The sequence below is a fragment of the Manis pentadactyla genome, chromosome 7 (assembly GCF_030020395.1).
Source record: "Manis pentadactyla isolate mManPen7 chromosome 7, mManPen7.hap1, whole genome shotgun sequence".
In the NCBI taxonomy this organism is placed as follows: Eukaryota; Metazoa; Chordata; class Mammalia; order Pholidota; family Manidae; genus Manis; species Manis pentadactyla.
The window spans coordinates 136,006,234-136,067,181 of record NC_080025.1 but is presented as its reverse complement, the minus strand read 5'-3'; the positions used below and the strand labels follow the sequence as shown (position 1 = coordinate 136,067,181).

The 60,948-nt window shown below is 43.7% G+C and overlaps 1 long non-coding RNA gene and 1 pseudogene across 1 annotated transcript; one reads left to right on the top strand and one right to left on the bottom strand.

The window, feature by feature from the left end:
- The first annotated feature begins 2,611 nt into the window (after positions 1 to 2,611).
- LOC130684317 (uncharacterized) lies at positions 2,612 to 37,728 on the top strand. The gene is made up of 5 exons (XR_008998566.1): positions 2,612 to 2,716; positions 3,832 to 3,948; positions 8,486 to 8,642; positions 30,695 to 30,793; positions 37,138 to 37,728. It is a non-coding gene; the product is annotated as an uncharacterized LOC130684317 (long non-coding RNA).
- On the bottom strand, positions 21,258 to 23,573 carry LOC130684316 (60S ribosomal protein L9-like; annotated as a pseudogene).
- Positions 37,729 to 60,948: the final 23,220 nt, after the last annotated feature.

The window sequence follows — 60,948 nt, the reverse complement described above, 5'->3', positions numbered from 1 at the left end:
ATCATTCTAACCAGTATTTACTTAAAGTATGTTTCAGAAAGGTCATTTTCTTACTCTTTGACACAGACAGGCACATTACTTTTAGAGTTAATCTTTTGAGCTGGCTGCTGAAGTTATTTTAGACTCTACAGTTAAGTTGACCCAGAAATCGTTCCTCCCTTTGAAACTCTGACTCTCTAACTCAGGGTCATGTCGTGCTGTCCTTACTCTGTAATCTTACTCTGGCCTTTGATCAAAAGCAATAAAATTGGATCTCTATGTTAAATGGTACTTAAAATATATATGATTTTATTCCAGTAAACCAGATTATCTGATCACCGCCCTGTACCTTCCGATAATCACCTGAAGAGTTGCATGGTTGTAAGCTCCTCCGTGCTGCAGAACTGTGCGGGCCGCGGGCTATTGGTTACTTTCCAGAGGACGCTGGGGGGAGTAGAGTTTGGAGGAGAAGGGGCTGGACTTTGGACTCATTCTCTTTTGCTACAGCTACCTCACCTAGTTCCAGGTGGTGGGAGTGAATTCAGCCCATCTGTTCTCATCTCTCAGGGGAGTGGGAAAGGCCCAGGCAGGAAGGAGCTGAGGTACAGAGGAGAGGGACGAGGCGGGCCTGACCCAGCGGGGGGAGATGAGGGCCACAGCCAACTGGGGAGCTTGGATTTGAACCCCTGTGGGTTCCCGGCAGAGAGAAGGGGATTGGTGAGCATTAGATGAAATGCTGATCTGGGTGCCCTGGCCCCTGCGTTCAGATGGAGGGTAAGGGACTAGCAGTACCCAAACAAGGCCGGTAGTGCTATTGCAAGAGCTTCCGTGTATTGCCTATGACCTAAGGGCTAGGCACTGTGCCAACAGCTCTAAGTGCAGTGGGTACCTGCCGGCGGCCCTGAGTTCTGTCCTGTGTATGAGAGTAATCCATTCTCTTACCTTGGGTGGGCTTTTCCATCTTGCTTTTCAAAATCCAGATTTACAGAAGATCCTCAGTTTTACAGTAAAGCTCATTTCTTCTACCTCCTATAGTGCAGTTAATATACTATATACAATTTGTAGAAAGTCTGTTTACAAAGGGTTCTGTAAGAAGATCCCTTTTGAAAGCACAGAAACATGAATAACAGAAAGATTCCGACTCTCTTGATGATTCACTTACCACAAGCAATATTTAATGCAGGAGAATTAATTGTACTGCTAGAAAGGACTGGGACTGAGGTCCTAGGAGCTCTTTATAACTGGATTGAAAGGATCCATAGACTCACCCTGACATCCAGTCAGAACTGCTCCTAACCCACAATAGAGCCAGGGCGATTTTTTTAAAGCTAGCCATTAAAAAGATCTTCTGAGGCGAGCCCATTGTTTGCTTTGTTAGTTTGGCTCAGAGTCTAACAGCCTTAACAAGTCAAAATCCTTTTGTGCTCTTGCTGTGATGTGAGTTTCTTCCTTTAATGTCGTGTTCTCAGTGACCATAGAAAAGCCACTGTCACCTTCCAGCATATGTATACCTGTTAAGTTCCTGAAAACGGCTAACTGGAGCATCTAAATAATTGCTACCTTCTTTTTGAGTGTGTATTTCTGACCTCTTGGTTATTTTCTTTCTATTGCCATTTTCGGTTTTTCCATGTTTCTTTTAAAAAGTAGCGCCTCAGTATGTTCACATCCTAATCGCTTTAGTTTATTTTGCATCTTCCTTTTCTCAAGAGACGTAAGGAAAAGCGAGTTCTGTAAACTGCTGAAAACTGTGGAAACAGAGTGAAGGAAAATTGTGGTGATAATTACAGGAGATCAGGAATCCCTAGCCTCCTTCAGGGACAGGTACTGTCCAGATGAGGGCTTCTTGCTAATTTCACGTCTTTTCTCTTAGCCCAGATTTGCAGGCTTAGCAAACCTAATGTACCGAGTGTTAGTTACCTGGAGTACACAGTGAGCATCTGCTTGTCACTCCATGGTCTTTACCCCAGGTTCTTGCCGGTACCCTCGCCAGTTACTGGTTCTAGATGAGTGGCCCTGCAAGAGTTTCATCTTCTAGTCGACTGCTGCTTTACTCTGAACAGCAACTATTATGGCACACCTCCTGTCCTGCAATGGTGTAAAAACGAGAAAATAGAACCGACCTCGCACATTTTGTGCCCGCTCTAGGGAACGACCCGCACCTCTTGGACAATCATTCCTTCACGGCGGGTGTCTCAGGGGTAGCCCACACCACCAGGGATCATCTGGAGGGGTTACGAACAACATTTAACAAACCATTCATAGGCACGGGTCTATGTCAATGTGTATTGGAAAAAATAAAGCAAGCACACAGGAGATAGGAACGGTGTTTTCAAGAGTAATCGAAGCTTAAAAGTGAGTCAGCTTTTAACACCATTAAATAGGTACATATAGGAGGCAGCACGTGGCCCCGCCGAGCGCCGAGAGTGTGGACCCCACGCCGCGCGGGGAGGGCAGAGACCTTAGGCCCCCGGGCCGCCGGCCGCTCCCGCGCCCCTTCTCTCCTTGCCCTGCCCCCCTCTCCCTCCCCACTGCTCCCTCTCTCCTCTCTCCAAGCTTCTCCGCTTCTGGGACTGTTCCTCCTCCTTCCTCAAAACGCCCCTGCAGGCCCTCTGGGTTTCCAGAGGGAGGAGGAGGAGGGCTCGCATTTATTGATCATTGATGACGTGCTGGAAGGTCACGGGTGTAAGCGAGGCGCTGGCTGCTGGTGGGGGTTTGGGTGACTCCTCGGGAGACCCGAGTAAGAGGCGGATTCCCGGCCGGTAGGGCTGGGCGGGGTCGGGCTCCTCGCCTTCCTGAGGAGCCCCCACAGGCTGCTGCGGGCGCCCGGCGCACACCCCGGGGCGGAGGAAGCAGGGGCGCAAGACGGGGCTGTACGTCCGTAGAGAGAGGCTATTCCTGGAAGAGGGGTTCCGAGACCACCTCTTCCATCTGCGGCGAAACCAATAGAATTATTAAGAACACTGTTTACAAGGCCAGCGTGTCTTGTTCTATGGAAGGAATACAAAACGTTTCCTTAGACCGACCGGCGCGGTTTGTAATGAAAACTTTTGGCTACAGTTGCGAGGGCGCTGCCCTGGGAACCAGCCACACAGAGGGGGGACCTGTAACCTAATATTACCGAGTGTGAAATAACGAGCTCTGCCCGTAGAGAGGCAGGAGGGGTCCCGTTTCACTCCTTTGCCCAAGTGACAGGCTAGCACTGAGATCTGCTAGGCAAACCTGAGTGCGTTTCTCCACATGCGGCTGCTGCAGAACCTTTCTCTGGGTAGAGAAAATTGAACTCGAATTGTTCAGACTGTATCGGTATGTTCACATCTCTTTGGTTAGAGAACCAGACCTGCCAATGAGTTCTGAAGCCTCAGTAGATACAATGTGTCGAAAACAAGTCAATTAAATACAATAGAACCCAGAGTGAAGTCCTGGTAAAACCAAGGGACTGGAGCCAGGGTCATGCTATTTTAAATGAAATGACCCTTGATGTTATCTTACCTGTAGGGATCAGAGAGAGACGCTATTGCGCTGGATTGCAGTTTTACAGTGTCCTCTCTGTTCGGGCAGGAAAATCTACAGAAAGAAAACAGAAAGACCACCTTTTCTTTCTGAGATTCACCTGGCATCAGATACTAAGCAAAAATCAAGCCACGGGATTACAGAATACTAAGGGCTAAAAAGGTTCTTGGGGATCACCTACACAATGCTGTTTAATTTTGGGGGATCGTTGTACGCTGGACTCTCTTCCATCAAAAACACACATGTTCACAATCTTAGATGTAATTTCCAGGGATTAATGGATTCCCTAGCAAATCCATAGATTAAAGACCCCAGATGTAGTACACTTCCTTCTTTTTGTAGATGAGAAAATTGAAGCCCAGAAAGTAGGTGACTGACCATTGGTCTCATGGCAGTGCTTATGGTGAGCTGATTAGACAAGAGGATTTAAGTACCACAAATGTCCACGGGAAACCAGTGGTGAGTATCTGAGTATAACTTATTTCTGAAGGCCTTGAGAAGCACAAGTACCAAGAGTTTTCTGAGATAATTAGGAACTTTAGCTGGGAGAATCCCAATACTTAGCCAAATAACATTTGAAGAAAAGTAGAAATAATAATTGAGCCAGAAACTTACTGGACCTAGATTTTATGATGTGTTCAAAAGACGTAAGAGAGAGCCCTAGCGCTATTTGGTAGCTGTGTGCTAAGCTGCAGTTTGGGCTGTTTTTTAGGGCAGGCAATAAATTCCTTTCAAAGTTTGAGGTCACATACCAATGTGAATCTTCCACATGCCCAAAAACTACTTAAGCAGGCTGCCTCATTGAAACAGAAGTCTCAGTTTGGCAACACTCTTTGGGGTTCAGCCCCTAACATGATCCCTGTTACAGTCCAGATGCTCAATAAATATTTATTTGAATAAATAGGCTTTATTTAACATTATTTCCATTTTCTGAAGATGAGGGATGCAGGAAGCTGGAGAGAGACCAATACACAATGTATAAATACACAGTGGAGAGCTGGAGGTCCTAGTGAAGGTTTTGCAATCTCCAAACATGACGTTGAGCAAACGAAGGCAGACACACAAAAATTCTTACAGTATGAGTCCACTTATGTGAAGAACAATATGGACTAAATTAACCTGTGCTATTAGAAGCTGGAGTTCTGGCTACTTTTGCAAAGTGAGTGGGGGGTTTAGGAATGGAGGGCCTGTGACAAAAGGGGCTTCTAGGGCACTGGAATGTTCTATTTCTTAATCTGGGTGCTGGGTACTCCTGTGGGTTCATTTTGTGACAGTTCATCAAATGATACTCTAATGGCTTAGCAGTCTTCTATATGTGTGGTATACTTCATAGAAATACTCATTTAAAACACACAAAATGAAATATCTAGGCCAGCGGTTCTCAAACTTGAATGTACATACAATCACTTGGTAATATTATTAAAATGAAAAATTTTGATTCATTTGGTCTCGGATGGGGCATGAGATTCTATATTACCAAAGACTGGTATCTTTAGGATCTTTTTAAAGAGAGAGCCAGGGGTCTGATGCAAGCTTCCTGGGCTATCTTCACATGCCGGGAAGGAGACAATGTGCAGGCCCAATAACCGACACAGCAGTGGTGCCCAAGACCCGCCCATACCTTGAACAGGGTCTGTGAGGTTTGCCTGCTCACAGCTCCTTTGCACATGACTTTTTCACTGCTGGATGGTGATCAGGGCCTGGAGTTGTGCCACTTCAGTGAAGTGACCAGCTGGTGACCAGCTCCATGCTAGGGCTCCTGGCCTGTCTGCCCCATAGAAGCCACTGGAGACCCCCTGGTTACCCCAAAGAGCATGATGATGGCATCAGGAGCCTTGCTTCCCCTCCATCCACATGCACAGGCAAAACTGGATTTCCAGGCCTGACTGCTATGTAAGTGAAGTGGACGTCCCAGCTCCTCTTTGTCAAACTCTGTAGGACATAGGTCTCCAAACAGCAAACTGGTATCAAGAAAAACATTGTTTTGCGTGAAGAAAGTCAAGTTATTCACAATATGGCTCCTTTCACAGAAGTAGTAAACCCAGGAAAAACTAATCAATGCCTTGCCAGGAAAAACTAATCAATGCCTTGTTCAGGGATAGAAACCTAGGCAGTAAAATGCAAGAAAAGACAGGAAACTATTACTGCATACGACAAGGATGGTTCTCTGGGAGCCGCAGAGAAAAGTGGGGAGGGGACCGAGGGCTTCCCAAGGTATCAGGAATGGTTTTTTTATGCTATGTATCTTTATGAATGTATTTTATGCTAGGTGATGGGCACACAGCTGTGTGTTTTATTATTACTCTTTAAGCTGTATATATGCACATTATATGTACTCTTTTACTTTCAGCCAATGTTCACAATCTATAAATGGAAATGCAATGCAATGTCTTAAGATTACATTTCATGTTGGGATTTCTTTTTGCTTGAGGGTTTTTAGGATATTCTGTGTTAAAAAATTATTTTGACATTATCAGAGCAGACTGGCAACTAATTTTTGGAAGGACACTTTATTTGGAGATTCTGCCCCTCTTACTGTTTTGGTGTTAGACTGCCCCTTCCTGTGATGACATTTGAATGAAATGTTGGTGATAGTAACAGTATATTTGGGATTTGAAAATGAAAAAGGTCCCTTACAGGTTAAATAATAAATTAACACTGTATTACCCCCACTGGCTTCCTTTTTTAAAAAGTTGACTTATCTGTGACATTCAAAAGACTGGGAAATACAGGCATAGACAACTTTTCTTTGGGAAAGGAAGACATTGCCTTAGTATCCAGCCTGAAGGAGTTTACAAGGAAAAGAAAAAAGAAAGAAGGAAAAGAAGGAAGGGAGGAAGGAAGGGAGGGAGGGAGGGAAAAAGGGAAAGGGAGGGAAAGGAAAAAGGGGGCAGGCAGGTGTCGTGGAGGAGAAATGCCTGAGATGGTGAAAGGGATGGGTAGCATCTTCTAAAGTTTTTTCAGAGCTTTTGATATCCTCAGATACACTGTATGTTAGTTTGGTAATTCTCATGGTCTTAAAAGAAGAAAATGGAATGGGGAGAAATAGCATTCCTGTATATCATATTTAGTTAGGACACTGGCAAGTGGAACCACGTTGCAACTTTACTTACCTAAAAACTGAAGCTGTAAGGATACTGCCATCAGGTTAACAGTACTCACAGAATCTGAGAGGTGGAAGGGAATTTAGAGGTCATATAATAACTATTATAATGTCTTGCATTTATTGACCTTTAACTGTGTCCCCTGTGTAAGTGCTTTACTGATATCAGCTCATTGAATCCTTTCATCAGCCTTAAGGGTAGGTACATATCCCATTTGATCTTAAGACTTAAAATTATATATGTATATGTATCTGGAGGAAGGTAGTTTTAGATTTACAGAAAATTTGCAAAGATAGTATAGAGAGTTCTCATGAATCCTTTGTCCATCTCCTAATGTTAACATCTTATGTAACCATGATGCATTTGTCAAAACTAAGAAATTAATATTGATATAATACTGTTAACTCAACTACAGATTGTGTTAGGATTTCATCGTTTCCCACTAATGTCTGTTTACTGTGCTATGACTCAATCAAGATAGAACATTATATTGTTGTGTCTCTTTAGTCTTCTTTGATCTGTGACAGTTTTTTAGTCATCCCTTAAGATGATACATTTAATTATAAAAAATTCAAGCCAAAGGAAACAATCAACAGAGTGAAAAGGCAACCTACAAAATAGGAGAAAATATCTGCAAACTATATATCTGATAAGGGAGTAATATCCAGAATACATCAAGAACTTCTATAGCTCACCACCCAAAACCCAAATAACCTGATTAACATATGGCCAAAGGACTTGAAAAGACATTTTTCCAAAGAAGATAATACAGATGGCCAACAAGCATATGAAAAGATGCTCAACACCACTAATCATCAGGGAAATATAAATCAAAACCACAATGAGATACCACCTCACACCCACAAGGATGGCCATGAACAGAACAAAACAACGGTGTTGGTGAGAACATACAGAAATTAGAAACTTGGTGTACTGTTAGTGGGAATGTAAAATGGTGCAGCCACTATGGAAAAGAGTATAGAGTTTCCTTAAAAAACAAACAAACAGAATTACCTTATGAGCCTCTCTTGGCTATATATCCAAAAGAATTGAAAAAACAGGATCTCAAAGAGAGATTTGCATACCCAAGTTTACTGCAGCATTACTTACAGTAAGTAGCCAAGAGGTGGGAGCAACTTAAATGTCCACAGGCAAATGAACGGATAAAGAAAATGGAATGGTATTCAGCCTTAAGAAGGAAGGAAATCCTGACATATGCTACAACACGGATGAACCTTAAGGACATTGTGCTAAGTGAAATAAGCCAGTCACAAAAAGATAAATACAGCTTATATACCAAAGACTCCACTTATACGAGGCACCCAAAGTAGTCGAACTCTTAGAAATGGGAAGTAGAATGGTGGTTGCCAGGCGAGAGGGAAAAGCAGAGCTGCTGTTCATTGAGTATAGAATTTCAGTTTTGCAAGATGAGAAAGTTCTAGAGATCCGTACAAAAATGTGCATATAGTTAACACTTACTGAACCATACACTTAAAAATTGTTAAGGAGGTAAATTTTATGTTATGTGTTTTTGTCCATAACAATTCTTATAGATACTCTAATGGCTTAGCACTCTTAGTACAAAGGAAAAAACAACAAACCAGCCAGAAAGAACAAGAACAAATATTTGCTAAACTCTTTTCTGGAGCAGACCCTCTTCATGGTTCATATCCATCCACTGCCCTCCTTCTTTCTTGCAGAGACTCAGTTTTGTCTGACCACTTGCTCTTCAAATGGCATGTGCTCTGGAAGGGGGCCCTGCTTTGGGGAAGGTTTTACTTACTCTTAAAAAAAGATTTGCAAGGGTGCGTTTTCTGCCTCTGGATGTAGTTCTCAGAATGTGCCTCTTATGATATAAGCTACTTTTAGCTGAATATTTTGTTTCCTTGCAGGCAAAAACATCCTAATTGATTCTCACATATAGTGGACTACTACAGCCCTGCAGTCCCACTGTGAGAAGAACGGGAAGGACAGTGATGGAGGAAAATCCTCCCAGGGGGCAGTTCACCTGGTTGCTTGTTCTGCACGGAAGGAGAGATGGCTCTAGAGGTATGGGTTTACATCAATTCATGCGCTGTGGCTGGGTAGTCAGGGACTTGGAAGAACCATGATCAGAAAATTGATAACAAGGAGGTCTAGAGAACAGGTAGATTGATAGATTTCTCTGAATGGAAATGAAAGGGTGATCTCAGCAGAGGAGGATTTTTAAATCAGGTGGATAGGATGATCCATTCTGTGGATGTCAGCCTCCTTCGCCAGCCACCCCAGCCGTTGCCCAGTGTCAAGGATAAAGATGATGCATGGGCTCAGCAACTTGGACTTCCACACACCGAGACTATGCATAGCCATTGCTGAGTGCCCAGTCCGCCAGCACCAGAGACCAACACTGAGGCGCTGATACGGCACTATTCCCTGGGGTGATCAGCCAGCTACCTGTGACAGATTGATTATATTGGGCCACTCCCACCGAGGAATGGGCAGTGTTTTGTTCTTACTCGAACAAACACTTACTCTAGTTGTAGATTTGCCTTCTCCCCCCACAATGCTTCTGCCAACACCGCCATCTGTGGACTTGCAGAGTGCCTTACCCACCAGCAGTGCATTCCACTTTGACTAGAAACTCATTTCACTGCAGTGAAGTGAGACAGCTGGCCCAGGGTCATGGAATTCACTGGTTTTAGCATATTCCCCATTATCCAGAAGGAGCTGGCTTGATAGAGTAGTGGAAATGGCCTTTTAAAGACTTTCGCAAGCTAGGGGGCAACACCTTTTGGGTGTGGGGCAGTGTCCTCTACGATGCACAGCGTGCTGTAAATCAGCATCTAATATCGGGTGCTGTTTCTCCCATGGCCAGGATTCACACTCTGGGAATGAAGGGGCGGGAAGGGGAGAGGTCCCTCTCACTATTCCCTCTAGTGATCTACTAGGAAGTTTGGCTCTCTGTCCCTGCAACTTCGGGCTCTGCTAGTTTAGAGGTCTTAGTTCCCGAGGGAAGAATGCTTCTACCAGGGACATAACAGTGATTCCATTGAACTGAGAACTGATACAATCATGTGGCCACACTGGGCTCCTCATGTCGGTGAATCAACAGGCAAAGAAGGGAGTTACTGTACTGCCTGGGGTAATCAACCTTGACTATCAAGGGAAATTGGGTTGCAGCTACACCGTGTGGGTAAGAAGGAGTATGCTTGGCATACAGACAGTCCCCTGTGGGATATCTTAGTGCTCCATGTTCTGAGATTAAAGTCAATGGAAAACTACAACACAGTTCAGGCAAGACTGTCAATGGCCCAGACCCTTCAAAAATGGAGCTTTGGGTCACTGTGCCAGGCAACGACTCACAGCCTGTTGAGGTGCTTGCTGAGGGCAAAGGGGTTATGGGGTAGTAGAAGGTAAATAAAAACACCAGCTATGACTATGTAGCCAATAGCAGAAAGAAGACTGTAATAGTTTGATTTTGATATGACTATGTTTGTATATGGAAATTAATCAAATACTTTTGTTTTCTCCCCCTTTCCTATCCCTTATCACCTAACGTAAGACATGCTAATAGTAATTAACATCATAGCTCCATATTTTAGCTACAGGCTCACTAAGGGGGAATGTGTGTCAGCTGCAAGAGGGAACATCACCCAAAGACAACAAGGGGCTTTGTATCTCTTCTCGGGAAAGGGTTAGTGTCTGTTGGTGGAATGTGGAGTAGTTGTATCTTGTCAGGTGGAAGCATTTGTTTTGTTACTGTCTTTATCTGGAGGTTAAGTATGGCTTAAAGAGGGGAAGAGGGGACTGTGGTGACTTTACGATGTGTCAACTTGGCCAGGCTCACAGACATTTCCCAGAATCCCTTCCTTGTATGTTTCCAGTTAGGGTGGGCCACAAGAGAGAATTAGAAGGTAGAAGTGAAGCAGTAGGCTTTTTTTTTCTTTTTAAGTTCCAGAATGATTTCCTTTTTTTAAAATTGAAGTATCATTAGTATACAATCTTATATTGGTTTCAAATGTACAACACAATGGTTCAACAGTTACCCGTATTATTAAACCCTCACTCCCTCTAGTGTGGTTACTACCTATCAACATAGAAAGATGTTACAGAATCACTGATTATATTCTCCATGCTGTACTGCCATACCTGTGACCAAATTACATTGTGACTGTAAATTATTATGCTGCTTTATCCCCTCTCCCCACAACCTGCCTCAACCCCTCCCCCTTGGTAACTACTAATCACTTCTCAATGTCTATGAGTCTACTGGTGTTTTGTTCCTTCTGTTTAGCTTTGTTTTTATATTCCACAAATAAGTAAAATCATATGGTATTTGTCTTTCTCCTCCTGGCTTATTTCACTGAGCATAATACCCTCTAGATCCATCCATGTTGTTGCAAATGGTAGGATTGTTTTCTTCTTAAGGCTGAATAATACTCCATTGTGTATATGTACCACATCTTCTTTATCCATTCATCTATTGATAGACATTTAGGTTGCTTCCATATCTTGGCTATTGCAAATAATGTGGCAATAAACATAGGGGTGCATATATCTTTCCAAATCAGGGATTTTGTTTTCTTCAGGTAAATTCCTAGAAGTGGAATTACTGGGTTGTATGGTATTTCTATTTTTAGTTTTTTGAGGAACCTCCATACTGCTTTCCACAGAGGTTGCACCAGTTTACATTCCCACCAAGTATAGGAGGTTCTCTTTTCTCCACATCCTCGCCATCATTTCTTATTTCTTGTCTTTTGAATAGTGGCCATCCTAACTGGTGTGAGGTGATATCTCATTGTTGTTTTGATTTGCATTTCCCTGATGATGAGTGATATTGCACATCTTTTCATGTGACTGTTGGCCATTCTTCTTGGGAGAAGAGGATCTGTTCAGATCCTCTGCCCATTTTTTAATCACGTTTTTTGTTTTTTGGGTGTTGAGGCATATAAGTTCTTTATGTATTTTGGATGAACCACTTATCAGATGAGTCATTTACAAGTATTTTCTCCCATACTCTAGGATGCTTTTTTGTTCTGCTGATGGTGTTTTTTGCTGTACAGGTGCATTTTAGTCTGATGTAGTCCTACTTGTTCATTTTTTATTTTGTTTCTCTTGCCTGAGGAGATGTGTGCAGGAAAAAGTTGCTCATACTCATGTTCAAGAGAGTTTTGCCTGTGTTCTCTTCTAAGAGTTTTATGGTTTTTATGACTTACATTCAGGTCTTTGATCCAGTTCAAGTTTACTTTTGTGTATGCAGTTAGACAATAATCTAGTTTCATTCTCTTACATGTAGTCATCCAGTTTTCCCAGCATCAGTTGTTGAAGAGGCTGTCATTTCCCTATTGTATATTCATGGCTCCTTTACCATATATTAATTGACCATATATTTGTGGGCTTATACCTAGTTCTTTATTCTGTTCCACTGATCTATGGGTCTGTTTTGTGATAGTACCAAACTGTTTCGCTTACTACAGCTTTGTTGTAGAGCTTGGAGTCAGGGAGCATAATCCCCCCAGCTTTGTCCTTCTTTCTCAGGATTGCTTTGGCTATTCAGGGTCTTTTGTGGTTCCATATGAATTTTAGAACTATTTGTTCTAGTTCATTGAAAAATGCTGTTGGTAACATGGATGGAGCTAGAGGGTATTATGCTCAGTGAAATAAGCCAGGTGGAGAAAGACAAGTACCAAATTTCCCTCATTTATGGAGTGTAACAACACAGGAAAACCGAAGGAACAAAACAGCAGCAGACTCACGACTCCAAGAAGGGACTAGTGGTTACCAAAGGGGTTGAGTGGAGGAGGGTGGGTGGGGAGGGAGGGAGAAGGGGATTGAGGGGTGTTATGATTGGTATACATGGTGTTGGAGGGGTCACAGAGAAGACAGTGTAGCACAGGGAAGACAAGTAGTGACTGTGGCATCTTACTGATGGGCAGTGACTTCAATGGGGTATGGGGGGACTTGATAATATGGGTGAATGTAGTAAGCACAATGTTTTTCATGTGAAACCTTCATAAGAGTGTATATCAGTGATACCTTAAAAAGAAAGAAAAATGCTGTTGGTATTTTGATAGGGATTGCACTGAATCTGTAAATTGCTTTGGGCAGGATAACCATTTTGACAATATTAATTCTTCCTGTCCATGAGCACAGGATAGATTTCCATTTATTGGTGTCTTCTTTAATTTCTCTCCTGAGTGTCTTGTAGTTTTCAGAGTATAGGTCTTTCTCCTCCTTGATTAGATTTATTCCTAGGTATTTTTTATTCTCTTTGATGCAATTGTAAATGGAGTTGTTTTTCTGATTTCTGTTTCTGCTAATTCATTGTTAGTAGGCAGGAATGTGACAGATTTCTGTGTGTTAATTTTGTATCTTGCACCTTGAAGCAGTAGCCATTTTGCAGCTTACCTGTTGTCACTTCCCCGCTGGCTGACCCACTAGTGAGGGGTGGTAGCCAGGCCTTCAGCTGTTCACCTGTCCCCAATGCTCCTTCAGCAGCTCCAGCTCCTGGGTGAGATGTGTGAGGCCCTCCATGACAAAGGGCACTGGCTTCTTCTGCAGGACCCCCAGGCCCTCAAGTTTGGGGTAGTGAGAACTGACAGTTTCCATCATTCTAGAGGGTTCCAGCTTGTGCTTATGGGTTCCAGCCTGGCTTTGCTCTCTTGTATCTTACATCCATTTCCCTCCTGCCTGCCTGCCCTTCATATTTTGAGCTCTAGCATCTGACCTCATGTAAGTGAAGACAATATACACACACAATTCTTTTTTTTTTTTATTGAAGTTTTTTATTGAAGTTTTATTGAAGTTTTTTTTATTGAAGTTTATTGAAGTTGACACACAGTATTACATTACATTAGTTTCAGGTGTACAACACAGTGATTCAACATTTATATACATGATAATTCTAGGTACCAGCTATCACCATACCAATACACACACAATTCTTTAACTAGTTCGCATAGTTGCTAAGGTCAAATCTCTGCAAAAGTGTATACACACACACATACATGTATATGGGTATACACACACAAACACACATATATACAATATATATAGTCACGGGCATACCTTGTTTTAGTGTGCTTCACTTTATTGCACTTCACATACACTGTGTTTTTTATGAATTGAAGGTTTGTGGCAACCTGTATCGAACAAGTCAATTGGTGCCACTTTTCCAACAGCATTTGTTCACTTTGTGTCTCTGTGTCTCATTTGGGTAATTTTCACAATATTTCAAACTTTTTCACCATCGTTATATTTGTTATGGTGTTATGTGCTCAGTGATCTTTGATGTTACTATTGTCATTGTGTTGGGGTGCCAGGAACTGCGCCCGTATAAGGTAGCTCATCAATGAATGTGTGTGTGCCGACTGCTGCACCTGCCGGCCATTCCCTGTCTCTCTCCCGCTCCTCGGGCCTCCCTATTTCCTGAGGCACAACAGTATTTAAATTAGGCCCATTAATAATCCTATAGTGGCCTCTAAATGTGCAACTGAAAGGAAGAACCACACGTCTTTCACTTTAAACCAAAAGCTAGAAACGATTAAGCTTAGCAAGGAACATGTGTCGAAAGGTGAGGTAAGTTGACAGCTAGGCTTCTGTGCCAGCTAGCCAAGTTGTGAATGCAAAGGAAAGGTTCTTAAAGGAAATTAAAAATGCCCCTCCAAAGATAATTAATGACTCTGTAACATCTTACTACGCTGATAGACAGTGACCACAACAGAGGGGGTGAGGACATGATAATATGGGTGAATGCTGAAACTACCATGTTGCTTATGTGAAACCATCATAAGATTGTATATCAATGATACGTTAATAAAAAAAATGCCCCTCCAGTGAAAACATGAATGATAAGGAAGCAAAACAGCCTGATATGGAGAAAGTTGTAGTGGTCTAGAGGGTAGATCTATACCACAACATTCACTTATGCCTGGTTCAGAGCAAGGCCCTAACTCTCTTCAAATCTGTGAAGACTGAGAGAGGTGGTGGAGCTGCAGAAGAAAAGTTAGTAGAGATTGGTTTGTGAGGTTTGTGGAAAGAAGCTGTCTCTACAACATGAAAGTGCAAGGCAAAGCAGCAAGGGCTGATACAGAAGCTAAGGCAAGTTATTCAGAAGATCTAGCCAAGATAACTAGTGAAGGGGGCTCCACTAAACCACAGATCCTCAATGCAGACAAAACACTCTTCTGTTGGAAAAAGATGTCATCCAAGACTTTCATAGCATGAGAGAAGTCAATACCTGGCTTCATAGGACAGGCTGACTCTCGTTAGGGTCTAAGGCAGCTTGTGACTTGCTCATTTACCATAATGAAAATCTTAGGGCCCTTGAGAATTATGCTAAATCTACTCTGCCTGTCTTCTATAAATGGAACAAAAAAGCCTGGATCACAGTGCAACTCTGTACAACATGGTTCAGTGAGTATTTTAAGCTGGTTGTTCAGAAAAAAAGATTCCTTTCAAAACATTACTGCTCATTGACAGTGCACCTGGTCACCCAAGAGCTCTGATGGAGATGGACATGAGATGAATGTTGTTTTCATGCTGCTAACATGACATCCATTCTGCAGCCTACAGGTCAAGGGGTCATTTTGACTGAATTGCTGCAATGTCATGGAAAAACTTGAGGGTGAGGACTTGCTTCTTATAGATGAGCAAGAAAAGTGGCTTCTTGAGATGGAGTCTACTCCTGGTGAAGATGCTGAAGATGTTGAAATGACAACAAAGGATTTAGAATATGACATAGTTGATAAAGAGTTTGAGAGGATTGACTCCAATTTTGAAAGATCTTCTACTGTGGGTCAGGTGCTATCAAACAACATCTCATACTACAGAGAAATCATTTGTGAAAGGAAGGGTCAATCTATGTGGCACACTTCATTGTTGTCTTGTTTTAAGAAATTGTCACAGCCACCCCACCCTGCAGGAATCAACACCCCGATCAGTCAGCTGCCATGAACAACAAAGCAAGACCCTCCATCAGCAAAAAGATGATGATTTGCTGAAAGCTCAGGTGATGGGTAGCATTTTTTAGCAATAAAGTATTTTTTAATTAAGGTATGTACATTGTTTTTTTAGACATAATGCTATTGTGCACTTAAGAGACTATAGGATGGTGTAAACATAACTTTTATATGCACTGGGAAACCAAAAAGTTCAATAGGCTTGCTTTATTGTAATATTTGCTTTATTGCAGTGACCTGGAACCAAAAACCAAACCCACATTGTCTCTGGTATCCCTGTATACATATATATGTATATGTATATCTCTCAATGGATCTGCTTCAGTGCTTAATGTACTCATTCTGTGGGTGTCATCCATCTCTTCCCCCAGCCACCCTGTCTTTGCTCAGTGAGCTCACAAACAAAGAGACAGTAACAACAGAGGTATGCATGGGCTCAGCAACCTGGTTTTCTCTTCTCCAGTGCTCATCTTGCTACAGCCACTGCTGAACATCCAAACTGCCACAGCAGAGCCTGTACTAAGCCCCAAAGATGGCACCATTCTACAAGAGGACCAACCAGTTGCCTGGTGGCAGGTTGATTACATTGGCCTCAATCATTATAAAAGGAGAGGTGCTTTGTTCTCACTGAAATGACACGCAGAATATGGATTTCCTTCCCCACCCACAATACTCCGTCAAAACCACAATACATGGACTTACAGAATGCTTTACCCATTATCAAGGTAGACCATACAGCATTGTTTCTGGCAAGGGAAGTCAATTCACAACAAATGAAGTATAACGTTGGACTTGTGCACATGAAATTTACTGGTCTTACCATGTTCCCCATCATCCCAAAACAGCTGTTATGATAGAAGAGTTGAATGAACTTTGGAAGATTCAGTCACCAAACCTTCTGGGTGGTAACACCTTATGGGGTTGGCTGATATCCTATAAGATGTGGTAGATGTTCTCCACCAGTGGCCAATATATGATGCATACCATCTACAGTCAGTGTTCTTGGGGCCAAGAGTAGGGGGTGGAAAAGGGAGTGGTCCTTCTCACTATTACCCTTAATGATGCACCTGTGAAATTTATCTGTCCTGTTTCCACAACTTTGGGTTCTGCCGGTCTAGAAGATTTAGTTACCAAGAGATGAATGTGTACATTAGAGGGACACAACAATATTTACAATAAATTGGAAGTTGAGACTGTCACCTGGCCACTTTGGGCTCCTCATGTTCAGTGAACCAATAGGCAAAGAAGGAGGTTTACCATTTTGGCCAGAGTAATCGATCGTGAATCAAGAGGAAATTGGGCTGCTACTTCACAGTGTGGGTATGGAGGTCTATGTGTGGAACGCAGGAGGTCCTCAGGGACACCTCTTAGTGCTACGACATCCTATGGTAAAAGTTAATGGAAAATTACAGTGCCATCCAGCAGGATCGTTAATGTCACAAACACTGCAAAAATGCAGGCTTGAGTTGCCGGGTCAGGCAAGAACCAGCTGAGGTTCTAGCTGAGGGCAAAGGAGATGTGGAATTGGTGGAGTAGAAGGGTACCTGCTACTTCATGTGACAAGCTACGCAAATGAGGACTGTGGTAGTTATAAGCATTTCCTCTTACTTTAATATGAATGTATTTGTATATATGTTATCCAACTTTTTCTTTTCTTTTTTCCACCTCTCTCATGCCCTTACTATCTAATTGAGATGTGCTAATAAGTTAACCTTTTATTTCAGTATTTAAGTCACAGGATATCAAAGAGGGAATGAGCTAGAAGAATGAGTAGTTCCCAAAGATGTGTAAAGAAGCTATGTAACTTTGTATTCTCTTTTGGCAAGAGATTAGTGTATTATTGTTGTATAAAGGATAATTGTATCATGCATTGGGTGAATGCATGGTTTTACTGTTGTTTTTATTTGGAAGTTAAATGTGATTCAAAGATTTATGTATGGATGACAAAGCATGGACTGTGGCAATTTGTATTGTGTCAAATGGTCTAAGTTGAAACTACATTTCCCAAAACCCTCTTCACTATAGAGCTCACCAAAAGAGGAATTTATATGAGATTTGAAAAGCAGAAATGGAGCAACAGACATTACTCTCTGAAAGTCATTATGGTTAAATGCAATGACAGACACAGAAGTGCTGGTGGGTTCCATCTTGTCCTTGCTGCCTCTGTTCCTTTTAGAGCTCTTCCCAGCAGCTGATCCTGTTAACCAGTAGAGGCCTCAGGAACCACTGGTCTCTGGGCAGCAGACTCAGGGAGGGAGCAGCCAGTCAGAGGCCTGGCTTCCCATTGATCTCCCCATGAACTTGCCCTTTGCAGACCCACTTTGGTGGCTGGATGTGCTTGGGTTTCAGATTGACTAATGGGTGACTCATGTTTCATCTTGCAACTTCCCTCCTTGATATTTGCTTTCCCAAAAGTAAGGTCTAACTCCAGTTATAAATCCCTTACATATTAACTCAGGAGTTTCCAAACTATGACTCATGGGTCAAGTCCAACCTGCCACTTGTTTTTATAAAGTTGTATTGGAACATGGTTATGCCCATTCATTTACCTATTGTCTATGGCTGCATAATGGCCAAGATGAGTAGGTTTGATAGAGACTGTATGGCCCCCAAAGCCTACAATATTTATTATCTGGCACTTGAAAAAATTTGCCAACCCCTGCTATTCAGAGTGGGTCTCCTTCTCTGACTGGAAACTGACTGATGCACATGGCCAACCCAAACCTCAGTGGGGAAGGGAAAAATAGTCTGCTGCTAGTGAAAAGAATTCTAGAGTTACAAGGTGAAGGACATGGTGCAGAGAGGGTTGAAAAATTAGGAAAACTAATGCCCTGTACCATACATGCTAATTTAAATCTAAAGTCTATTTAAATTTATTTTAATTTAAAAGAAAAAAGTGAAACGTAAGAAATTGCTGAACTTAAGATAAATGTTTCTTTACCAGAGATGGTAGTTCCTAAAATATTCTAAGTCTAAACTAAAAAAGACTATGAATAATGAAAACCCTTAGAGGTTGAATTCATCATAGCTTTTGAAATCACATTTCAGTTTTAGACAGAACTGATTTACTCCGCGAGGTCATTGATGCTGTTACCTTGCCTTCCTTCTTCCCTCTTCTCACTCCCAATTTTTGCTTATACTGGTTTTCCTTCAGTCCCAGATCTCCATTTAGGTGGATTCAAAGCCTACTGTCTACTGCGCGATGTGGCTTTCCCCTTTCAGAGTTCTTTATTTTGATTTGTGTTTTGGCTAAATTTCATCATCAATACTTTTTTTTTTAAGAGAAGAGCTCATGATGACTGTAATTTCTGATTTATTTCATGTTGGTGAGTGTCTGCCTCTTGGTTCTATGCTGGTTTGACTAGATATAATATTTTTAGGTCACACTTCTTCCCCTTAGACCTTTTTCAACAAACTCTATGTCCTGTGTCACTGAATGTTGCCATAAAGGGAGTCTGAGACCAGCTTGATTTTTTCCTCCCTTTAAAAACAAATCTGTTTAAATTTTTTCCTTCTACCTGTATATCTGAACAACTCTTTTCTTTCCCCCTTGAAATCTCTGTAGCTCAGAATCTTAAATAGGATATGTCAATGGTAGTTGTATTGAAACAATTTTTCCTGACATATACACTATCTTGTCAATCTTCAGATCGAATTTTTCATTCAAGTCAGAGAAATTTTCCTATATTATATCTCTGAATAATTTTAAGTTCTTTTTGTTGATATCTATACACAAGGGACATCAATTATCCTTAATTTGTAGAACGTCTTTGACTTCTGTATCTCACTCTCATTGCCTCAATCTCTGTCTTTTCCTTGTATATTCACTATTTTCTTAAGTCTCTCCTCCATGAGGTTAATTTGATTTTTAACCATGATTATTTTATTATTTTCTCTTCTATTTATCGATCACATCTGTAATCATAGTATTTTGGTTTTCAGTTTCTTTCCTAAGTTTTGTAACCTCCCTTTTCATCTCTTCTGTTATTTTATTATTTCGAGTTTTTGTGTTATTAAACCCATATTACATTGTTCTAAAATGCAAAACACTTGCAAAGAATCTATCTCTAATTTGAATTCCATTCTCCAGAACTGAGACAATATATTTCTCTTGTTTAAGCCACCCAACTTGTCGTACTTTGTGGTGGCATCCCAAGCAAACTAAAATATCCAGCCACCTTATTTAACATTTCAACCAGCCCCCAGCACTCGCCGTCTTCTCTGCTTTATTTATTTATTTATTTTTGCAATTTATCCCCTTCCAATATACTGTATAATTTCTTTATATATTTTATTGCCTATTCCCCCCAACTAGAATAAGGGCAGGGATTTTTGCTTTTTTACACCAGTTTATATCTAGATCCTAACACATAGTAGAAGCTCAATAAATAGTTGTTGAGTGAATAAATACAACCAATCTGACACTAGTCTATGATCAGAAATGACCCATTGTTAGGCCTGTTGAGAACTAATGAAATCACATTGACTATTGCTTTGTGATTTTTTTGGAAAATGTCTTTGGATTTACTAATCCATTCAGGAGTACTTATCAGGAATCTGCTGTATGACTGGGACTGTTCTCAGTGGTAAGCATACAGCAGTAAACAAAACCAAAAGGGAGAAAGAGACAATAAAAAAATAGTTTATGATATACTGTCAAGTGGTGATAGGTACTGTGAAAATTAATTAAGGAAGGCTACCCTGAAACTTCGTGGCCTAAAACAACAATGTCATACTCTCTCTCATGGTTCTTTGGTGGACAGGGCCCATAAGGATGATTCTTGCTGGGGGTCTCACACGTGGTACAGTCAGATGTTGGCCATACCTCCAGTCATTTAACGCACCAGCTGTGGTGCACATCCACGGCGGCTCAGGCACTTGGCTGCATTTGTTGGCCACCAGCTGGATGCTCAGCTGGTCTGCTGCCTGGTGCACCTACTCGCAGCCTCTCTGGGTGACCCAGGCGTAGTGGAGAAACTGTAGTTTTGGAAGGAGCTCTCCAAGAGCAAGTGTTCCAAGAAGCAGGAAGCAGAAGCTGCCAGAGAAGTTAAGGGTTATGCTTAAGTCACCATCACTTCTACTATATTCTGTTGTTAAATCAGTCACAAGGTGCCCCCCTCCCCCAACTCCCAGATTGATTGTTGCAGAATCTTTGAAAACACAACCCACACAGTTAGGGGATATTATGTCATGGGCAAGTGGGAGAGAGAGGTGCCCTATGTAGGGAAGTCCTCCCTAATACGGTGACCTTTGAGCACGGCCTAAGGTGACTGAGGAAATGAGCCATGTGGCTGTGTGGGGGGCTGAGGATGGCAAGTACAGAAGCCCAGAGGCAGGAGCGGGTTGGCGTGGTAAGGGAGAGCTGAGGGAAGATCTGCAGGGAGCTGTGGCTCTGCGCGGTGAGACTCAGTGGGATATGAGTACAGGGTCTTACCCGCGGGACCGAGGAGTTCCCAGATGGGTAAGGGGTTTTTAGTGGGGGGGTCAGGGGAGACAGGGGAGCCTGCGATGCAGCCCTTTCAGGTGCCTTTTCCTTCCCCATCCTGAAACCACTGGCGCTCTGGCCTGCAAGTTTGCCCTTTGCTCCTTGACCTCCACTGACCTGTGAGGCCTTGTCATTAGGTCACCTTCCTCTACCCAGAAGCCTGGTGCCAGCCAGGTCATGCATGTTGTTATGTTTATTGCTGTGCAACGTGGGATTGGGTGCCCCCGGGCAAGTCTGCGTCACAGCCTTGCCGTCACAGCACTCCTGCTTCAGGTCGGCACAGCAGGGCCCCAGCCCAGAAATAGGGCAGCAGTGCAGAGCCAAAGGGGCCCACGTAGGTCTCCCTTCGCTGGGACTGCAGCCTGTCCTGCCTCCGGCCCAGCGCTGGGTGGGCCCCTTCTGTGGGTCCCAATTCTTAGCCCATGCCCCAGCCCACTGGCTGGCTGAGCCCGCTTCACACCATCGGTTATCTGGAGCTGTGACTGCCCCAGCCTGGCTCCTGATCTCCTGGCTTCCCCGCCAGGGGGCCGCCTGTCTGATTTGCCCCGCAGTGGGGGGAGTGGTTACGTGGCAGGTAAGGGAAGCCACCTGCTTGCGTTTGGGTCTGGCTGTGGCACATATTCACCGCATTACCTTGGACAAGTAATTCAATCTCCCTGAGCTTTTTTGTTCTTCAATAGAAGGCTTTATTCTATCTTTTAAATATTTCAAATCGGTCTGAAGAATGATCTGTCATCTTGTTATTCCCATAGCTGGACAGCTCTTAGATCTTCATCAGCCTACTAACTGTCGCTTTTTCCGAGACATTGATGCTATCCTTGTTTTTAACTGTTGTGGCTTTCAGAATCAAAGTGGCAACCCAAATTTGAGACAAGTTCAATGTCTTTTTCTTTAAAAATTAATTTATCTTCCTGGACTTGAAATACAGAATAAGCAATGCTTGGCCTCATTCAAATACTGCTGATGTATCTCTCACCCAAGGAATTTTAGGTTTCAGTAAGAAACCTGGTCTCCTGCATGGCAGTGGGGATGGGAAGTGAGCACACAGACCTCCTCTTGTAACAGAAGCTAGGGTGACATCCTCCATCATGTTTTATATGTGACAACAGAGAGTGTAAACCGTAGCCAGTTGCTTCCTATTTCCCCACCATTTGTCCACCCAGAGTCTCTTTTCTTTTCTTTCCAAAGAGACAGTTCTACAGTAATGTGATTGAAGCCCTTCTGGGGCCTCTCATTATGCCTGTGCATCCCTTCCTAGTGATGTTGACATTTTCTGGAATGTCAGTGGTCTGGTTGTGGAGAATAGTCTTTGTTCTCATGGCAGATGTGGCACAGGGAGACCCCTCCTTATGCTTTTGTTTCTGCACATGTAAAATGGGGTGTATAATAGTACTGACCTCACAGATTTGCTGTGATAATCATTGAGTTCATGCATATAAAGGGCTTGGAAGGATGCCTGGTATGTAAGTGTTGGCTCTAATTTTTTTTTTTTACTACATTAGAGTCTGTGACTCCTTGGATGAAGCTCCCCTCCTTTCTGTGCTGCTCCCTAGAGCCAGGCCATACAGTTGGACCCCAGCTCAAGATCCCATGACTACAGGGCCTCTCAGGTCATGTACGTCCCCTTTCTGGTTGGCCCCACTATCCTGATAACCCATTGTGCCCCCACCTGGGCCTACTCAGAGGGCTGAGGAGGGAGAGTGTAGAGTCCATCTCAGCAAGAGTCCATTTGGGTTTCCAGCGCTGGACCACAGGACCCAGAGTGGGCACTGGCACCTTTGGAGGCCAAGCAGACGTCTCAGTAATTGCCAAGCTTCAGCAGTGTCTGTGCAAATGGGAGCACTGGTTGCTCACTCGGGAGGTGGCAGAATTTCTTGGTAATAGGCACTGGGCAGGAAAGGGGGCAGCGTGGGTGGATGATGCCAAGAGACCTGGCTTGAGGTTTTGCTTCGATCGCTATCCACCAGCACGTGGTGTCTGGGAGTGCTTATGGGACAGGGAGGGAGGCAAAGTCCCCCACGCTCTGGGGGTGAGGAGCAGGCGGTCTAGCTTTGTCCCCCCTTGGGGAATGCAGATCCATGGGTCAGCGTGAGCACAGAGGCGTACAGAACCAGGGAATGTTTGAAGGTCAGAAACAGGCTCGGGTTTCTATGTTACTTTTTCTTGTAAAATATGTGTATCATAAAGTTTGCCACATTAACAATTTCTAAGTGTTCAGTAGTGTTAGGTGTATTCACATTGTTGTGTTGCCAACCCCCAGAATTTTTTTGTCTTGTAAACTGAAACTATATGGTTATTAAACAACAGCTGCTTTCCCTTCCCCCCAGTCCCTGGCAATCACCATTCTTCTTTCTGTTTCTATTCTGTGGCGACCCCTTCTCGGTCTCCCCTTGGGGTCTCCTGCCTGTGTTCATCCCATAGGTACTGCTCTCCACCCTACTTAGCCCTTGGCCAGTGTATCCCCCCTTTGTACTTTTCCTGGGTGAGCTCCCTGAGCCATGGTTCCAAGCACTTTCTCATAGCTGATGGCTCCTGCACCCCTTAAGGCTCTATCCTCCCTGGGCCGCAGCCCTGAAGCCCCTGTCCCATTGAGCCCCTTCCCTTTGGCTCACTCCTGATCAACCTTTAGGGCTCAGCATTTTGAACAAGCACCAGGGAGATTCTTGCATGGGTGGTCCAGGAATCATATCTTAAACAGCACAGCTGCATTGTAAGGACCGGTTTCCCTGTCTCTCTCTCCCACCAGTATCAGCTCTGTGAAGGCTGACTGGCTCTGTCCTCCTGACAGCCCAGTCTCACAAACATTGGGAGATCAGGAAATATTTGGCAAGTGAGTGAATAAAGGAATCCTAAAACACAGCTCAGTGGAAAAGTAAGACCAAGAAAAAGGATTCCAGGTGAAGATGGTGGATTGAACACAAGCATCTTTTCCTAAGGAAAACTCACTGAAACCATAGCAAAGGGATTTGAAAGCCACAAACCCACAAGGATGGTGAAGTGGCAGACTGAGTCACAAGCAGCCAGTGGAAAGAGCAAAGAACCATTGAATCCACAGAAGGTGCAAGAACAGGTGTCACTAGCGACCCCTGAAAGTGGGGTGAAGATGAGGGAGGACCTTTGGGGGCCACCTTAGAGGCTCCCAGCCATGCTATATGAGCTTACAAGCACAAAATGCAGCCTGTTTACCCAGTCATCTTTCTGCCAGGTGCCCAGTATCTTGTCTACACAGGTGCACTAATCCTGGTGAGCCCTGGGTTGTCCAAGATGTACCCACAATCCCAGAGGGGCTTTGAACACTCAGGGGAGCTGAGATCCTCTGATCTGGAGATCCTATTTGGAATAACTCATCCTGGGATCCTTCACCCAGAAGTGTTGATACTGTGCGTCCCTTATACATTGGGTTTGTGTTTAATACCCAGCTTTTCAAAACTCAATGATATTTGGCGTGGTATGCATATTACATGGGAAAATTTATCAAAAGTAAACAAATGATTAACACAAAAAATTCAGACAAGTGGTTACCTGTTTGGGGAGGGGAGGAGTATGTGATGGGGTAGGGACACACCGGGGGCTGTGTAGTGCACTGAATTGTGTTCCTCCAAAAGACATGGGCAGTCCTAACCCCAGTACCTGTGAATGTGACTTTATTTGGTAATAGGATCTTTGCAGACACAATCAAATTAAGATGGGTCATACCGACTGGATTAGAGTAGGCTCTAAATCCAATGGCTGGTGTCTTTGTAAGAGAAAGGAGAGGGAGATTTGAGTACAGACACATGGAGAAGAAGCCCACGTGATGACAGAGGCAGAGATTCAAGCAATGCAGCTACAAGCCAAGGATGCTGGGAGCCCAGACACCAGGAAGAAGCAAAGACTCTCCTCAGGAGGCTTCAGAGGGAGTGTGGTCCTGCAGACACTGTGATTTCAGACTTCTAGCCCCCATCTGTGAGAATAAATTTCTGTTGTTTTAAGCCACTCAGTTTGCAATAATTTGTTACAGCAGAAGTAGGAAACTGATATAAGCCCCAAAGCTTTATTAACGTTATATTTCTCGACCTGGGTTACAAGTACATGAGGGTTGGCTTTATTGTTTTTCAACTATACATATATGTTTTATATACATACATGATTTTATAATAACGAAGTAAAACAACAGCAAAAAACGGAACATCTGGAGAGTGTCTAGGCTTTAACGATGTGTTCAGGTTGGGCACATTTGGCTATGGGTTTGCTGCGTGCCAAGACCGAGGCAGGTCTGTGGGGCATGTGCAGAAGGGAATTTCTGAGCTGAGCCTGAACGTTGTGATAATGGGATTCAGCAAATAGCAGAGGGGCTGTGGAAGCTTCATGTCTTAGAAGCAAAAATTTCGTGCTATCATAGACCAGACCCCATGCCAGTAGGTGCAACGTCGACAAGAAGATGAGATGCCCTTCTTCCTACGTGCACAGGCTGTGCGCCCTCATGGGGAGGGTCCTGGATAGGGAAGCTTCAGTGTCTGGGGGGTGGAGCATGCAGGTGTCCCTCAGAAAGCTCTGCGGGAGCCCGCTGACCTGCAGCAACTGTTTGGTATGCAGTCAGAGGGGTGCCATCTTCCATCTGATGGCAGATATTTTGGTAATGGCCAAGCAACAGGCCTGTCTACCTCAAAGTGGGCAAGATCTGAGCAGCCTTACCATCTTCCAGGTGCTCATTACAATCCTGGGCCATACCTGGCTCTCTGGGGATGGCCCTGTGGAGCTTGCAGGGGGAAGGCCTCATGAAGGGCCAGAAAGAGCTCCCTCAAGACACTGATCTAGACAGAGGAGCCAGTGGTAGGAGAGAATAGCACCCCCTCCCCCCAGCCCCGTGTCATGGGGCTTCCTCTGGACAGGCCTCCTTCAAATCCCCGTTGGCCTCAAGAAAACTGACCTGACCTCTGGAGCAAACTCTCTCATCCCTTTTCTCAGCCAGAACTATCAGGACCATGTGATTTCTCAGTGATTTTTTTTTTCTCTACTTGGTTCCCTGCCTTGCAGTTAGAGGAGAAAACAGCCATCCTAGGAATTCTCAGTAAGTGTATTTTATTGTAGCTGAAAAAATATATATTTTTAAGGATGTGAAAATGAATATTATACACCTTATAGAACAACTCTCCTAAACTGAATGTTAAAAAATGGTGGCTAAACAGCTGATGTAAGATCAAAATGGACTTTGAAAAGTGGATAGAAATGGAAGAAAATCACTTAAAACTTTTCTTAACACTGTGTTAAATTCTGTTCAATGGATATTCTGGGAAAATGATATAATTCCTTTAAAAGCTGGGCTTCCCTGCAGCTGCAGCCAAGTTGTAAAACTGGGATGTAGAATGTAAGGAGGCCAATCTTACGGTCATTTTTAACAATCTGATGGGAGGGGTATTTAGAATGGTTTGAACGCTGGCTGCCCAGGAAACCAATGGTAGGAAAAATAACATCACAGGGCCTTTTATATGGCCCACTGGTATGGTGATGCAATGTGATTATTTTCCTGACTTTCTGTTTTTGCCACAGGAAAAGGAAGAGGCGAGGGAATCAGAAAAGTGCTCAGTTGCCTAATTACCAATGCTTCTCTCAGATAAATTATAAACAGGCTGTTACAGGATTCTCTGCCACAGCAAAGAAACAAAGCAGCCTTTAAACACTTTGGGTGTCAGCATGCCCTAATTTCGAAAGCACTAGAGCTATGTATAACCCCAAAGATAATCTTTCTCCAAGGAATGATAAAAGAAAAGTTTAAAAAAAAAAAAAAAGTAAACTCAACTCCCCATTCCTGGGCCTGTGGCAGACATCATTAATCAATCAAGGCCAAATTTTCCCTGGAACCTAAATGATGCTCCAGAATTCTTCTCAACAATGTGTGCCTGACAGCTACTAGAAATAGATTAGGATTGGCATGTGAGCTGAGCCAACTAAAGAGGCTCCCAGTCTGGTGGTTTAAAATGTGGTCTTTGGAGTCAAATCTTGGTTCAGCCACTTAAGCTATCAGATAAATTTCCTTATCTGTGAGATGCAGATAATAGTACCTATCTCATTGGATTGTTATAAAGATTAAATTACCAGACCTAAAGAGCTTAGAAGAGGACAAATAGTAAATACTGAATAAGCATTACTTTTTATTTTTCTAGAATAAACACTTAGAGATCATTTACTCTTTAACCCTGGAGAAAGACCTAGATTAAGATTTAGTAGTAACCTATGACTTGACGATCTAGTCAACAAAAGATATATTTAGCAATGATTATATGCCAGAGTGTGTATAAAATGTTGGGAATTCTGTGGCTAGCTAGACAAAGCACCAGTTTTACCTAGGTGATATAAATCTTGCTCAAAGTTGGCATCCTTTGGTTTATTTTCAGTTGGCATCCTTTGACAAGTTGTTGGTTTATATTCAATTATTTTAAACCACAATTCTGTTTAATAGAAAAAGAATAATTGAGAAGCTAAGTGGCCAATTACATATGGAAAGCTGCTTAACCTCATTAAGAAACAGGAAAATGACAATAATGGGAGGGGTAAGATGAGAGAAACAGAAAATCAATCTAGGCATTCAACATCCAAATATAAGGAATTCCAGGAAGAGAGACAAGAAGCAATTAAGAGAAGAAAAATCATCAAAGATATAATATAAAAATATCTCCAGACCTGAGAACAGGTATTTCTAGACGTTACTGAACCAAGTTGGGCCCATTTGTCTGTGCACATTGTAAAACCAATCACTGAGGCTCTGGTCTTTTGCAGAAAGTTTTATTGCAAGGAGGCCCAGCAAGAAGACAGGCGGCAAGGATCAAATTGGTCTCCCTGAGCTCAGATGGAGTACAGAATTTATACAGAAGGTTTATGCATATTCAGCAGGGGCTGATAAAATTAACAGTTGGGGGCAGAACTTTTTTCCTGCACCTCTGTAGCATGTTAACATGTTACTACATATGCTGAATGTTCAAAAATGGTGGCTAAACAGCTCAGCAGTGGAAATTTTAATAAGGAAATGAGAAAAAGGTAACTTGAGGTCATCTGGAACTGTTTCTGCATAGGCTCAGGTGAGGGTCTTCTCTGAGTGAAGTTGGCTCCAAGAGTCCTGCAGAGCAACTCATGACTTTGTTGTCTTAGAAAAGATAGCTTATGGCCAACATGGAAAAGAATAGGAACAACAAATGCTGGCGAGGATGTGGAGAAAGGGGAATCCTCCTACACTGCTGGTGGGAATGTAAATTAGTTCAACCATTGTGGAAAGCAGTATGGAGGTTTCTCAAAAAACTAAAAATAGAAATGCCATTTGACCCAGGAATTCCACTCCTAGGAATTTACCATAAGAATGCAGGAGCCCAGTTTGAAAAAGACATATGCACCCCTATGTTTATCGCAGCACTTTTTACAGTAGCTAAGAGATGGAAGCAACCTAAGTGTCCATCAGTAGATGAATGGATAAAGAAGATGTAGTACATATACACAATGGAATATTATTCAGCCATAAGAAGAAAACAAATCCTACCACTTGCAACAACATGGATGGAGCTAGAGGGTATTATGCTCAGTGAAATAAGCCAGGTAGAGAAAGACAAGTACCAAATGATTTCACTCATCTGTGGAGCATAAGAACAAAGCAAAAACTGAAGGAACAAAAGAACATCAGACTCACAGAACCCAAGAATGGACTAACAGTTGCCAAAGGGAAAGGGACTTGGGGGGGAAAGGGAGGGAGAAGGAGAATAAGGGGCATTACCATTGGCACACATAATGTGGGGGGGGCACAGGGAAGGCAGTATAGCACAGATAGGATGAGTAGTAACTCTATAGCATCTTACTATGCTGATGGACAGTGACTATAATAGGGTATGTGGTGGGGACTTGATAATGGAGGGTATCTATAACCACAATGTTGCTTATGTAATTGTATCTTGATGATACCAAAATAAAAAAAGAAAAGAAAAGAAAAGATAGCTTAGAAAGTGGTAATGAATTTTAACAATGCAGTGAGTAACCTGAGGCAGGGAATGACTTTTGGCTTTTTAATTAAAAGGCCACAGTTTCATAGATGTAAAGGTCCACTGAGCTGCATGGCAAAATGAATGAAAAAGATCCTCATCAAGGCATATTATCATCCATGGATAAAGAAAAAAATAGGATGGGGGGGTGGGGTGTGTTAGAAACCAGTTATATGTAAAGAAACAGAAGTCAAAATGACATTGGATTTTTAACCTCTAATTTTATACCCAGCCAATCTATCAGTGAAGTGTGAAGATAGAACAAAGATATTTGTAGACTTCAGTGACTTGAAAAATATACTTATGTTAAAGGATACATTTTTTTAAGTTAAACAATGACTCTCATAAACATAAAACATGAACATGTGTTAAATATCTTACTTAACTCATTATTGATGAGGGAATCAACAAGATGTTACAACCAGTTCAAAGAAGTCAAAGAAACATTTATATGGAATAAAGGGATTATGAAATGAACTTACAGGTAGATATAAAATTGCCTTTTTGTATGTCCCATGGAGAGGGACATGGATTATTTATTTGCATATCTATATATAAGAATCACTCTGCTTGCTGTCAGTTTTCTACAATTAACTGAGTTGTAAAATAGCTCAAAGGCAATGAAAGGCATGGAGCACCCATAGAATCAAAATCAGTTAACTCCAAAAGATATGCTCTAAACGAGGCACAATTTTTCACTGAAGCACAGAATTTTCCAAGTACACTCCCAAGTGACTTTTATTAGGACCCTGCTAGTCAGTATGCTTCAACAAAAGGAGGGAGTAGATTTTTTTAAAAAGAGAGAGAAATGGGATCCTCCAAACAGGAATAAGGTATCCAATACTGGAGGGGGTGAGGATGAGCCACAGGACTAGAGCAGAGCATTAGGCCAGAGCCCAGCCAGCTCAGAGTACAGGAGGAAGGGGGACTCTTGAGGGGCTCCAGAAAGAAGAAATGTAACTGATGTGCTTAAACATATGGAAAATATCATGGAAAGGCTTTAGGCAGAAGTGTTAAATCTTTTAGAGAACACTGATAATAAGTAATAGGAAATAAAGCAAAATTTAAAAAATGAGTCCATTATTAACTTAAGGATTTATACTGGAGGGTTGCACAAGAATGGAGCTCAGTAATGCTTGACTCAGCAGCAAGTAGTACTTCCATGGTCATTATAATGAGAACACTATCTATTTATCCAAAAAGTGTAATAGAATTATGTTGGGATGATGGGAGAGGAGAGGTGATGGATGTACATATGGGAGAGTTAGGTACTCACCCACCAAAGTCAGTGAATAATGTCTAAAATGACAAATTAACAAATAGCAGTAGAAGCATGTTATTCACAAATATGGAGATGAAATACCAGAAAAAAATAGCTAGAAATGTTGCCAGTGGCTGCCTCTGGGAAGTAGATCCTGGGGATAAGCAAGCTTAGGGCAGAGAACTGTTTTTCATGAAAAACCTATGTACATGCATACACATATACATCCGTATATATGTGTATTTATTAAAAATAAAATGGAAAAAAATACTTTACCTAAAAAAGGCATCTATTATTAAGTTCTGGTGAGGTGTGGATAATCTCAAATACTACTAGTGAAGGATAATTTGGCACAGATATTTTGGAAAGGTCACTTGGCAGAATCTGATGAAATTTCACATGTACATACTTTTCAGCTCAGCAGTCATACCACTTGACCTTTATCCTCAGAGAAACACTTGTATATGTGTTCAAGGAAGCATGCCTAAGGATGTTCACGGAGAATTGTTTATAAGGTAAGAAAATGATTATGCTCTAATGTCCAATAAAGGGCGAATGGCAGTACAACAACAAAAACAAAAAGTCTGGTTTTATACTGTGCTACTGACATGAACAGTACGTTAGGCAGTATCTCTCTGACATTGTTTAATGAAAAACACAAGTTCCATAGCAACTTTGTTGTTAAAATTGCAATCATACCCACACAAAATGAAACAGTATATATGTTTTTATTGATATATATATAATTGACATACAAAATTATATTAGTTTCAGATGTACATCATGATTTGACATTTATGTACATTGTGAAATGATCACCACAATATGTCTAATTACTTTCTGTCACCAAAGTTAGAAAAATTATTTTTCTTGTGATGAGAAATTTTAAGATTTGCTTTCTTGGCAACTTTTAAATTTGCAATACAATATTATTGTTATAGTCACCATGCTGTACATTACATTCCCATGACTTACCTGTTTTATAACTGAAGTTGTTCTTCTTGATCCCCTTCACCCATTTTGCGCATCCCTCCACTCTACCACTCTGGTAATCACCAGTCTCTTCTTTTTTCTATGAAGTTCTGTTTTATTTGTTCATTTGTTTTTCAGATTCCACATGTAAATGAAATCACACAGTATTTGTCTTTCTCTGTCTAACTTATTTCACTGAGCATCATACTCTTAAGGTCTCTCCATGTTGTTGCAAATGGAAGGATTTCATCCTTTTTTATGGATGAGTAGTGCCCATTGTATATATACCACATCTTATCTAGTCATCTATTGATATAAACACAGGTTGTTTCCGTATCTTGGCTATTGTAAATAGTTCTATGATGAACATAGGGATGCATATATCTTTTAAAATTAGTGTTTTGTTTCCTTGGATAAATACCCAGAAATGGAATTGCTGGATCATAGGTAGTTCTATTTTTAATTTTTTTAGGACCCTCTATACTGTTTCCCAGAGTAGCCACACCAATTTACATTCTCACTAATGGTGCACGAAGTGACTTTTTCACCACATCGTCACCAACACTTATGTCATTTTGATAACAGCATTCTTAGGAGTGAGGTGATACCTCCTTGTAGTTCGACTTACATTTACTTGATGATTAATGATTTTGAGCATCTTCTCATGTGCCTGTTGGCCTTCTGTATGCATGTGGCTGTCCAGTTTTACCAAAATCATTTATTGAAGAGACTGTCCTTTCTCACTGTATATTCTTGCCTCTTTTGTTGTAAATTCATTAACCATATATTCTTGGGTTTATTTCTGGGCTCTCTATTCTGTTCTATTGATCTATGTGTCTGATTTTATGCTAATACCATATTGTTTTGATTATTATCATCTCATAATATAGTTTGAAATCAGGGGATATAATACTCTCAGCTTTGTTCTTTTTTCTCCAGATTGCTTTGTCTATTCGAAATCATTTGTGGTTCCATACAAATTTTAGGATTGTATGTTCTATTCCTGTGAAAAGTGCCATTAGAATTTTGATAGGGATTGCACTGAATCTTTAGATTGCTTCAGATAATATGGACATTTTTACAATATTAACTCTTCAAATGCATGAGCATGGACTATCTTTCCATTTATTTGAGTCATCTTTAATTTCTTTCATCAATGTCTATTTATAGTTTTTAGTGTATAGATGTAAAGAATAAAATAAAAGGTGTTTTATTCTTTTTGATGCAATTTTAAATGGGATTGTTTTCTTAATTTCTCTTCTGATAGTTTGTTGTTAGTGTATAAAAATGCAACCAATTTTTATAAAGTATATTAAAAAATCACTGTATACATACAAAATCACTTGTATACTACAACCCAATTCATTTATTAGTTCTAACAGTTTTTTGATGGAGTCTTTAGGGTTTTCTATATGTAAAATCATGTCATCTGCGAATAGTAATAGTTTTACTTCTTCCTTTCTAGTTTTGATGGCTTTTATTTCTTTTTCCTTCCTAATTTCCCTGGCTAGGACTTCAACACTGTGTTGACTAAAAGTGGCAGGAGTGGGAATCCTTGTCTCATTCCTGATCTTTTTTTTTGATATTGTTAATGTACAATTACTTGAACAACATTATGGTAACTAGACTCTCCCTATTATCAAGTCCCCCCCACCACATACCCCATTACAGTCACTGTCCATCAGCATAGTAAGATGATATAGAATCATTACTTGTCTTCTCTGTATATACTGCCTTTTCCGTGTCCCCCACCACTACATTATGTTTGCTAATCATAGTGCCCCCTTTTCCCCCTTATCCCTCCCTTCCCACCCATCCTCCCCAGTCCCTTTCCCTTTGGTAACTGTTAGTCCATTCTTGGGTTCTGTGATTCTGCTGCTGTTTGTTCCTTCAGTTTTTTTTTTGTTCTTACACTCCACATATGAGTGAAATCATTTGGTATTTGTCTTTCTCCACCTGGCTTATTTCACTGAGCATAATACCCTCTAGCTCCATCCATGTTGTTGCAAATGGTAGGATTTGTTTTCTTCTTATGGCTGAATAATATTCCATTGTGTATATGTACCACATCTTCTTTATCCATTCATCTACTGATGGACACTTAGGTTGCTTCCATTTCTTGGCTACTGTAAATAGTGCTGTGATAAACATAGGGGTGCATCTGTCTTTTTCAAACTGGGCTGCTGAATTCTTAGGGTAAATTCCTAGGAGTGGAATTCCTGGGTCAAATGGTATTTGTATTTTGAGCTTTTTGAGGAACCTCCATACTGCTTTCCACAATGGTTGAACTAATTTACATTCCCACCAGCAGTGTAACAGGGTTCCCCTTTCTCCACATCCTCGCCAACATTTGTTGTTGCTTGCTTTTGGATGTTGGCGATCCTTACTGGTGTGAGGTGATATCTCATTGCATTTCTCTGATGATTAGCAATGTGGAGTATTTTTTCATGTGGCTGTTGGCCATCTGAATTTCTTCTTTGGAGAAGTGTCTGTTCAGCTCCTCTCATTCCTGATCTTAAGGAGAAAGCTTTCAGCTTTTCACCACTGAGGATAATGTTAGCTGTGTGCTTGTTAAATAGGGCCTTTATTATGCTGAGGTATGTTCCATTCTATACTAATTTTGTTGAGGCCTCTCTTTTTTCTTAGTGAGTCTAAAAGTTTGTCAATTTTATTTTTTTCAAAGAACTAGCTTTTAGTTTCATTGATCTTTTCTGTTATCTCTTTAGTCTTTATTCATCTTTATTATTTCCTTCTATTAACTTTGAGGTTTGTTTTTATTTTTCTAGTTCCTTTTGGTGTAGTTACTTTACTTGAGATTTTTCTTGTTTCTTAAGGTAGGCCTGTATTGCTATAAACTTCCCTTTTAGAACTGCTTTTGTTACATCCAATAGATTTTGATGTGTTGTAGGTCCATAATCATTTGTTTCAATGTATTTTTTATTTTTTTCTTTTATTTCTTTGTTGATACATTTGGTTGTTCAGTAGTATCTTGTTTAGTCTCCACATATTTGTAAAATTTTCAGTTTTCTTTTTGTAATTGGTTTCTAGTTTCATACCACTGTCAGAAAAGATGCTTAATATAATTTCAACCTTCTTAAATTTATTGAGACTTGTCATCTAGCACATGATCTATCTGGAGAATGTTCCATGTGCACTTGAGAAGAATGTGTATTCTGCTGCTTTTGGTTGGAATGTTCTGTATATATCTAGTTAAGTCCATCTGGTCTAATGTGTCATTTAAGGCCTATGTTTCCTTATTGATTTTCTGTTGGGATGATCTATCCATTGATATAAGTGAGGTATTAAAGTTCCCTACTGTTATTATATGGCTGTAAATTTCTCCCTTTAGATCTATTAATGTTTGCTTTATATATTTAGATGCTCTTATTTGGGGCATATAAATATTTACAAATATTATACCTTCTTATTGGATTGACCTCTTTATCATTATGTAATGCCCATCTTTGTCTCTTATTACAGTCTTTGCTTTAAGTCTATTTTGTCTGATTAAGTATAACTACTTTAGCTTTCTTTTGGTTTCCATTTGCATGAAACATGTTTTCCATCCATTCACTTCCAGCATGTGTGTATCCTTATATCTGAAGTGGGTCTTTTGTAGGCAACATGTAGATGGGTCTTGTTTTTTAAATCCATTCAGCCACTCTATGTTTTTTGATTTGAGAGTTTAGTCCACTTACATTTAAACTAATTATTGATAGACATGTACTTATTGCCGTTTTTAGTTATTTTGTGGTTCTCTTTCCTTTCTTCTTTTCTTTCTTTCTTCCCTTATGTTTTTGTAGCTTTCTGTAGTATGCTTAGATCCCTTTCTCATTATTTCTTGTGCATCTACTATAGGTTTTTACTTTGTGGTTACCATGAAGCTCAGATATGATAGCCTGCACGTATAACAGTCTACTTAAAGTTGATAGCATTTCAAGTTTGAATACGTTCTGAAACTGCATTTTTACTCACATCTCCTATGTTTTATATTTTTGTAGTCACATTTTTCATCTTTTAATTGTGTTTCCCTTATTTATTGTAGTATTCTTACTACTTTTGTCTTTGAACCTTCCTACTAGCTTTATAAGTGAGTCATCCTCTTCCTTTACTATGTATTTACCAGTGTGATTTTTTCTTTCATGTTTTATTACTAACTAGTGTCCTTTCTTTTCAGCTTAAAAGGGCCAATTTAGCAGTGATGAACTCCTTCAGCCTTTTCTTGTGTGGGAAACTCTTTATTCCTCTTTCAATTCTAAATGATAGCCTTGCTGGGTAGAAAATTCTTGGTTGGAAGTTTTTTTTCGTTCAGCATGCTGAATATATTGTGCCACTCCCTTCTGGCCTGGAAAGTTTCTGCTGAAAAATCTGCTGATCATTTTATGGGGGTTCCCTTTTATGTAATAAGTTGTTTTTCTCTTGCTGCTTTTAAGATTCTCTCTTTAACTTTTGACATTTTAATTACAGTGTATCTTGGTGTGGGTCTTTTTGGTTTCATCTTGTTTGGAACTCTGTGGGCTTCCTGGATCTGGATGTCTGTTTCCTTCCCCAGGTGAGGGAAGTTTTCATCCATTATTTCTTCAAATAAGTTTTTTGCCCCTTTCTCTCTCTTTTCTTCTGGGACCCCTATAATGTGAATATTATTCTACTTGATGTTGTCTCATAGATCCCTTAAGCTATCTTCCAGAGCATTGATTCTTTCTTCTGGTTCATCGAGTCTGCTCCTGAACCCCTTAGTGTATTTTTCAATTCAGTTATTCTTCAGCTTTGTGACTTCTGTTTAATACTTTCTTATATTTTCTATCTCTTTGTTGAAGTTCTCTCTGTTCAGTTATTCTTCTTTTGCATTCAGTGAGCATCTTTATGAGCATTACTTTGAACTCTTTATCAGATGAATTACTTTTATCAGGTAAATTACTTACAAATCTCCATTAAGTCTTTTTTCTGGGGTTGTACCTTGTTCTTTTATTTGGAACATATTCCTCTGTTTCCTCAATTTCTTGACTCTGTGTTTGTTTCTCTGTGTTAGGCAAAACAGCCCTCTCTTCCAGTCTTGAAGGGGTGGCAATAAACCTTGCCCTAAGTTTTTGGTCATCTCTCAAACTGTCTCTCCTATTGTTTCAGACTCATGGGACCCAGAAACGCAATTCCCCCTGGCCACCAAAGCCCAGCAGTCAAGAGGCATCCCCTGTGTGGGCTGCACACACCTACTGGCTTTGGAGGGCCACAGAGGGAGTGAGATACTTATCTTCCACCTCTGGTGGGACTGTGTCCATGGTGCTAGCTCAGGCACTACTAGGTTAGAGTGAGAATGCAAAAATGGTGCCTGCCAGCACTAGCACTAACAGGGTAGAGAATGTAAAAATGTCACCCACCAGTGTATTCATCCCTGGAGAGAGTCCCAACAGTCTTTTATTCCTCTGGAAGAAGCTTTAAGATTTGCAAACATATCTCCTTCAAATATGGTCTAGGCTCTTTCAAACTGCTGCTTTTGTGTTGGGTCCCAGGGTGAGTGAGTTTTCACATGAGCCCTTTAAGAGCAATATCTCCCTAGATGATATGGTTCTCCTGGATGTAAGCCCTATTGGTTTTCAAAGCTGGATATTCTGGGAGCTCATCCTTCTAGTGCAAGTCCCAAGGGTTGAGGTATCTGATGTGGGGCACAAACCCCTGGCTCCTCAGGGAGCAGTTCTGTATTTGTGAGGACCCTACTGATGGTTGGCCACTGCGCCATGGTTCAGGTTTTTGGCGAGACTGAGTTTCTGCCTCTCCTACCCATCTCAGTGTGGCCCTTTTATCCTTTGTTGTGGAGTAGCTCTTCAGCTAGTACTCAGGTTCTTTTCAGAGTTGATTATCTCATATATAGCTATAGATTTGTTGTATCTAGGAGGAGGTGAGTTGAGGATCTTCCTCCATCACCATCTTGAATTGGAATCGGGAACCAAAAACTCTCTTTTGGAATCAGTCATTCCCAGCCCAGTCCCCATATTCAGAAGTGTCAAGTCTCTGATCACATGCCAAAATAAAGGTAGGTGGTTTGGGAACTTTCACATATTCAATATATATAAAACGTTGGGCTGTGTGGGGAAGTCCTGTGACCCCAATCCTCTTTGTCTCCAGGTGAAACAGCATATTTTTTTAATGTTCATGTAAGTATGTCTATGCATAGGAAAAGTTCTGGAGACATACATACATACCTAACTAATAAGAGTAATCAAGTGGAGACTTTACTATACCTGTACTATCTTTTTGGGAAGGAGGGAAAATGCAAATATATTTTTTTAATTAAAAATATTTGTATAATTGTGGTGAAATAAACATAACATAAATTTACTATCTTAACCATTTTTAAGTGTACAGTTCATAGTATTACATAATTCACATTGTTGTAACAACCGATCTCCAGTAATCTTTTCATGCAAATCTGAAACTCTAATATCCTTAAAACAACAATTCCCCCATTCCTCCCTCCCCATAGCCCCTGGCAACCATCACTCTACTTTCTATCTGTGAATCTGACCACTGTAGGTACCTCATATACGTGAATTATACAGTGTTTGTGACTGGCTTATTTAACTTAGCATCACATCTTCAAGGGTTCATCCATGTTGTGGCCTGAGTCAGAATTTCCTCCCTTTTTAAAGCTGAATTATAGTATCTTTTTAGGAGCATATAGGCCTGTATTTTCAGTGAAATTAAAACTAAATACAGTTTTCAAGAGAAAAAGCAAATAAAAACAGAAAAATAAACTGAAAGTAAATACCCAAAAATGTTACCCATTTATTTCTGGGTCAGGCAATAGTGGTCATTTACATTTTCTTTCATACTCTCTTTTGTTTGGATTATAAATTATTTTAACACCAGAAGAATATTAAAACTAGAAAGGAAGAAAGTGTGCATTCTTGTTTTGGCATGTCACCTGGGGAAGCCCTGCCATTTGGAAAGAAGCACCCAACTTGGCACCTTTGGATGTGACTCTGTGACTCTGGACATAGGGATGGAGCACTGGTGCTCAAGGCCTGGCCGGTGGCTGCGGCCCACCCCCAGACTGGGGTCATAAACCTTAAACCCCTAAATGTAAAAAGATGCTCAGTCTAACTCATAGTACACTTTTGTTGCCTATAAATTTGGCAAAGTTTTATGATATTTTGTTGGGGTGTCGATGAAGCTATGGCAAAACAGCTGGTCTCCAGCATTATTGATGAGAGGGCAATTTGGTTCAATCTCTATGGAGAGCAATACCTATCAAAATTACAAACGCATATGTCCTTTAACTCAGAAATCCCACCTCTAAAAATTCATCTAACAGATAAACATACAGGCAAAATTATATATATATATATATATATATATATACACATATACACACATACACATATATATACACACAAAATTATATACACATACACAAAGATATTTGTTGCAGCATTGTTTATGATAGCAAAAGTTTAGAAATAACCACTGGGCACTGGTTAAATTTTCTGATTTTAAGCCACCCAGTCTGTGTTGTGGACCTATAGTAGCGGTGAGGGTAGGATAGGAGTTGAAGGAGGATTTGCACTTAGTTCCCTGTGTGACATTTTGTCCTATGTTCTGTTTTAGGACAAAATGTGATACAGTGAAACAAATGTGCTCTGTGCCTCAGTTTCTTCATCTCTAAAAAGGAGATGATTCTAACTTCCCAGGGATGCTATGAGGAGTTTATGAGCTGATCCACATCAGATACTTAGATCAAAACCTGGCACAGAGTGAGCACTGAGTAAGTTGATTACCCAGCATTCTATGTGTAGCAGAGGGTGGACTTGCACCTCCAAGGGATGGGCTCATCAGCCATGTGAGGGCAGCTCTAGCAGTCAAGTTCAGCAAGCTTGGAGGCAGAAAATAGGGTATGTCAGAAAAGGAGTCAAATAGGAATATATCGAGATGGATCTCTAGCCAGGACCATAGGCAGAGCCGGCAGCCTGTTACCTTGGTGGGCCTCCAAAGAGCCATACATGCTTCTCCCACACCCCTGCGTGGATGCAGGCTAGGCCTGCGACTTGGTTTGCTCAGCAGCTTGTGCAGTGGGAGCTCCTCCTTCCAGAGACCTGTACGACCCTCAGCAAGGGTGAGAACCCCAGCTAAGCCAGCTCCTCCGTCAGACCTCTAGATGCACAGCTGATGTTTAAGGTCAGCAGAAGAATCAGCAGAGGACAAAAGGGCGCCACTTCCTTTTAAGGAGCCTTCCTAGGAGTTCCTCACGCTTCTGCTTACATTCCTTTGGGTAAAACCTAGTCACAAAGCCACACCTGGCTTCAAGGGAAGTTGAGAAATGAAGCCTTAGAGCTGGCAGCATTACCACTCTGAATAAAATAAATCCTATGGGTGATAAAAATGTTCTGGAACTAGATAGTGGTGATGGTTGTTCAGCCTCGTGAATGTGCCAAATACTGAATCGTATTCTTTAAAAGTGTGTATTTTGCTATTTGAGTTTTACCACAATTTAAAAAAATTGGGCTTCTGTTTCTAAGGAGTAAGGTGAACATGAACACTGGAGTAGGCAATACCACATCTACGCTGTCATTGCAACCACTTAATTGCATGAGGTCCCTCTTGGCTATGGGGCACCAGGATCGGGAATGTGGCCCACATGATTGGACAGTCTGGTCATGTGCACACCCTTAGTTGGGGGCTGGGGGCTGGGGGCTGTGTCTAGGAGAAGCTGGGGCAGGCACTGGGTAGACATACAACATTTGTGCTGACATTTGTCGTTTGGACTCAGCTACCAAGCCTCCTTAAAGTGAGGCATAGCTGTGTTGGTAACCAGAGGGTCATGCCCATTACCTGAAGCTCCTTAGTCACTAGTGGGTTTTGAGACAAGTATCCTTAGGTGGTGTAGGGAAAATTCAAATTCCTATGGCCAGGATCCTCACCTGACCCTACACTACTTGATGATGTAATTGGCCTACTGGTAGGCCCGTTGGCAATGAGCCATTATTGTCAGTGTTACTATGCCAAGAGCTCTGCCCAGTGCTCTGCCTGGAGACAGAGACAGATGGATTGCGAATGCCCCAGAGGCGGATGTGATGCCAGCACTAGACCTGTCACCCTAAGAATAAAGCTTGGTATAAATCCTTTTACCCTTAGGCTCTCTTGTTGTTGTTTGGTCTCACTGAATCCAGGGTGAACTTGCCCAGGGGCAGTCCCCCTCAGTTGAGACAGGTGGTCAGGATATAATCTCTAATTAATGCAAAAAAAAAAAATGAAGTTACAACACCTTGACTAGTTTTCTAGAGACTGTCATAGATAGAGCTCCATTAATCACTTCCCCGTTTCATGGCCATTTTCTCCATTGTTTTCCTGAACAGCCCAGGCCAAGCCAGGTATTTGCTTTTGAACTTGATCTGTTGGTCCTTTGTAAGCCACTCCCCACGCTAAGGACGGCTCTGTCTGAGAACACCAGGGGAAGTTTTGTCCAGATGGACCTGCATTTCCTCCACATCCCAAAAATGAAGGGGGTGGTTTCCCAACTTTCATGAAATGTTACCTAGAAAGAAAGGGGCAAGCAAAATGCAGAGAGCAAGGAGGGTGAAAACTAGACAGTAGCTTAGCTGCTCTCCTGCCTGCAGGTCCCCAGAAGTCTGAGTCCTGCCCATGTGCCTGAAGCTCAGAAGGAGCAGGGCAGGAAACAGAAGAGGAGGAGGCTAAAAAAGGGTTAAGTCTGCCCATCAACGTGATGAAACCAGGGTGGACAGTCTGCCAAGAACAGGTCAGGTTCAAAACAGGAAGCCCCAGGGTAGTGATAAATGGACACCGCTCTATAGATTATACATGGAAAATGCTAGGGAAAAGTGCTGGAACTGATCTCTTTCAACATTTTTTTTTTACAAATCACGTTGGAGAGGAAGTGCACAATGAGCTCTCCAGGTTTGCCAATGACACTAATCTCTTCCAGGCTCCAGGCGCTGAAATGCTAAGGTAATGGGGAAAGGCCGCAGGAAGCTCCTCCAGCGCTTGCTGGGAGGGGCCGGGAAGGTGGACCACAAAGGGGCGGGAGGAAAAGGGAGTTCTGGGAGAGCCCAGCGGACCTGCTGCCCTGAGTTCCCACAAGCACCATGAATACGCTTCCCCGGGTTCCTGCAGCAAGTGTTGGTGTGCGCAGTGGGGGAGAGGCGGCACGGGAGTGCTGGGGTTCCTGGCCTGCTGGGAGCCCCTGTGACAGCCCACTCCTCCGGGCTTATACACAGAAGTGGTGCTTTTCTGGATACCCTGCAGTCGCAGAATTCCCTCAGGAACACTTATCTTGCCCCCCTTATGCAGTGCTTGGCTCTGTGGTCGCCTCCACAAGTTCTCTCCTATTCTTGCCACGTCCCTCCTGAAAGGAAAGGAGCGACACACAGCAGCAATTCACCGGAGAATTCCGCTTTATTGGGGAAAGGTGCTGGGTTATATAGGAAGGGGCATGGGGTGATTGTGGTGTTACTTCTACGGGGCTGGTGGCTATTGGCTAGGTGCTGGGAGTGGGAGGGGGGCGAGGGGTGATTGGGCTTCAGGTGGCGCCGGCGGGAACCGAGGACCCGGAAGAGAAGCAGGAGGTTCGCCATCTTATGGGTGGGGGCCCTTCATTCCCTCCTTTCTCCTCTATGGGGTTGTGAACATTGCTTTCTTTCTGACTGCTTCCTGCTGAACGGGGGCGGAGAAGGGAGTGAGGGCTTGAGGATTGGGGGGAAAGGGTTGATAGGACTCCCCACAGTAAGGACGAGTAGATGTGGGCTTCTTCAGGTTGGAAATCAGTGAAGGTTCCCTGTAACCATAGGTCGAGGACTTGTTGATTCTAATGGTGCCAAGAGGATACGGGTGCCAGAAGCCAGGCGTCTGCAGCCATTGTTTCCAGGAACAGTTTCCAGCGGAGAGAGGGGTCCATCTCAGCGTGTGGTGGGGAGGTTACGTGAGGGTGAGGGATCTTCTGTGGCTAAAAGCTGGTAGTTCCTGAGTAAAAGCTGGTTGAAAGTTTGATTAGAGATTTTACCGACTTGGGATTTGACAAACTTTACTATACAAGGTAAGAAGAGACAGGCGAGGAGAATGATTATTATAGGGCCTGCAATGGGCCAAAGCCAGGTAAGGAAGGGGTTTGTTAGTATTGAAGAGAATGGGTTGGAGGAGTAATACTGTGGGTACCGGGAGTTATTCATGTCAATGAGGGCAGTAACTTTTGTTTGATGCTGTGTGTAAGTCTGTCTGACTTTGAATCGCCATACAAAGGAGGCTGGGGTGGCAGGGAAGACAATAGGAATGAGGGAAAAAAACGAGAGAGAGCGAGGGAGCAGTAAAGGAGGAACAAGTCATGATTCGGGTATGGATGGCAAAGGGGGTGAACGGGATTTTGGAGGAAAGAGGACAGTAAGGTCAGGAGTCTGGAGGGAGGGAGAGTCTGTAAACTTTTGTAGGTTAAGAGATCCTTTAGGTGATGTGGGGACAGAATGGTAAGGGGTGCCCCGAATGTCAGTTTATGAGCTTCCTTCTGCAAGAGCTGCCCAGCGGCTAATGCCTGTAGGCAGGGGGCCCATCCCCGAACTGTGGGGTCTAATTGCTTGGAAAGATAAGCTACTGGGGCAAAGGATGGGCCATAATATTGGCCTAGGACTCCTAGAGCTTGACTGGACCTCTCATGAATGTATAATGAGAAGGGCTTCGACAAATCAGGAAGATGGAGAGCTGGGGCTTCCACAAGGGCTCCACGGAGCTTAATGAAGGAGTGTCGGGGTGAGGAGGATAATGGTTCTTCAGGGGGGCCCTTGCTGAGGTCGTATAGGGGTCTTGCCAACAGGGAGAAGTTAGGGATCCACGCTCTAAAATACCCAGCCAGGCTTAGAAAGGAAAGGATTTCTGTCTTGGTTTTGGGAATGGGAATGTCAGAGAGGAGCCGTTTTCTGTCTAAGGTAATGGACTTTCTTTGTTGAGATAGAAGGAATCCGAGGTAAGTGACAGAAGGGGAAGAGATTTGAGCTTTGATGGGGGATACCCGGTAACCTCTGGAAGCTAGAAGGTTAAGTAGGGAGGCAGTGTCAAGTTGAAACTGTTCCCACGAGGGACTGCAGAGTACAAGATCGTCCACGTATTGTAATAAGGTGGACTCAGAGTGATCATGATGAAACTGTTTGAGGTCTTGAACTAGGACCTGTGCAAAAATATGGGGACTATCTCGGAAGCCTTGTGGCAAAACTGTCCAAGTGAGTTGTTCAGAATGTCTTGTGTATGGGTCCGTCCAGGTGAAGGCGAAAAAATCTTGGGAGGAGGGGTCCAGAGGGATAGAAAAAAATGCGTCCTTGAGATCTAGGACTGAGAAGTGGGAGGCCGAGGCAGGGATCTGCGATAAAAGGGTGTATGGATTTGGGACTAAGGGATGGATAGGGACGATGGCCATGTTGATGAGGCAAAGGTCTTGGACAAGGTGGAAAGATCTGTTGGTTTTTTTAACAGCTGATATGGGGGTATTAAACGGGGAGTGAGTGGGTCTGAGGTAATTTTTGTTTAAAAGATCTTGAATGATGGGTTGGAGGCCTATGAGGGCTGAAGTGGTTGGGGGGCATTGGGCCTGACAGATATACTGAGAGGCGTCACGTAATTTGATAGAGGCAGGAGGACATAGAGCCACGGAGGGGCTTGTAATGTCTCAAACTTTGGGATTTACAGGGTGTATGAGGGCGGAACTGGAGCTTTCATTGGGTAGAGGGGGGTCGTCGGCTATGAGGGCCATCAGAAAGGGGGTACTGGGGGCTGTGGGAGTGGATATAGTTATGGAAACATGGAGGAGAGAAAGGATGTCCCGTCCTAGTAAGGGGATGGGACACTGGGGCATAACCAGGAAGGAGTGGGAGAAAGGTATGGGATTGTCCTGGATTGTGCATAAAAGGGGGGGTTTTTAATGGGAAAATCTATTTACCTCCTACCCCGACTATAGGAGTAATGGCAGGCGTGGTAGGGCCCCGGTATTCCCGCAAGACTGAGAAGGTGGCTCCTGTGTCTAGGAGGAAGGATATGGGGCGACTGTCTACTATTAAAGTAACCCTGGGCTCCTGTTTGGTGATGGAAATGGTCGGGCGAGAAGCCCCCGGGCCCCGTCAATCTTCTTCTGCCAGCCCCACTACGGCGGGCTTAGGATGGGGGTTGTTCGTCCAGCCTCCCCTTTGGGTGGCTGGGCAATCAGACCCCCAGTGGCCCTTTTTGTGGCATCTGGGGCATGGGGTGGTAGGAGATCTGGGGGAGGGGCATGCCCTTGACCAATGTCCTTCTTGTCCGCACTTGAAACAAGCTCCTGGGGGTGCCTTGTCTGTAGAGGGGCGCCCAGGTTGTGGTTTTATCAGCTGGGCCAACATTTGGAAATTGGCCTGATCAGCCTTTTGTTTACGGCGTTCTTTCTCCTCTTCCCGGTTATGGAAGACTTTAAAGGCCACTGTTAGGATCTCAGTCTGTGGGGTAGCGGGGCCCTGTTCTAACTTTTTGAGTTTAGCTTTAATGTCGGGGTGGCTTTGAGCTAGGAAGTATGTCATAAGGACATGTCTCCCGTCAGGCGTTTCTGGGTCCAGGCTGGTAACTGTAATAGGGCTTGAGTGAGTCTGTCTAAGAACTCAGAGGGTGTCTCCTCCCTCCTTTGAATTATGTCTTGGAGCTTTTGAAAATTGACTACTTTACGAGCTGCCTTTTTGCCTGCTATTAAGCAGAAGGCAAAAATATCTCGAGAGCGGAGACCCACGGCGGTGTTATAATCCCAGTGTGGGTCTTGTTCGGGGACAGCGGTGGGGCCAGGGGAGTAGGTGGGGTCAGTCCTGTGGGTTTCGGTGGCGTGCATTTGGGCGAAGTCCCAAACTCGTCTGCGCTCTTCAGGAAGGAGGGTATTGGCCAGGAGCATGAAAATGTCATGATGTGTGAGGCTGTATGACTGCAGGGTCCATTGAAACTCCCTGATATATGTCGTGGGATCAGTGGAAAAGGAACCTAGGCGTTTCTCCAGTTGGGCTAAATCTCCTAAGGAGAAAGGGACGTGAACACGCACGATGCCTTCGGATCCTGCTACCTCCCAGAGGGGGGGGGGCGATAATTTTGGGAGGCCCTCGGGACCGAGTCTGAGGGGGACTGAAGGGTTCTGGCTCAGTCTGTGGGGGAGAAACAGGTGATGGGGGCAAAGACAGAGGAGGCTCCTGGAACTTAGTTAGAGGGGGGCTGAAAGGCTCAGGCATGAACTGCAGGGGGGTGAGGTGGGGGAGGAGATGGTGGTGGAGGAAGGGGAAGGGGCTGCTGTGGGAGAGGAGGGGGCTGAGGGTCCGTCGCAGCCGTGAAGGCCTAAGGCGGGGAGAGCAAAGGAGTCACCTCGTTTATGGCTGTTGGAGGGGGGGCCTGGGGGTCCACCACAGCGGTGAACGCCTAAGGCGGGGAGAGTTCCCTCCTCGTCCCCGAGCCTCAGGGCCTTGCCGGACGATCACGGTCAATGGCCCTGCGATAGCTCGGGGAAGAGCGGCCCGCTCTGGGGGAAAACTTACCCAAAGGCCAGAGAGGAGTGGTGAGTGTGAGGAGCCAGAGCTGGAAAAAGAGGACGAGGGCAAGCTGCTGCTGGTGTCGGGGGGAAGGGGGAAGACGGGGCCCAGTTGGGGTGTCCCGTCTCCCGGGTTTTGGCACCAATGAAAGGAAGGAGCGACACACAGCAGCAATTCACCAGAGAATTCCGCTTTATTAGGGAAAGGTGCTGGGTTATATAGGAAGGGGCATGGGGTGATTGTGGTGTTACTTCTACGGGGCTGGTGGCTATTGGCCAGGTGCTGGGATTGGGAGGGGGGCGAGGGGTGATTGGGCTTCAGGTGGCGCCGGCGGGAACCGAGGACCTGGAAGAGAAGCAGGAGGTTCACCATCTTATGGGTGGGGGCCCTTCACCTCCTTCCTGGTGCAGGAATTGTTGGCTTCCCTTGGCTTCTGACCTTAACGCTCCTCTCTGCTTGGATGGAGTGTGGTGTGAGCTCAGCCTGTCCCTGCCTGGATCCTGCACCCTCTGGCATCATTTGGTCTTCCTCTCCCTTTCAGTAGACCTCACCTGCTGTACATCTCTTGGTCCCCAACCCCTCTCTCCTCCAACAAGCATTCACTAGGAGAACAGAGAGCCTCACCTCAAAATATTTCTCTAGAATCCAGGCAGATGCTCACCGTCCTGCTAGTTCTTTGACAGCAGCTTCACCAGCTTACCTTCCCTGGGTCCCTCGTTGCTGCTGGGACCTTCAGTCAGCATCAGGTACCTCAGCATGTTCTGCTCTGAATCTCACATACGTGTATTAAGTTTGTTTTATTTCGCCGTGGCACTTCTCCTCCCCTCCACCCGCCTCTGCAAATGGTTCTGATTTTTGTTTTCAGGCACCACAACCAAAGATGACAAAATGTTTTCCTGGTGTTTAATTTCCAGGCACCAGGGAACCAACCAGCCAGGCCTGGTTTCCACAGACTGAGAGTTAAATTAGAGGATTCCTAGGAAAAGGAAAGGCTTCTAAGGGTGAGGGATTTAGCTTCATCCTACCACTCATGGTAGTTACTGGATATTAAGCTGTGGCCTTTTGAGGGGCAAACCTTTCCTAAGTTTAAATTGTTGGGAGGGCAACCAGTGACATAATTGATTCAGGCAGGGATTGTCAATACCAAAAGCATTAGGTGAAAATGAGTTGAGAAACAGAATATTTGCATGATGCCAAAAAATATCACCCCACAGAATCACTTGTGACAAGGGGAAAAAAATAACTTTACAAAAACAGAAATCAATGATCAAGTGACCAAGTTTAATTTTATTAATAGGAGACCTCCAACACATTAGGGGGTTCCTGATGTCATATGATGTGAAATATTCTTGCCCCAAATGAATAACCTTAATCTATTCACCTTAATTTCTCAACCAGGGTTCTGGGAGACAAATGAGCCCCTAATGATCTAAGGCATGGGAATGAGTTCTCCAGAAAAACAGCACCAATAGGGGATGGGTAGACAAATGGTTATATCTATATATCTATATGCATATAAAGGTTTATTGTAAAGAACTGACTCATGCAATTATGGAGGCTGAGAAGTCTCAGTATCTGCAGCTGGTGAGCTGAAGACTCAGAAGAGCCAGTGGTTAAGTTCTAGTCTGAAAGTCAATAGGCTCCAGCCTGGATATTAGATAATAGTAGAATTAGATGATATTAGACCAGGTAGTAGATGAAAATGACTATGAATTTTCTTTGGCATGATAATGGCACTGTATTTTCAGGAGGTGTGTACTGAAATACTTAGGGGTAAGATAAGATTGATAAAATTTATTTTCAAACATTTTAGCAAAAAAAAATACACATGTAGATAAAGCAAAAATGGCAAAATGTCAGTTATTAAATCATGATGGTGGGGAGATGGACGGTCATTGTGCCACTCTTTCAAGTTTTCTGTATGTGCTCTGAACTACATGTTTGTGTCCTGCCAGGATTTGTGTAGTGAAGCTACCCCGCAATATCATGGTATTTGGGGGTGGAGCCTTTGGGAGATAATTAGGCTAAGACGAGGTCGTGAGGGTGGGGCCCTGTTGTTAGGGATTGAATGTTTGTGTCCTCCACAATTCATGTGTTGAAACTACATCCTGCTCAGTCTGAGTATCAGGAGGTGGGGCTTCTGGGAGGATATTAGCATTAGTAGCAATGGTGGAGCCCTTATGGGTCAGATTTGCGTCTTTCTACCAGGCAACAGAGAGCTTGCCTCCTCTGCTCTGCTCTCTGCCATGTGGGGATGCAAGAAGTTGGCAGTCTGCAACCTGCAAGAAGGCCCTCGCCAGAATGTGACCAATGCTGGCACTCTGAACTTGGACTTCCAGCCTCCAGAACTGTGAGAAATAACCTTCTGTTGTTTATGAGCCACCCAATTTATGATATTTTGTTATAGCAGCCTGGGCTCAGGCAGACCTTCATGATGGGATTCTTGCCCTTGTAAAAAGAAGAGATACCAGAACTTTCTCCACCATGTGAGGAGACAGTGATAAGGGGGCTGCCTCCAAGCCAGAAAGAGCACTGTCAACAGACGCTGACTAGGCTGGCTCCCTGATCTTGGATTTCTGGTCTTCAGAGCTGTGAGAAAACAAATTTCTGTTGTTTAAGCCCCCAAGTCTTTGGTGTTTTGTTACGACAGCCCATGCAGACTGATACATGATATGCAGACACAAGGAGAAGACAGCCATCTACGAGCCAAGGAGAGAGGCCTCAGAATGAACTCACTTTACCTCAGCTTCACCAGCACCTTCACCTCAAACGTCCAGCCTCCAGAACCATGAGACATTTCTGTCATCTAAGGCCTGTCATCAGGGCAGCCCTAGCAAACTGATGCAAGTATCATTCACCATTGTCTGCTCATCCCTTAAATGAGGCACGGCTCCCACACAGGAAAGAGATCAAACGAGACGAAGGTTAAACTCTTCTGTGCTTCCTAATGTCCCAGCTCAAATATCTCTATATTCCCCATGTCCCTGTTCTCTGAATTTTTTGCTAAGACCTCTTTGGACATGTATTGGATACCAATAAATATTTATTGAATGATTTCATGTAGGCAGCGTATTAATTTCCTAGGGCTGCCAGAACAAAGTACCACAAATGGGTGGCTTAAAACAATGGAAATTTTATACTTCTGGAGGCTAGAAGTTCAAAACCAAGATGTCAGCAGGGCCACGCCACTCGGAACACTCTAAGGCAGGGTCTTTCCGTGCCTCTTCCTAGCTTCCGGCGGCCCCAGGCATTCCTTGGCCTTTGGCAATGTAACTCCTCCAATCTCCGCCTCTCTTTCCACAGGACTTTCTTCCCTGTGTCTCTATGTCTTTGTTTTCTCCTCATCTTACGACACCAGTCATTAGATTTGGGGTACAGCCTACATCCAAGATGATTTCATTTCAATGTCCTTAACTAGTTACAACTTCAAAGACCCTATTTTCAAATAAGGTCACATTCTGAAATTCTAGGTGGATGTGAATTTGGGAGGGACATTATTCAAACTATAGTTGCAAATTGCAGATAACCCCATATAATTAACTTAAACTAATAAAAAGAATTATTGGGACAATTAACAGAAAAGTCTAGGAATATGGAACATCAGGAATGGCTTGACAAAGGAGCTCAGTTTCTTTCATGCAGATCTGTCTTTTGCTCATTGGCCTTATTCTTAGGTTCCATCTTATGGCTTCTGGCAACTCCAGGCTCATATCATCCTTATCAGTAGCAACCCTAGCAAAAAGTATCTAGTACCTCTCCCTGAATGATAACAGCAGACATCTCACGTGCATCACTGGATTTGATTAGGTTGCATGCCCACCTCTAAACCAGTCACTGCGGCCTGAGTCTATGCCTCAGCTCCAGATCCAGGGATAGATTCTTTCCATTGAAGTAGCCATCCACTAAAATACCAGTTTTCTACCAGAGTCATAAGGCTCCTGGAAGGCAGCAGCTCTGGTTTTCATGTTTGTATTCCAGAGCCCTGGATAGCAGCAGTCCCTCAAATAAATATTTGTTGAGTTGTTTTGAATTTTTAACATGATTTAGTCTCTGAGGATTTTATCCACTATAAATCTGAGACCAGGGTGACTCCAACCCACCAAGATACTTCCTTTTGTAAAGCCCTATGTAGGTAGACAGCTGACCAGCTTTTGTGAAATCATTTTTTTAAAACTTCCATGAAAGGGAACTGAGAAAAAAAGTCCATGTTTGGGTCGACACGGCAGGAAAGAAACCCAAGTGGTAGGTGAAACTGAGGGACAAAGAAATACATCCTCACCTCCCTGCTTCGTCCCAATATACACGCACAGATCTTGGTAACAATACACAGAGTATTGTTACTCTCACATACCCTGGAGTCCTGGTGGATAAGATGAGGTTAGGTATGTGTCATCCAGTGGTTTAGGTCTGAAGTGTTGTAACTTAAACACCCGTAGAGGACCTTGTATCCCAAGCCCCAGGAGAGCCGATGCCCAGAGAGTGAAATCAGGCAGCCCTTTAACTAGATGAAGCTGGACTCAATAACCACACTGTGGAGTTTAATTTGCTGACCCAGATGTAGTATGCAGCCCACAAAACTTCATACCACAGCAAAGCTTTTCTTGTGCTGAGACAGCTGGCTGATGTTGCAATGACTCAGTTCTTGGTAAAGGGTCTGAAGAAATTAGGGGCAGGGCTATAGCCCTAACACCACAGCCCCGAGACCTTCCTGTTTATTCCGGGGTGAGAGAAGGGGAACCTTCAGTTTGTGGGCACTGTGTTTCATCAGCAGGGACAAGGCTGGGGCTTTGGGTTTGAGCTGTGTATACACAGTCCATACATGACGGTCAGACAATTTACTTAGACTGATAATTCAGACTTAACCACACAGGCCAAAAGCATTTTTGGAGAGTGGTCTTCAAACTGTGTGAATCAAGCCCTATTTCTCTTTGATTCCACTTTGAAATAGGACTAGGTTTATATGAGGAAGCCTACTTCAACAAAACGAGTTGAGAATTGTGGGTTCTCAGGCCTTCCCATTAATCATAGCAGATTGAACGTGTACATACGTCCCGGCTTCTTTTCCAAACCCCACTAAAATGTAAGTAAAGACTTAAAAAAATTTAAAGGCATATATCCATAGGAGAGATAAGAGTAGAAAGAAGGACGCAAAAATCCTAGCTGAAGCTATCAGTGTTCAAGAGAAATAAATTTACTTTGGATGTATTTCCCTAATGTGAAATATGTATCTAAGAATAATTTGTTAGTCATTGTTACATCGATCAGCACCCACTGAAATATTCGCCATCATTGTGTGACCGTAGGTGCGTGCTGTGTTGGTTGATGTAATTTTACATGAATTTATGCTCTCCAAAGAACTCATCATAGAGATCTTAGAGTATGTTGGCAGAAAGAAGACAGCAGGGGATTTAAATATATCTGTGTGAGTCTATAACATCAAATAGTATTTTATTTTTCAACCCCAGCAGTGCATTAGAATCACCTTCAAGTGCTTATTGAAATGGGAATGCTTATTAAAAATACATATCCCTGTGCCCTATCCCAGATACAGGAAACAGAACAGGATTGTGGGTAGGGGACTTGCCAGGAATCTGTTTTTCCTTCACTTTTTATTTTGAAAATGTACAAATTTACAGAAAAGTTGAAAGCATATAATGCTCCCCCCTATACCTTCCACCTAGATTCCGCAGTTATTAGCGTTTCACTACATTTGGGTTTTTTCCCCCTCTGTCTCTCTGGCTGTAAAAAATCTTTACTGAGACACATTAATGTAAATTTCAGACATCCTGACATTTCACCTTTGTTGTACGTTGAATTGTGTTCTCCCCAAAATAGGCTAAAGTCTCAACTCCTGGTACCAGTGAATGTAACCATTTATAAATAGGGGGTCTTTGCAGATGTAACCAAGTTAAGATGAGAGGATACTGGAAGAGGGTGGGTCCTATCCAAGAACTGGAGTCATTATAATGAGAGAGAAATCCGAACACCAGAAACTAGGAAGAATCTTCCTCTAGAGCCTTAAGATAGCATGGCCCCGCTGATACCTTGATTTCAGACTTCTAGCCTGAACTGAGAGGTTTTCTATCGCAAAACACCCAGTTTTTAATCATTTGTTATATCAGTTCTAGAAAACTAATATAACCTCTAAGTACAGATGTTACCAAAATGCAGGAATTTCACAGGAGTAAGGATATTTTTCTCATAGCCAAATCCATTATCACATCTAAGAAAACTGACAATAATTCTATAATATTGTAAGTTGGAGAGAGGAAATCCCGGGGCAAAATATCTCTAAAAACTGAAATCAGTCAAAGGGAGAAATAAAGTTTAAAACCCATTTATTACTTAAAAACTGCAGTCCAGGGCCATCTCTCTCCTGAAGAATCAAGCAAGCAAGCAAGCAAGCAAGCCAGCGGCTCCCTTTAAACTCTCAGGTTCAGACACGCCCTCGGGTTGCCCAGGTAATTACCCATTGATATGGAGATGAACTTCTCTCCACCCCTGAGGATATGCAAATGCACTAAAGCCAGGCGAGATATTCTGGAAATGTTACAATTTTACCCACAGGCCACCCCTCCAGGAATCTCACCTTACAATCCACTCGTTCCCCTTCTTCTGCAATGGTCCCTGGGTGAGAAAACTGGAGCACTGTGACCAGACTAATGACATAGCAATAGCAACAGCAATAAAATTATGACAATCCTCAAGCCCAAGAATTCAGCTAGGTTCAAAGTCTTATGCAGATTAAGTCCACAGGCAGGCAGTAGCTGAGGGTTCAGAGCAATCACCAGGGGGCAGCTGCAGCCAGGGGGCACATTCAGGCCACTAGGACTGTAGGAGAAAATCACCTTAAGGGCGATAAGATAAGATACATGTTTTAATGACACCGGCATAGGCAAATCTTGTCCATCAGGTAGGATACATGCAAGAGAGTGGTCCTGTGATAAAACAGTGGCAGAAATGGTATCTTGTCCTGGTCTAGTATATGACACGTGCACCCCCCTCCCTGTGGGAGTTAGAGATGGGTCAATATATAGGGCTATGGGAGGTACATGCACTGGCCATGAAGATAAAACAAAACTTCCCCACAAGATGCTCTTACCTCCTGGATGTTTTGGGTACACTACTGTGACCTTTGGGGACCACTCTGCTGTTACTCCAGGAATACACATGAGGCCAGCTTCCAGGCCTTTCCCCCAAGGAGCCAGAAGGGCCAGCCATCACTGGTCCATGTGTCAATATGTTCAGGGCCAGGTCCATTCAACAGTGTCTCCAGGGCTTAATGCAGTCGGGACTGGCAGCAGGATGTTGCTCTGCTGGCCATATCCGGGCTTCAATAATTCTTCTTTGGTTTGCACATTCAGTTGTATAGGAGAGGCAGCAAGGTGTGTGAGCATATCCACAGGGCTCAAGGCTCCTTTACGTGGCTTCTCATTCAAACGCCGTAGCACTGTCCATACGTGAACTGAAAAACCCTGTCAACTACTGGTGTCCGACTTCAGGCCAGATTTCAACAAACCATTGTACCTCTCTCTCATGCCTGCCCCGGTAGGATTATATGGTACATGAAATTTCCACTTTATTCCTAATTGCTGCACCCATCCTTGTAATGCATGTCTAATAAGGTGGGGTGCCTTGATCGCTCTCAATCACCTGCGGCTGGCCATAGGCTGCACAGATTCTCCAGGCCCCTCTTGGTGGTTTGCTGATCTGCACGATGTGCAGGAAAAGCAACCAATAGTCCAGTATCCATGTCCACACAAGTCATGGCATACCAATATCCTTCTGATATGGGCAGAGGCCCAATATAGACTATCTGCCACCTGGCAAGGGGTATTGGTCCCCTTACTATTGTCCCATGTTGTTGTGGACTCGGTGTAACTCCCTCTTAGAGCACACAAGGCACTCCTTCTGGGCTCTGCTGACCTCTTCAAAGGTCAGTGGCAAGCCCCACCGATGGGCTACAGCTGTTTTTTGCCCCACTTGCAATAAACGCTGGTGCAGCCATTGGGCCACATCAGAGGCAGGCTTTCCTTCTGGCCAGCGCACCTGGGCCAATGTGTCTGCTTCCTCATTCCCTGGGGATGCCAAAGGCAAATGGCCAGTCACATGATACACAGTAACTGTCTAAGTCTGACCAGAGGCCCATAGGTCTTGCCACAACTCTTGCGCCCAAAGGGGCCGGTGATCAACCACCAAGTTGGCATGATACCATGTTGGTAGCCACAGGGTCAAGCCCCAATAGACGGCCCAGCTCTCAGTGCAGACAACTATGGGGGAAGGCTCCTGGGTGATCATGAGCCATACTGCCCACAACTCAGCCCATTGACTGCTCTTCCCCTCTCCATCCTCCATCCATATTGTCTCAGTCTTAGGATGGAAAGCCAGTCGGGGGCAACTCCACCTTGGGGGCTGCCCCCAACTGAAGCCATCTGTGTACCAAGCATCTTCAGGTATTGTGGCTTTTTACTCCTGATAAGGAGTCTCAGCTACCAAGGGCTGAAAAGCAAGTTCTTCCTGCTTTCCCCTGGTGTAGGTCACTAGCCCCAATAAGCACTGGAGTTCTCCACTCAAGGGGCTAGTAGAGAGGGCGCTGTGCTGCTGTAAATATGCGACCCATTTGGCCAGTGTAGGTGTCTGTGCCACGCCACTCCGTGGCCTTTGGGTCCAGTCTCGCACCCACCCTATGATGGGATAGGTTGTTATTACCTTGGTTGGAGCTGTTCCAGCAATGGGCTCCTTAGCCAGCAAGAAGTGGTACACAGCAGCCAGTTGCTTTTCTGTCAAGGTGACCCGGACCTCTGCTCCTTTCCATAGTTGTGACCAGAATCTAATAGGTTGGTGTGTCTGTTCGAGCCAAAGACCCCATCCATAATGATCTTCGGTTACATGAACAACTAGTTCACACGGCCTTGATGAGTCCATTACACTCGAGGCCTGTACGGCCTTGACTGCCCACTTGGCAGCAGTAAAAGCAGCTGCACATGTCTCATCCCCGTCCCACCTGATGTCCTTTTGTACCAACTGGTATAAGGGCTTCAGAATTTGTGCCAAGTGCAGGATAAACACTCTCCAGTAGCCCAGAAGACCCAAAAACTCTTATAATACTGCCACAGTGGTAGGGGTGGGGAAAGCCTGGACCTTGTCTATGACTGCTTCAGGAACAACTTTAGTTTACCTAACCAGTCAACCCCCAGGAATTTCACAGACAAACCAGGTCCCTGAACCTTAGTGCTGTTCACAGCCCATCCTTTTTCCTGTAGATGTTGCAGCAGTCTAGGAACTGCTCCTTCTAAATCTGGAAGAGAATCAGATGTGAGCATAATGTCATCAACATAATGATTCCACCACACTGTTTGCAGTTTCCTCCATGTGGCCAAGTCCTGGGCTACAAGTCCATGACAGATGGTGGGACTGTGGTGGTATCCCTGTGGAAGGACAGTGAATGTCCACTGCCGGCCTTCCCACATGAAGGCAAATGGTTCCTGGCTTTCCTGTGCTATGTCAGTAGAGAAGAAAGCATTAGCAAGGTCTACTACAGAATGATACATTCCCAGTTTATGACTGAGGGTGTCCAGAATGTCTGCTATAGAGGGGACAGAAGCATGCAAAGGGGGTGTGACTTTATTCAATTCCCTGTAATCCACAGTCATACACCAGGAGCCATCTGACTTTCTCACTGGCCACACTGGGGAATTAAAAGGACTATGAGTGGGCTTTATGATGCCCACCCTCTCCAACTCCTATAGAGTTTCTCCAATTTCCTTGTGTCCCCCAGGCAATTTATACTGCTTAATATTTGTCACCTGCCGAGGTACAGGCAGAGCTACAAGTGGGTGCTTAGCCTGTCCCCTCAGAACTGCCTTTACCACACGTACCCTCAGTCTGAACTCACCTGCAGTGCTCTGTAACCACAGGCCCTGCAAGATATCTACCCCCAAAATATATTCAGGGATGGGAGAAATGTACACGGTATACTTCTTTGGGGGTAAACTCCCTATTCCCAATGGGATTTGGGCTTTCTTCACTCTAATTGCCTTCCCCCCATAGCCATCTATCACAGCAGGGGTCCCGGGAAACCGCTCAGGGTTGCCACGAATCAGAGAACACTCAGCTCACGTGTCCACCAGCACCAGGACACATTGTACATTCACAGGGACCAATGAATTGCTAATTCTACAGGTGGCCTCTGGTCCCCATCATGTTCCCCAAGGTGGGACTTTGACACCCCCTCCCCCAGTTGAACTGTGATGCCCAATCATCCTCCCATGGGGGTGAGGGCTCAGGTGAATCCTGAGCACTGCCTCCCAGGAAGTTTTGCAGGGACACAGGCCAGGCATGAGGCCTTGACTCTGGTTTCCATGTCCTGAATCTCAGTGGCTGAAACTGCTGCTCTGGCTTTAATTGGTGCCACAGTTCTAACGAGAGTCTATTGGGCTGCCCATCAAGTTTTTCTTTCACTATCCTGGCCTTTATCAAATCAACCCACATCTGGGTCCTCGAGCCTTCACGGGGCCTTTTGCACTCCTCCTTTCAGTTGTGGTCCGTACTTCCCTCTGTGCCCTTATTGTTTCAACCTCCCCCAGATCTGCTAAAGTAACGAGTAACCTCTTCTGGGTTGCCCTAGGCGGGGGGCAAGAGTATTCAGTAGGGACCCACAGAGAGATGTGGGAGCTGTAGGCAGCACCAGATTTCTCATTCCTACAGTGAACATCTCCTCATTGGGGCCCTGGGGGTCCATATTGTAGACGATGTTTTTCATACCCAATTCCCGCAGTACCTGTTGGAGATCTGCATACATTTTCCAACCACTGGGAAAATATGGTAAATCACCCTGATTAGGCCAAATTATCCTGATGGCAGCCGTCAGCCATTCCAGGAGTGTCTGATTCCCTGAGGTGTGACAGACATTTTGCAACCACTGCCGGAGGGAAGGGTGAGTTGTCAGAGAAGTCGGTCTTCTCATCTCAGTACCCGACGCAACGATGTTTTCCACCCCCTTATCCCAGAGATGTAAAAGCCTTGTAGGCAGAGATTCTGAGGGCTTCTGCCTGTACTGGATGCTCATGTCCACCAGCTCATCCCGGGTATAGGGGTGGAGCATGGAGTGCCCCACAACCTGGGGAGGGGCTGCTCCTCCCCATGAGGAGTCCCCGGTTGTTTTGTTTTTATTTTCTTAATTACAGCTGGGGGGGCCTTTAGAGCAGGAGAAGATGGTACCTCTAGTGGTGGCCTGGGTAGCAGATCGGCCGGGGGCCCCGCCGCCTCCTCTTCTCCCTCCGGCTCCTCTACCAACGGCTCCTCCTCCACCATCCCCGGGGCTGAAGGCACTACTTCTTCCTCCCCCTCCCCCACGGCCTCCTGCAACCGGCTTTTCCTGCCGTCTCCCCATCACCACTGCTAAGGAATCTTCTAGGAGAGTGACCTGCCTTTTCAGTCACTGCCTCTCTTCTTTAACAGCATCCCATAGGTTATCGCCCAGCTCCTCGAAGCGGTACCAAAGGGTGTCTCTCTCCCGCCTAAGTCACTCCATAATCCTCTCTTTCTCCTGTATAACATTTTCCACTATCTTGAAAAGAGACCTGACAACGCCAGCCACTACATGGCCCCCTAAGGTCTCCAAGCAGTCTTCCAACTCACGGAGGGCTAATTCTGCAGCTTCCGGTGTTTGCACCCTTCCCCAGTTCTGGGGAAGGCCCCACCCCTCTGGGAGGTTTTTTACCCTAGACCAATTCCCCACTAGGGGCTCCCAACTTGGAAGCCCCACAGTTGGGGGGATAATAACAGGTGAAGTGGCACCCTCTGCCGCTGCATCCACTGGGGCCTCCACACCATCCACAGGAGCAGCCCTCCCAAAGGTTTCACCCCTTATGACAGATTTCGGGTTCAGAGGCACCCTGCCGACTGCCACCAGATGTAAGTCCGGGGAGAGGAAACCTCAGGGCAAAATACCTCTAAAATCCAAATCAGTCAAATATCCAATCTATAATCAAAAGGATCCAATTGTCCTCAAAATATCTTTTGTAGATTTTTTTTTCTTTTTTGGTCAGGAGCCAGTCAAGGTATGTTCATTTGATTGCTATGTCTCTATGTTCTTTTATTCTGAAGTAATCCACCTTCTTTAATGACATTAACTTTTTGAAGTGTCTGTGTGTTAAAGAAAAATTATTCTCAAATGATAAGGAAGACTTGATTCAAGATTATTGTAATAGGGGAGACAGATGGGGTTCAACTCCAAATGCAAGTAGAGATTTGTAGCCAAAGAGCAGGAGAAGGCCAGTGGGTGGAAAGTACTAAGAGAAGATATCAGGGTAGGGGATTCTTGCTAAAATAGCCTAAAGGATTCTTGCTAAAAACATCAAAGGTGGGGGATGAGGAACTTGATCAAGTATCAAGGGCAGTGAGCAAGATTCTTTGCTAAGACTGGCCTGGGTAGGCCCAAAAGGGTGGGGACCAAGGTCAAAGCCTAGTCAAAGAGGGTTCAAAGGAGCCTGACTGAAGTCTGGTCAGAGAGAGTGTTAGTCACAGGTCAGTTGTTTTATAGTGTGTTCCACACTGTGCATTTGTGTTTTTGATACTTCCTGGTGTAATTTAACTTGTTCCTCTATCTCCATATTTCCTGTAACTTGGAATGTAGGTCATGAGGCTTGATTAGATTCATGTTAGTCACTTTGGCAGGAATAATTCATAGGTGGTATTGTGTATTTTGGGTTATATCACATCAGAAGGTGCATACTTGTTGCACAGTTAGTGAATCTCAGTTTGATCACTTAGATTAAGATGACGACTACCATATATCTCTACTGTAAAGGGAAATTTCTGCCTTGGTAATTTGTAAGTTAGCTGCGTGATACTTTAACCCAATGTAAATATCTTAATCTTTAATAACCTTTTGTCCAATGGTTCCATTGATAATCTTTGCCTACATCACTTATTTTATTGGGGGCTGCAAAACAGTGGTTTCCAATTCTATCATTCTTTCCATATTTATTAGCTGGTATTTGCTTTCCTTTCCCTCTTGTTTGAATATCACTATGGATACATGGACTTTGCTTTATTGATTGTGTTATCAATTATAGTCAATATTCATTTTGATACTCATGTTGTCCCAAATTTGGCTAGTAGCTAACACCTCTGTCTTTGAATACTTCCTTGTCCTGTGGCACAGTTTGATGCATTAGGCTTACTTCCCTGTCCTAGACTTGGGATCATCCATTTCTCCAAGGGGCAGAAAACATGGTCATCCTTCTCAGCAACCCCCGCAAGTAAAGTGTCACTTTCCTTATCCATTTAAAATAAGCTTAATAGTAGCTAATGTTTATTAGGTCTGTATGCCAGGCACCGTGCAAGTGTTTTCCATGTATCATCTCATTTAATTCACATATTGATTCTTTACAGTAAATACTCTTATTACTTATCCCCATTTTACAAATGAGGAAACCAGGGTGTGGAGAAGTTAAGTAAATTGCACAGGGCCTCTCAGCTAGCAAGTGGAGGAGTTAAAATTGGAATTAAGCTCATTCTGACTCCAGAATCAAGCTTGGAACCACCATGCTATATGGCCAGTTTTGCCACAGAAAAAGAAAACTACTTAAAAAGAAGTGAACTTTATAATATCTGCAATTAAAAACAAAACCCATGCTTTAAGATGGTGGGCATTAAGCACAATTTAAAGAAAAAAATCCTTGAGAAAGCTGGTACCTTTCTCATTAATTCTAAATTGCCAAGAGTCACAGGTCAAGATAACCTGGGTCAGGCCTGGGGCACAATGAGAGAGCCTTCTGACAACTCACCCCGAGCCTTATCATGGAATGAACTGTTGCAGGGACTTTGGACCAAGTTCATGTTAAAAGCCTTTCCAGCTTCTCACAGCCAAAGCAGCGTTTTCTGCTGCTGGGGTGGTCCGTTCAGGGCTTACGCTGTCCAGCCTGCTGGACGGAAGCTAGGGGAAGAGGGAACACGGCTGTGGTTATGTAACTGTGTCCTGGTTCTTAGTGTCCCAGGAGGCCAGGGAAGTGAGGAGGGGGCTCTGAGTGCCTGGAGGAAGGGGCCCCTTTTTCTACCCTGCACAAAGGTGCCCTGTGGGTTAGCGGGGCCCTATCTCAGTCAAGTTCTTCAAACATGAAACTGACTGTTCTTTCTGGGTTCAAGGGTGAGTGACTCTATTATCTCTTAATGAGAGAAAACTTCCTCCTCCCAACAGGAATTTCCAGTTGTAGTTATTACCTGAGGTGTAACCCGAAATTTAAATGTAATTACATTTCTCTTGGAACTAAGTTGCCCTAGCAACCTGCCAGTTTCCTGCTTTCCTGCTCTGGAGGAGTCTTGGGCCTTTTACTCTTTTCCTGCTTTTGGCCTTAGGGTTCAGTGGAGCCTGGGGCGGTGTGTAGTTAAGTCCCTACCCCAGGACACCCGTCTCTGGCGTGTCCTCTCTCATCCCCTCCTTCCCTAGGTCTTTGCAGGGCAGGAAGAGGGACTTGAGAGGTGGAGTGGTGGGGGGAGGGTATGCCTGGGAGTGACAGGTGACCCGTCAAGATAAAGAGGGAGAATAAACAGAAGCATATGGGCCTTCAGCCCAGGTCCCCGGCCCCCTGAAAACAGGAAACGGGGATGGCAGTTTGTCTCCAGGGCTGGGCCTGGCCTCCTTGGAGCCAGGAGCTGGGTTGGGCTTCCCAGTCCTCACCTTGCCCGTGGACCCCGTTTCCCCTCCCTGGAGACAGGCCAGAGGAACTTTGCCTCCACACGGTACAAATAAAATATATTCACATTCTAACTGTTATTGCCAATGGCTCCTCTAAATTTTAAAAGATGTGCACAGACAACCATTCTCTGGTGAACTACAAAGATGGAGACTGCCCACACATACGTGTACACATTGAATGGAGGCTGAGATTAAAAAGCCCTGAGGTGACTCTAATTCCCTGGAGTGATGGTCCCCCAAAGTTATGGGACCCCCCTCTATAGGATGGATTGTCCAAGTTTTGCTTAAGTTCTCAGGCCTAGGGTAGGAGAGTGAACCAGAACCTCCAGGACCCTGTCTGGCTCTAAAATCCTCTGGCACTCAGGGCCGTTCCAGGCTACCCACCCCCAGCCAGGAGGGATCCACGTGCTAGCCCGGTGTGGAGGGCTGTGGCTGGGCCCAACCGTGGAGTTTCCCTTTAAAAAAAAAAATATCATGGACCCTG